Source organism: Antechinus flavipes, chromosome 3 (assembly GCF_016432865.1).
Source record: "Antechinus flavipes isolate AdamAnt ecotype Samford, QLD, Australia chromosome 3, AdamAnt_v2, whole genome shotgun sequence".
Taxonomy (NCBI): Eukaryota; Metazoa; Chordata; class Mammalia; order Dasyuromorphia; family Dasyuridae; genus Antechinus; species Antechinus flavipes.
This window is the reverse complement of record NC_067400.1, coordinates 353,706,860-353,778,948: the sequence shown is the minus strand read 5'-3', so window position 1 is coordinate 353,778,948 and position 72,089 is coordinate 353,706,860.

The window sequence follows — 72,089 nt, the reverse complement described above, 5'->3', positions numbered from 1 at the left end:
TGGAGAAGTCATCCCACTCATTTAAAGATAGAGTGGATAAAGAAATCAAATTCTTGAAAAACAGAATTAATGAACTGGAAAAAGAAAATAACTCCCTAAAAAATAAAATTGGCAAAATGAAAAAAATTCCATAGAACAAAACACTCACTTAAAAACTCAATTGGACAATTAGAAAAAGAAATAAAAAAAGTGAGTGAAGAAAATACTTCATTGAAAATCAAAATGACCAGCAGGATGAATACAGAGTGGCTTGGAGAGACTTACATGAACTGATGCTGAGTGAAATGAGCAGAACCAGGAGATCATTATATATTTTGACAACGATACTGTATGAGGATGTATTCTAATGGAGTTGGGTTTCTTTGACAAAGAGAAGATCTAACTCAGTTTCAATTGATCAATGATGGACAGAAGCAGGTACACCCAAAGAAAGAACATTGGGAAATGAATGTAAACTGTTTGCATTTTTGTTTTTCTTCCTGGGTTATTTTTACCTTCTGAATCCAATTCTTCCTGTGCAACAAGAGAACTGTTTGGTTCTGCACACATATATTGTATCTTGGATATACTGTGACATATTTAACATGTATAGGACTGCTTGCCATCTGAGGGAGGGAGTGGAGGGGGGAAAGGGAAAAGTCAGAACAGAAATGAGTGCAAGGAATAATGCTGTAAAAAAATTACCCAGGCATGGATTATGTCAATAAAAAGTTATAATTATGAAAAAAAATTCAAAATAAAAAAAATTTAAATAACTTGATAAGTTTATTTGTACAACTCAGAACTCTTAGCAAGTAATTCTGTTTTCTAATTGCAAAACCAACCTTCTCCCTTATTCCCAAAATCACTGTAAATTTTCCCACTCTTAATAGATACACACCTTTATAAGCCTCATGTTCTATTTTTAAAAAAAAAAATAAATAAATAATTTTATAAAGTGCTCAGAGACTTAGATTCAGAATAGCAGGTGTTTGTCTCAGCACCAAATCTTTCTTGAACTGTAAAATTGCCAATTTAACTCTCAAATAAACTCATTTAAGTTGTACATTTTGTCAGACTTCTCTTTCTTTGTGCATAAAACTATTACAGGGATCATGAATCACTTCGGGCTAACTGCCCAAATTGGCATATTTCTAAAAGACTACAGCAATGAAATACAACCAAATATTATGAAAGTTTCTTTAAGCATTATACTTCTGGATAGAGTAGCATTTTTAAACAGCACATTGTACCCCCAAATGTTATTGTTCTCAATCATAATTTAAAACAGAGTAGCCTCAAATTTATCCTTACTATTATTACCTCACCCCTCAATAAATGTAAAGATGTCTTTTTGGAAGTAGGACTTTTTGGATTTCAACTGCAATAAATCTGCGATGAACATACATTTTTCCCCTGGAACTGAACATGGGAGATGCCAAATTGGTCTCATTTTTAATGTCTCTGCAAACTATGGATTTTAATCTCTTTTACAGAAAATCTTCAAGAGGAAACTAGGCCTTAGGCAGCTCCCTACTAATACAATCCCTCAGCTGAGGTTTGTAGCTCTCAAAGAATCATTCTTAGCAACCTGCTAAGAAAAGCAATACAAACTATTGACATTTCAAACCAAAGCAAACAAGTTTGAATTAGGGACATTTGACAAAATTATCAAATTGTCTAAAAAATTAAATGAAAAAGTTAAATATAAACAAGGTAAATGGAGATATTTATGTTAAGGGGACAAAAGTTGGTTAAACAATTTATAAACCTAAACATTTTGAGAAGCTTAAAATAACCCAATAATTCTAGATCTATCTTATAATGGGCTGAAACTCTGAGCAGATGCACTGAGGTCCAGAGCACTTGAGGCTAATTAGCAATTGGACAATACTCTGTTAATATATGCTTGGAGAAAGAATGGCCCTGCCCACTCTCTGTGCAAGTTTGATGTGTTGTATATGAGACTGCATAGAAGATTTGGTGGGTGTAGTGTGAGAGCCAGAGGCACTGCTGGCCGGATTCATGTCGCGATTGCTCTTACTTCCTATCGCCATCCCCCTTCACCTCCGCAAAGAATAAAGATCAAGGATTTTCCCTTATCCTGACTCTGGCTGATTTTAATATACTCTGGGTGCTAAATGCAGTCATCACACTATCTGTGTCTCATTTACTTTAATTTTAAAAGGAGAAAATTGGAATGGATTATCTAAGAACCTCTCAGTTCTAAATCTATAACTCTGTAAGTCTTTAGGGGAAAAGTTTGGAAGAAAGCTAACTGCTCATTAAAATTTAATAAGGAAGCCACAGGACTAAAGTGAAATTGCAAAGTATAACTGTCTCCTTTCAATGACTTTCTTTCCTTTCCAATGCCCTGGAATCTCATCTCATGTACATACTATCCTCATGTTCTCTTCTTCTTCCTGAGTCCTGCCCTTAGCTGGTAAACTCATAGAATGACATAGCTGAGTGAAATAATAGAGATAATCCAAACCTATGATCTCATTTCTAGAAGATGAAATGGCCGGGGAGGGGGGGAGGAGGGGGGTGTTAGCGAAATAAAAAGAAATTGCTCAAGGTAATCAAGTTAATGATCCCATGGAAAAATTAGGTAACAACTAGATTCAAGAATGGAAGATTATAAAATTCCAATGGAATATGCTGAGACGAGATCTGATATGCAAATATACAATTATTTTTTTTCAATGTTATGATATTTCAGAGTTCCTTTTGTTGGTGGTACAGAATTATGTTATCATTTGTTTAGGGAACTATCAGAGAAGAAATTCCCTGTGCAGTAAAGCAGCTAGACTGTATAATAGATAGATAGCTAGACTTGAAGTCAGATATATTAGATTTTTAAGCCTACTTTAGACACATACCAGCTATATGTTCCTGATCAAGAAACAACCTTTCTCACATTATTTCCTCATCTGTAAAATGGGGATAAAATAAGCATGTATTTTAAAGGTTTTCATGAAGAATAAATGAGATAATATGCAAATAAATAAGATAATATGTAAGCCAAAAAGTTCAATAAAAATGCTATTTACCCCTTATTATTGGCAATTGTTCTGCAGAACAATGTATAAATATATGTGTGTGTGTATGTGTGTGTGTATATATATATACACACACACACATACACACACACATATATTTATACATGTAATATGTGTATATATAACATGCACATATAATACATACCTCATATTATTTACATACATTATAAATATAGATAGATATGTATATGCACATGTGCTAATATGTATATACTGATGAGGAAATAAGAATTAAGTAATTTGCCCAGAGTAACATAGCTAGTGTCAGGTGTCTGAGGCCAGATTTGAACTGAGGTCCTCCTGATTCAAGGGCTAGTTCTCTAGCCACTTCACCATTTAGCTGACCCTGTTTTCATTTTTTTTTTTTTACATTTTAAAAACTTTATTTTAAACCTAAAGACAAAGTAGGAAAGGGAAGAAAAGACATCACTTACAACAGTAGAAAATAAAAGAGGATTCAAAATACAAAGCAATACATTTTTATTTCAAAATAATCTCTACAATAAATCCTACACATTGTGTTTTATTCAGTTATCCATTTTTTCTTTGCTTCCCTATAGATAGTCCCCCCCCCGCTATGCATTTTTTACTTTATTTTCTATCCTTCTTTCTGCTCTTATGAAAAGACTATAATTACATGAAGATACATGTTTGTGTGTTCATATATATGAGTATAGATATACACACAAAGATATCTACAATCCTATAATCATACTCATGCACATTCACATGCATAAATATAAGACAATACTGTGCTTGTTTGTCCTGTTTCCCCAAACCTTCATAAGTCCGAGTTTCTACATATTTTTCTAAATATACTAGCTCATGTCCCACATCACAGCAACATTCCAATCTTATATTGTCTAATTATTTTAAGTTGTCTAAAATATTGCTGACATATAGTATAGTTTCCATATTTATGTTTTGAATAAATCAATTTTATCTTTAATATTGTCTGATATTATGATTACTACCCATTTTTTCCATTATAAATTCGATTCATGATCTTATTTTATGTTGTATTTATTCCTTATTTCCTATGATTCCTCTACTATATTTCTAATGGCTACCTTGCTTTTCTATTATTTACCCTACTCCTCATTTAATTCCTCTCTTATCCTTTCCCTCTACCCTTTCCCCTTGTCTTCTTATTTCTATATTCAGCCTCCCTCTCCCTTTATTCTCTTATTTCTTTCTGAATTTTGAGGATTTTTTAAACCTTCTTGTTATATATGTATTATTCCTTTTTTAGCCATTTCCAATGAAAGTAGGGTTCTACAACTACCATTATTCCTCCTCTATCTAATTCCTCTCTATTTCCTATATAGTTTTGTTTTTAGAAATATATTCAACTCTACCTCAATCTTTCTTTGAAACTACTAATTACTAATGACAATCTGAAACAGATCCACATATAAAACATTAATAGTTTGTCCTTATTGAATCCCTTCAATTAGCCTTTTGTGTTTACCTTATATTTCTCTTGCATCTTGTAGACTAAATTTTCTATTAAATTTTTCTTTTCATTCATTAAATTAAAATATTTCTATTAAATTCAGGATTTTTTGCAACAAAATGCTGCAAGTCTGATAATTCATTGATTTTTTTTTTCATTCATGATTATATTTAACTTTTCTGAGTATGATATTTTGGCCACAAAACCAATGCTTTTAAATATATGTTGTTCCAACACCCATGATCTTTTATAATAGCCACTACTATACTGTTAGGTCTTATGTGATTCTAATTATAACTCCCCCATAGTAGATTTTTTTTCCTTCTTACTTATAATAAATTCACAGTGACCTGTTTTTTTTAATAACTTTTTATTGATAGAACTCATGCCAGGGTAATTTTTTACAACATTATCCCTTGCATTCACTTCTGTTCCGATTTTTCCCCTCCCTCTCTCCACCCCCCTCCCCCAGATGGCAAGCAATCCTTTACATGTTGAATTGGTTACAGTATATCCTGGATACTATATACATGTGCAGAACTGAGCAGTTTTCTTGTTGCACAGGGAGAATTGAATTCAGAAGGTATAAATAATCCAGGAAGAAAAACAAAAATGCAAGCAGTTTATATTCATCTCCCAGTGTTCTTTGATCAATTGAAACTGAATTAGCTCTCTTTATCGAAGAGATCCACTTCCATCAGAATACATCCTCAAACAGTAGCGTTGTTGAGGTAAATAATGATCTCCTGGTTCTGCTCATTTCACTTAGCATCAGTTCATGTAAGTCTCACCAGTCCTCTCTGTATTCATCCTGCTGGTCGTTCCTTACAGAACAATAATATTCCATAACGTTCATATACCACAATTTACTCAACCATTCTCCAATTGATGGGCATCCACTCAATTTCCAGCTTCTAGCCACTACAAACAGGGCTGCCACAAACATTTTGGCACATACAGGTCCCTTTCTCTTCTTTAGTATCTCTTTGGCATATAAGCCCAGTAGAAACACTGCTGGATCAAAGGGTATGCACAGTTGGATAACTTTTTGAGCATAGTTCCAAATTGCTCTCCAGAATGGCTGGATGTGTTCACAATTCCACCAACAATGTATCACTGTACCTGTTTTCCCACATCCCCTCCAACATTCCACATTATCTTTCCCTGTCCCTCTAGACAATCTGACAGGTGAGTAGTGGTATCTCAGAGTTGTCTTAATTTGCATTTCTCTGATTAATAATGATTTGGAGCATATTTTCATATGTCTATAAATAGTTTCAATTTCTTCATCTGAGAATTGTCTGGTCATATCCTTTGACCATTTATCAATTGGAGAATGGTTTGATTTCTTATAAATTAGAGTCAATTTTCTATATATTTTGGAAATGAGGCCTTTGATTGTAAAAATGTTTTCCCATTTTATTGTTTCCCTTCTAATCTTGTCTGCATTTGTTTTGTTTGTACAAAAACTTTTCAATTTGATATAATCAAAATTTTCTATTTTGTGGTCAATAGTGATCTCTAGTTCTTCTTTGGTCATAAATTCCTCCCTCTTCCACAAGTCTGAGAGGTAAACTATCCTATGCTCTTCAAATTTATTTATAATCTCATTCTTTATGCCTAGATCATGAACCCATTTTGACCTTATCTTGGTGTACGGTGTTAAATGTGGGTCAATGCCTAGTTTCTGCCATACTAATTTCCAATTTTCCCAGCAATTTTTGTCAAATACTGCATTCTTACCTCAGAAACTGGGGTCTTTGAGTTTGTCAAACACTATCTTATTAAAGTTATTGGCTGTTTTGTTCTTTGAACCTAACCTATTCCATTGATCAACTAGTCTATTTCTTAGCCAATACCAGATGGTTTTAGTAATTGCTTCTTTATAATATAATTTTAGATCTGGTACAGCTAGGCCACCTTCATTTGATTTTTTTTTTCATTAATTCCCTTGAAATTCTTGACCTTTTGTTTTTCCATATGAACTTTGTTGTTATTTTTTCTAGTTCATCAAAGTAGTTTTTTGGGAGCCTTATTGGTATAGCGCTAAATAAATAGATTAATTTAAGTAGTATTGTCATCTTTATTATATTTGCTTGTCCAATCCAAGAGCATTTAATATTTTTCCAGTTGGTTAGATCAGACTTAATTTGTGTGGAAAGTGTTTTGTAGTTTTGCTCATAAAGTTTCTGATTTTCCCTTGGCAGATAGATTCCTAAATATTTTATACAATCAGTAATTACTTTAAATGGAATTTCTTTTTGTATCTCTAACTGTTGGGTTTTGTTAGTGATATATAAGAATGCTGATGACTCATGTGGGTTTATTTTATACCATGCAACTTTGCTGAAGGTGTGGATTGTTTCTAATAACTTTTTAGTAGAGTCTCTGGGGTTCTCTAAGTATACCATCATATCATCAGCAAAGAGTGATAATTTGGTTTCCTCATTGCCTATTCTTGTTCCTTTAATCTCTTTCTCAACTCTTATTATCAAAGCTAGCATTTCTAATACAAAATTAAATAATAACGGTGATAGTGGGCAACCTTATTTCATTCCTGATCTTATTGGGAATGGTTGTAGTTTGTCCCCATTACATATGATGCTTACTGTTGGTTTTAAATGGATGCTACTGATTATTTTATGGTGACCTGGGTTTTTTGGAATTTGGCTATGGTAGTTCTGTGGGATTTCCTCATAGCCTCTTTCAGTGATGATGGGTGGATTTTTTTTTTTTAATTTCTACTTTCCCTTCTTGTTCTAATATTTCAGAATAACTTAATTATTTCTTGTATCATTATATCTAGATTCCTTTTATTGTAGCTTTCATGTGATCCAATTATTTTTATGTTTTCTCTTCTTGATCTATTCTTCAGATCAATTGTTTTTCCTTAGATGTTTCACATTCTCTTCTATTTTGTCATTCTTTATATTTTGTTTCACATTTCTTTGTCGCATAACTTTGCTGGTTTCATATTGTCAAATTCTAGTTTTCAAGGTGTCATTTTCTTCCTGGAACCTTGATCTCCTTTTCTAGTTAATTGACTTTCTTTTCATATTATTCTTGTTTTTCTTGGATTATCCATATTTAAAAAAAATTTTCCCTCAATCTTTCTCTTGATTTTTTATTCTTTTTTGAGTTTTTCTATGAATTCTTTTGGGGAAGGTGACCATTTGACATTACTCTTTGGGGTAGGAGAGATTTTCTTTTTATTTCATTATCTTCTCTAAACATAAACTCTGGTCTTCTCTATTCCCATAGTAACCACCTGTGGTTGGATTTTCTTCTTTTCCTGTGCATTAAAAAAAAGAGCTTGTTATTATGATCACTTCTAGTACTAAGTTGCATAATTCTGGCTTCAGGTCCTCCTTCAATTCTTCCCTCTAGCCTGGAACCCCAAAATAATAACTCCAATCTCGTGTAAGTACACAGCTAGCAACAACCCAGGCTCAGTGATATTGCATTTACTAGGTATGTACCAGTTCTTTCTCACCCAGGAGTGCATCTTATTGACTAGGCTGGGCATGATGTCCCTTATCAGCAGAGATTTCCTCAATATTCCTGGCTCAAACACCTGACTCTCCACATTGCCTGGGAAGTGAAAATCCTGTTACAGAGGCTACAGCCCAACCCATCAAGGCCCAGGGGAGATACCTTCAAAGTGTTTATACCAGAGCCAAATCCCTGTCTTGACATCTTTCTTTGAATCTTCTCCAGTTTTCCTAGGAGGGATACTGTTCTGCCCCAACTCTTACTTATTTTTAACACTGTATCATAAGGTCCTAAAGCTTTCAATTTTAAGACCTATTTCATGATCTTTGCAGTATATTCTCTGCAATTTGTAATTTTAAAGAGTTGACAGAATATCCAAGGAATTAAAATACTGTCCCAGGAGCAAATAGTCACTATGTACCAGAAGTTGGACCCAAATCAATGTCTTCCTGGCTTGGTCTCTAGCCACTGTTGAACATTGTACTTTATGGTTTATTAATGAATTAAAACTAAAGTTTTTGCTTAGATAAATTGCAAAGCCCCTTCTGTCTTTAAAATATTATTCACTTATTTAATTTTAATAATTACTTAACCTAAATAAATGACCAGTTAATGGTAGAATTCTAGGCATCAATATGTAGACAGAGAATATATTTTAGGGCAGAAATATTCCTGACACTTCTCAAATTATAATACTTAGTAAATTCCCTATTTTTAATAATGGTGAAAATGCTTTATGTATATACACACTATATTACCAATACGTATAATGGTGAATGGTAATTAATCCTTATGACTTCTTGAAATGATAATGCCTTAATTACAACAGAATTATCTAAGTGTCCTGAGCTTGGACATAGCAAATACCCCCAAGAATAAATTAAATACAATTCTAATATTAAAAAGATTCAAGATTCATGACTTTTTTGTCATGGTTAGTATGGAATTTGATTTCCTTTTCCAGTAATTTTTCCTGCTTCCTATCCCCTCAAATATCTCAGAAATAGCAATTTTAATACTTTGGAAGAAATCTATTTACTATGAGAAAATCAGGCATGTGAGAGGCTACAAAACTGTTTTAAGTTTTTTCAGTTAAATAAACAAACAAGTAATGTACATTATAACCTTTTTTTTTTTTAAGACTAGATTCATATGTAACAGTGTGCCTGAGCAGGAAGAACCTTGGAAGCCATCTAGTCCAACTCTTTCATTTTACAAATGAGGAAACTGAGCCCAAGAGAAAAAAAAAGAGATTTAGCCATAGTCACAGAGTGAGCTTAGTTTAGTTAGCACATTGACAAAAAGAAGGAAAATCAACAGAAACCAGGCCACCCAGCTGCTGCATGTGGCCCATCCAGTCTGTTTGCTAATTAGTTATCTTCGATCCAAAAGTGTTTCATCCAAAAACATTTAGGGAAGCTGAGTTCCAATCTTTAGATTTTTAAATATCAGAATAAAAATAGCCTTTATCTACACATCATGGGAAAGCAACAAAAATTCCAAGTCTGGCACCTGTCCAGGAAATGATAATCCCTTCTCTCTAGAATTCCAAGTCTTCCCAGTACCACAGAAGAATATGATCAATCATAATGACTATCCCTAAAGCATACACTACATTTGTTCCATAATGTGAGGAAAGATTAGCATTGCTGAGTTCTTAAATGTATTTAGCTTGGACCCAGTTGTTGGGTTTGGAAGCAAAGTATTTGAAATCATATTGTGTGAATTCTCTGATGATACATAGAGGTTTTTTGACTAGGTATCTGGCAAATACTTCAGATCATTGCTATTGGCACACATATCTAACAGATGTTAGAAATGAAAGTCTGATAGTTTTTATGGTATAATTAAATCTCCCTTTAGTTGACAAGTGCTTTTTAATTTAATTTTAATCAGAAGTAATAACTACCCATAATTGCTATTATGATGATGTTCAAATTTGACCTGAAGCCTTGAGTTTAAAGATATGCTTAAGGAACTTCAGACAGTTGCTTTCTAGTAGGAAGATAATCTAGTAAAAGATAGTTATCCATTCTAAGTTATACAGAAGCACTGAATAATAAGGGCCTAAGATTCTACTAAAAATGAATAGAAAAGCCATTTTTTCAATTACCCAGCAAAGTATATTTCACCAGTTCTAATTCCTGCATATAAACAAATAAAATACTATTAAAGTACATGTGCTGTACAAAGGCATAGTTTCCTATCATCTAATCTAATAAAAGTAAAAAGTGTAACTTTTTCAAACAGAGATTAATTTAGAAGTTTTTTGGTTAAAAAAAATCCTGATCTCACATCTAACTCTTTGTTCACTATTCCATGCTACCTCTCATATTTTCCTCTTCATTGCCTATATGTTTTATATTTTCCCTAAATACATTGACTATTTCCTATCTCTGTTCCCTTCCTTATCCCTAAAAAAAGGTGTTTAGATCTTATGTCTAAAATATACAATCCATCATCTATATCTGTTGAAATCCTATCATTTTTTAAAATTTCTGAACTAAAGAAACAAAACAAGTCTTTCCATAACATAATAGAATAAGAAAAAAAAGATAATTATACACAAAACCACAACTCCATTATGTACAACTACTATTCTTTTTCAATATATAATGTAATTAACTGTGAACTGATGCAACCATTCTGGAGAACAGTTTGGAATTGTGCTGAAAAAGTTATCAAACTGTGCATACCCTTTAGATCCAGCAGTGTTTCTACTGGAATTATATCCCAAAGAGATCTTAAAAGAGGGAAAGAGACCCACATGTCCAAAAATGTTTGTGTTTATGGCAGCCCCCTTTGTAGTGGCAAGAAACTGGAAACTGAGTAGATTTTAAAGAGTTGACAGAAATTTTTTTTATTCAATTGGAGAATGGTTGAATAAATTATGATATATGAATGCTATGGAATACTACTGCTCTGTAAGAAACGACCAAAAGGATGATTTCAGAGAGGCTTGGAGAGAACTCCATAAAATGATGCAAAGTGAAATGAGCAGAATCAGGAGATCATTATACATGGCAACAACAAGACTATACAATGATCAATTCTGAAGGATGTGGCTCTCTTCAACAATGACATGATTCAAACCAGTTTCACTTGTGCAATGACAAAGACAATCATCTACCCCCAGAGAAAGAACCATGGAAACATGATGGAACACAACATAGCATTTTCATTCTCTCTGTTGTTATTTGTTTGCATTTTGTTTGTTTTTATTTTCCCTCAGTTTTTATTTTTCTTCTTTCTTGATCTGATTTTTTCTTGCACAACCACATAACTATCAATATGAACACACATATTGTATCTAACATGTATTTCAAGATATTTAACATATATTGGACTACCTGCCAAATAGGGGAGGGGGTAAGGGGAAGAAGGGGAAAGCTTGCCATGCAAGGGCCAATGTTGGAAAAATACATGTGCTCTGTAAATAAAAACGTGTGTGTGTGTGTGTATGTGTGTGTGTGTGTGTGTTGTGATTTTCATTTTTTCCTTTCTGTTTTCTTCTCTTCCCTTAATGGTAGTCATCTCGAGGGATATCATCATCATCATCATCATTGTCACACTCAACACCTACATATTAAGGCATTCATTCAAAAACATTTATTAAGCACCTATAATAGCAAAGTTTATAACTAGATAATAATACTTTTTATATAGGATTTAAGGGTTGCAAAGCCCTGTACATACACTTTCTCAATTGACCCTCAAATTGATCCTGTGAGAGAGATGCTATTTTTACCTCCATTTTATAGACAGGGAAATTGGGACTGGGAAACTTAAGTGATTTTTGCGGGATTACACAGGTACTGTGTATCTGAGGAAGGATTTAAATTTGGAATTTTTTGATGCTATATCCATTACTCTTATCCACTTAACCACCCAGCTGAGGCATAGCTGTCAGAAGTAAAGGTAATGTTCCTACTGTATTTAATATCTAATATTCCCTGGTCAGATTGTCTATGTAGTCCTATGCTTAGTTCATTTTAAGAAAGTCATTGATAAACCAATAAGTTTTTGCTAAAAAAGAATTGTTTGAAGGAAGTTAGAAAGTAGAAGACAAAGATTGATGAGAGCTGATGTCAAGGACTAGCATATGAAAGATGGAAAAGATTTTTTTTGTTTGGAACACAGAAAAGAGAACCAAGTAAAATGTCAAAAAGAAAAAAAGTTTAGGTTTGTTTTCAAGAAAAAATCCCTACTTGAAACCATCTACATCTGGAACAAGTCACTTAAGGAGATATCTTATTTCCCCATCTTTGTAGCTTGCAATTAAATAAAAGCTGGATAACTATTTGTCCCTTATATTTTAGAAGTGTCTTGGATTGTATAAGTGTAAAGAGCTTCTCCAACTCAGAAGTTCTTTAATCTGTTTGCTGTTGAATAAAACACAAATATAAATAAGTCTTGGTGTCAATTCTTTTTTATTTGTTTATTTAAAAATTTAAATGTCAAATGAGAAAAAAGCACAATAAAAAAAGAAAGAAAGAAAATAGAAATTAAAAAAAATTCATTTGTCCAGTAGAACAGCAGTGAGGATTTGAAATAAGTAACAATAAATTTACATTTCAAGAAAGGATATATAGTAATAGAACACTTTATATTTATTATTGTACATCTTTGTTTCCTAATAGATTATGTTTTTGTTCTCTTCTGTGCACTTTTTACTTTATTATTTTTCCCTTTCATCCAAGCAGGCTACAATTAATCACAGACATATATGTATGTATAGATAGATAGAGACATGGATAGATAGATATAGACATGTGTAGACACCCACACCAATACATATCTACATATACACATTCATACAATTATATACACATATACATATATATGCATAGATATACACATACATAGACATATTTCTAAAACAATATTAATATGACTGACATACAATGGCGATTTCTCTCTTGATTGAATATTTAAATTTAATTTTGTCCAAGATCAATAATTACTAGCCCTGGTTTTGTTTTCAAAGAAATTATATTCCTAATAATTGCTATTATGTTTGTATATATCTCTTATTTGCTCTGCCTGCTAATTCTTTCATTTTAAATCTACTCCTTTATTTGCCTTGCTATTACTTAATTCCCCTCACCTATGGATCACTTCCTTATCTTCTTCCTCTACTTCTCCTTCAATCTTCATCTCATTCCTATTTATCTACATACCTTATTCTATTTCTATTAATCTACACACATTTCTATACCCCACCTTATCCTATACCCTCTCCTCTTATTTCTTTATAGCATTTGGATGGTGCTATATCTTTCATGATATAGAAAGATAGATAGTAGGGAGAGAGAGAGAGAGAGAGAGAGAGAGAGAAGAGAATGCATGTTTGTATTGTTCCCTGTTTTATCTGTACCTCATGTGAATAGATTTTTAGAACTACCGGTCTTACCTTTCTTATCTAATGCCTCATGTCCATTCTTTCTCTGTACTTCATTTGAATAAGATAATTGCTATTTTCCCCTTTACTTAGACAGTTTTATTTATTATAGTTAGATCATACTCAGCTGTACCTCAATCTTTCTTTTGAACTAACCAATTACTGATGTCAGTATAAGACATATGTCTAATGTATAAAACATAAACAGTTTGTCATTACTGAATCCCTTAAAATCGGTTTTTGATGTTGGCTCTTATAAATTAAAATTTCTATTGAGTTAAAGTTTGTTTGAACTAAATGATGATAATCTGAGAATCCATTTGATGTACTTTTTAATTCAATATCATACTTCATTTTTCTGGATATAATATTTTTGGACACAGGTCTATTTCTTTTGTTTGTCAATACATGCTATTCCAGGATCTGAGCTTCTTTTATTATGGCTGCTGATAAATTTTAGGTGATGATGGGCAGATTTTTTTCTATTTCTACTTTCTTCTCTTGTTTTATCAATTCATAGACAATTTTCTATGATGATTTCTTTTATGTTTCTGTCAAGGTTCTTTTTTTTTTTTTTGGTCATAGTTTTCAGGTACTCTAAAATTGTTTTCATGTTTTTTCTTCTTGATTTGTTCTGCAGATCTATTTTTTTTCTTATGTTTCACATTCTCTTTTACTTTTTCATTCTTGGTCCCATAGCTTTACTAGCTTCCTCTTCCTCAATTCTAATTATCTAAAGTCATTTTCTTCTATAAGAATATGGAATTTGGGAGAGGAGCCAAGATGGCAGAGAGGACACACGTTTCTTTCAGACCTTCTCCCATTGACCCTCACACTAAATTACCAAATCCAGCCTTGGAATTGGATCTGGACTGACAGAATCCACAAATACTGGGAGTGAAACAAATTACCAGCAGACGATAACTCAAAGATTTCCAGGTATAGAGGGAGGCAAGCCAAGCACAAGTAGGCTGAGCCCAGACTCTGGGTGCAGGCAGAGCACAGTCCTGGGGTGATATGGGCTCCAAGCACTGGAGAATATATGGGAAGGAATCTACAACAGTGTTGGCTACTCTGCCCTGATTAAAAGATCAGCAGAAAAGTTATAAAACATCCAGCAAAAACACAAAAGGTAAATAGTGAATTACTAAATGCCAGAACGTCACGGGACCTGGCAATGCACCAGGAGTGAGTCAGCAGGGATACAGCACAGCAGATGCTGCTTGTATAGGAAGCTTGGGCAACCTTCCTTGTCCTAAAAGCAGACCTTAACTTTAAAAAAAAAAAATGAACAAAAAAGCAAAAAGGACTCTGATCTTGGATAGTTTGTTTGCTGAAAGAGAAGAACAGATTTCAAACCCTGGGGTCACTAAATGCAGATTTTTTGCAGATGAAGCCCCAAAAGGTGATATAAATTGGTCCCCATCTCACAAGGCTCTTTTGGAAGAAATTATCTTAAAAGAGAACTAGAAGAAAAATGGGGGGAAATGAGAATTTTGTAACAGGGTTTGGAAAAGGAAACACAGAAATTTTCTGAAGAAAATTCTTTACAAAATAGATTTAGTGAAATGGAAAAAGCATACAACACCTTACAAAATAAATCTGACTATTGGAAAATGAAATATGGAAAAAGAAAAAAGAATTCCATGAAAAACAGAATTTGTGAAATGGAAAAAGAAAACAACTTCCTAAAAAACAGAATTTGTGAAATGGAAAAAAAATTCATAAAGAAAAACAGCTCATCTAAAAATTCAATTAGCCAAACACAAAAGAACTAAAAAAAGTAAATAAAGAAAATAATTCACTAAAAATCAGAACTGAACAAATGGAAATATATAAATCATGAGATATCAAGAATCAGTTATGCAAAACCAAAAAGAAAAAAATAGAAGAAAATGTAAAATATCTACTTGGGAAAACAACTAACCTGGAAAATCTATCTATGAGAGACAATCTAAGGATTATTGGGCTTCCAAAAAACCATGATAAAAAAAGAACCGAGACATTATCTTTTAATAAATCATCAAAAAGAACTCCCTTGAGTTCCTAGAATCAGAAGCCATTGAAAGAATTCACCAAACACCACCTGAAAGAAACTCCAAAATGAAAACTCTAAGAAATATTGTGGCTAAATTTCAGAAGTATCAGAACAAGGGAAAATTTTACAAGTAGCCTGAAAGCAATAATTTAAATACTGAGGAGCCACAATAAGTATTGCCCAAGACCTAGCAGCTTCCACCTTAAAGGATAGGAGTGTATGAAATCTGATATTCCAAAAAGGCAAAGGAACTTGGAATGCAGCCAAGAATAAATTACCACACTAAAATGAGAATTTTCTTACACGGAAGAAGTTGGCCATTCAATGAAACAGGTGAATTTCATTTATTTTTAATGAAAAGAACAGAGCTGAAAAAAAATCCAAATATAGAACTCAAAAGAAGCATAAAAATGTAAAAAAGAAAAGAACTCTTAAGAACAATGTCTCTGTTACGGATATACACAGAGAGTGCATGTATGATTTCATTTTACTGTTGTAATATAAAAAAGAGGTGGAAATGGGATTGAAATGGAAAAAAGGGGAAAGTGGAGGTAAAATAAGGTAAATTACCTTTCAAAAAGTAAAGGAAACTTAATATAATTGATGGAAGGAAGGGAAGAGGATGAACATTGTGCGAATCTTACTCTCATCAGATCTCAATGAGAGAATATTAAACATATTTGGTTTTACAGAGAAACTTCTCTCACCTTATAGGGAAATTGGAAATGAAAAGAAAAAGGAAAGGGTGAAGCTAATAGAAAGGAAAAAAGAAATCATAGGGGGAAAGTATAAGAATAGCAAAGAGGCTATAAAGAGGGAGAGCCCCTTAAAGCAAGTGGAGTCATAAGCCAAATACTGGGGAGGAGGGAATGGGGTAAAGAAAAGGGAAAAACATAATGTGAAGTAAATAAGCTAGCAGGAAATGCAGTATTAGTTATTTTATCTGTGAATGTGAATTGGGTGAAGTTTCAAATAAAATAGAAGTGGATAGCAGACTGGATCAAAAGACAGAATCTTATACTATGTTGTTTAAGAAACACATTTAAAGCAGAGCAATATATACAGAGTAAAGGTAAAAAGCTGCAGCTGAATATACAATGCTTCAGGTGAAGTAAAAAAAAGCAGGGATAGCCATCATGATCTCAGATCAAGCCAAAGCAAAAATAGATCTAATTAAAAGAGATAAGGAAGGAAACTATATCTTGCTCAAGGGTACTATAGATAATGAAGAAATATCAATACTAAATATATATCCACCAAGTGGTATAGCATCTAAATTCCTAAAGGAGAAGTTAAAAGAGCTGAAAGATGAAATAAATAGTAAAACTATAATAATGGGGCATCTCAACCTTGCTTTCTCAGAACTAGATACATCAAAACACAAAATAAATAAGAAAAAGGTTAAGGATGTGAACAGACTACTAGAAAAATAAGGTGTGATAGACCTTTGGAGAAAATTGAATGGAGACAGAAAGGAGTACACTTTCTTCTCAGCAGTTCATGGAACCTATACAAAAATGACCACATATTAGGACATAAAAACCTCAAAATCAAATGCAGAAAGGCAGAAATAGTAATTGCATTGTTTTCAAATAATTATGCAATAAAAGATTACAGAAAGTCATCTCCAGAATAATACACCAGGACTAAATAGGATTTATACCAGGAATGAAAGGCTGGTTTGACATTAGCATAATTGACTATATTTAGCCAAATTAACAAAACCCATATCATTATCTCAATGGATGCAGAAAAAGAATTTGATAAAATCCAACATTCATTTCTATTAAAAACACTAGGGAGTATAGGAATAAATGGACTTTTCCTTATAGTCATTAGCAACTATTTAAATCTATCAACAGGCAGCATGTATAATGGGGATAAACTGGAATCATTCCCAATAAGATCAGGAACGAAACAAGGTTGCCCACTATCACCACTGCTATTTAATATTGTATTAGAAATGCTAGCTTCATCAATGAGAAGAAAAAGAGATTAAAGAACATAAAGTATGTAATGAGGAACCCAAATTATCATTCTTTGAGATGATATGATGGCATACTTAGAGAACCCTAGAGATTCAACTAAAAAACTATTAGAAATAATTCACAAAACTTTAGCAAAATTGCAGGATATGAAATAAATCCTCATAAATCATCAGCATTTTTATATATCACCAAAAAGTCCAACAGCAAGAGATACAAAGAGAAATTTCACAACTGTTGGTAACATAAAATATTTGGGAATCTATCTGCCAAGGGAAAATCACAAACTACATGTAACTACACAACTACACAACTACAAAACACTTTCCACACAAATGAAGTCAGATCTAAACAATTGGAGAAATATCAAATGTTCTTAGATAAATAAAGTGATAAAAATGACAATGCTGTCTAAATTTATTTATTGGGTGCTATACCAATCAAACTCCCATGAAATTATTTTACAGCCCTAGAAAAAATATTAACAAAATTCATCTAGAAGAACAAAAAGTCAAGAATTTCAAGGGAATTAATGAAAAAAATAAAAATGAAGGCGTCTTAACTGTACCAGATCAAAAACTCATTGGTAAAACAGGAATCTTCAAAAGGATTTGGTACTGGCTAAGAAAGAGAGTAATTGATCAGTGGAATAGGTTAGGTTCACAAGACAAAATAGTCAATGACTATAGTAATCTAATGTTTGACAAACCCAAAGACGCCAGCTTTTGAGATAAGAATTTATTATTTGACAAAAACTGCAGGTCAAATTGAAAACTAGTATGGCAGAAACTAGGCATTGACCCACACTTACACTATATATCAAGATAAGGTTGAAATGGGTCATGATTTAAACATAAAGAATGACATCAACAAATTATAAGAACATAGGATACTTTACCTCTCAGATTGGTGGAGGAGGAAGAAATTTGTACTAAATAAGTTTATTTTTGATCACAAAATAGATAATTTTGATTATATTAAGTTAAAAAGTTTTTGTGTAAACAAAAATAGCACAGACAAGATTAGAAGGGAGGCAATAAACTGGGAAGACATTTTCCCATTTAAGTGTTCTGATAATGCTCTTATTTCTAAAATATATAGAGAACTGATTAGAATTTATAAGAATTCAAGCTATTTTCCAATGGATAATTGGTCCAAGGATATGAATAGATAATTTCAGATGAAGAAATTGAAGAGTCATACAAAAAGATGCTCCAAATCACTATTGATCAGAGAAATGCAACTTAAGACAACTCTGAGATACCATTACACACCTGTCAGACTGGCTAAGACGACAGGAAACAATAATGACCAATGTTGGAGGGGATATGGGAAAACTGGGCACATATATATTGTTGGTGGAATTGTGAGCAGAACCAACCATTTTGGAGAACAATTTGGAACTGTGCTCAAAAAGTTATCAAACTGTGCATACCCTTTTATCCACCAGTGTTTCTACTGGGCTTATATTCCAAAGAGATCTTTAAGGAGAGAAAGGGACCCACATGTGCAAAATGTTTGTGACAGCCCTTTTTGTATTCACAAGAAACTGAAAACTGAGTGGATGCCCATCAGTTGGAGAGTGGCTGAATAAGTCATAACATATGAATGCAATGAAATATTATTGTTCTATAAGAAATGATAAGCAGGATGATTTCAGAAAGTCCTAGAGAGACTTGTATGAACTCATGCCAAGTGAAATGAGCAGAACCAGGACATTATTATACATGGCAACAACAATATTATAGGAAGATCTCTTTTCATGCATTTGTCTCTCTTCAACATGAGATGATTCAGACCAGCTTCAAGGATCTTGTGATCAAAAAAGTCATCTATACCCAGAAAGAGGACTGTGGGAACTGAATGTGGTTCAAAACATAGCATTCTCACTGTTTTTGTTGTTGTGTGCTTGCATTTTATTTTCTTTATCATTTTTTCTAGTTTGATTTGATTTTTCTTATACAAGATAATTGTATAAATATGTGTGCATATATTAGATTTAATGTATATTTTTATCGTGTTTAATATATATTAAACTACTTGCCATCTAAGGAAGAGGTAGAAAAAAGGGGGGAACTTGAACACAGAGTTTTGTAAGGGCTAATGTTGCAGAATTATCCATGCATTCTTTGAAAAATAAAAGGCTTTAATAAAAAAAAGAAAAGAAAAGAGGTTGGAACTCTTTTTCTAGCTAGTTGATTTTTTTCATAATTTTTTTTTGTTTGTTTTTCAAAGTTCTTTTTTAAAATTTTCTTAATTTTTCCTCAATCTCTGATTTGACTTAATTTTTTTCTGGACATATAGCCATTTAGCATTACACTTTGGGGTATAAGAGGCTTTTATTACTCCAATGAGCTCTTCTGAAGATGAACCCTAGTTTTCTCTATTCCCGTAGAGAAGTTTCTTTGATTGGAATATTTCTCCTTTGCTTGCTTTTTTAAAAAGTACTTTATTAATGTAACCACTTCTAATCCTGGTATGGAGTGAGAGAAGGTGGTGCCTTCGCTTCACTTCAGTTCTTCTCTCTAACCTAGCACCCCAGACCAAAAATTATCTCCTGTAAGTGCTGCAGCCAGCAACTACACTGTCTCACTGCTTCTGCACTCAGTGACTGTGTTGATTCCTTCTAACCAGGGCCAATTCTCTGCTATACATCTGGGCCTGGCATTTCTTTTCAGTAGAAGTTACCTCAGTCTTCCCAGATTCAGACTTCTTTCTACCCATACTATTTCTGAGGTGAAAGTTCCTGTGGTTCAGGCTGAGATCACCTCTAAACCTTATTGGTCCCAAGGGTCCTTGATTGTTGTTTCTGTAGAGCTAATTTGAAGATGTTTACACTTCACACTGGTTAAATATCTGTCTTGGAGTCTTTCTTGGGTCTTCTAGGATTCTCCCAGGAGGACCCTTGATCTGTCCCAAGTCTTATTTGTTTTTCATTGATCTATGTTTACCCTGAGATGCAATTTTGATTTATTTGTGAGGGCAAATGTGGAGACGATAAAATTTTCTGACCTACTCTTGCCATCTTCCCAAAATTCTCTCCCCTTGGACACTTCCAATGGTTGTGTTTGAGAAACTATTGGATTTCCAGGCCCCATGGGAAAATATTTATCTTTCCTAAAATGCTGCATATGTGATCTGATCAGAGAAATATATGAATTTTTTAATGATTTGACTTAGGAAAATATACAACACTTTCCAACTCATTCCCTTCTTTTTGTTAAATGAAAACTGTGGAAATAATTCTATAACACACATCTTATTCTTTAGTCTTTCAAAAAATCACTGCCAGTGAAAAAACATCATCAGTAACAGTACATCAACTGTAAAATCTGCCGTGTTTTGTTATACATGGATAATGGGCTACTTAGTTGTACTTGACAGTAAGTCTAACTGACAATATATTTTAAAGATCAATAAAATATTTCTTTAAAAAATGAATAGTAGCTAGAATTTATATAGCTCTTTAAGGTTTCCTAAGTATTTACAAAGATTATTTCAATTGGTTAGAGTAGATGACATTATTATCCCCTTTAATATATATGGATTTTAAGGTAGAAAGAGGTTAACTTGCTCAGGTCATACAGCTAGTATATTTGGATTCATTATTCTATCTATTGTACAACTTAGATAGATAGATGTATAAGTATGTGTTACATATACTTACAGAGAATTATGGCACACTGCTTCTTGTGGAGTTTGCACAGAGTACACATGTGACAACTATTTATTGATGTGAACTGCTTTTTGGTAGGTAAGAGTGGCAAGGACTTTATTCAGTAATTTACAGACAACTAGTATTTATCAACCATCTATTTGTGTCACGATGCCCTGTGCTAAGCTATGGGCATACACAGTAAAAACATTTTCCCGGCTCTCATGGAGCTCACAGTTTAATGATAGAAACGACTAAGAATAAATAAGATATAAAAAGCTAAATTGGGGATAGCTTTAGGGGTAAGAAACTAAAGTTTAAAAGGATAATAATTCTTCAAATTGTGGATTCCTGTCATTCTTCTTTCTTTTTAGTAAATCACTCCAAATGTCCATTTATTTTATTAATAAAAAACCTAAATACAAAATAGAAAAAGAAAAAAATTACCATTTGTACAACAACACATGAAAGAATTCAGAAGATAAAGCAATAAATTTCCATTTCAAGAAATCCTATATAATAAATATACATTGTGTTCAGAGTTTTTCTTTTCTTTTCTTTCTTGTAGATTTTCTTTTTGTTGTCTACTGTGCACTTTTTATTTTATTCTTTTCCCCCCTTTATTCCCCAAGGTTATAATTAAACACACATATATAGACATATCATATATATACTTATATATGTACATACATATACATGTACACATACATATATGTGTGTGTGTGTTTGTTTGTGTGTGTGTGTGTGTGTGTGTATACACATTCACTTCCATCTATGTAAGATCATACTATTCTTATTTGCCCTCTATTTCTCTGAAGGTACATAACATCTTCCTTCCTAAGTTCAAATCTTTCCATTTTTTTCCTAATTTCACTAATTCATCATTTATTATACCACAGCAATATTCCAACCTTTACTATCCAGTTATTTTAAATAGTCTAAAAAGAAATCAATATGTTTGACATATAGTATAGTTTTCTTATTTTTCTCTTTTGATTAATTTATTTTAACTTTATTTTTTCTGAAATTATGATTACTAAAATCCTGTTTTTTTTTTTTTACCTTGTAAATTCTACTCCTGATCTTTATATTATGTTCATATGTATCTCTCATTTCCTTCTTAATTCCTCTGCTTTACTTATACTCACTACCTTGCCATTCTTTTACTTAACCTCCAAAGATCCCTCCCTCATTCTCTCCACCCATGCTTTTCCCTTGCCCTCTTTGTCTCTATCTGAATATAGAAAGCGTTTATACTTTTCCAAATATGTATTTCCAAATATCCATTTAAACAACACATTTCATCTTAGATTTCAGATATCCTTTGTAGTCACATGGTCCCTGGAAACATTTTCTCTTGGACATTTTGAAACAGGTCTCATTCTCAGGGCAGTTCTGTAGAGTTTTCCCCTTCAGTAAATTTACTTCTCTGGTTCCCAGTCACTTGCAAAGATTGCTAGGTAATTCTGCTAAAACCTGATAGCTCCAAAACTCAATACAATTTAGAAAATATACCTGACACTCTTTATACCTTTTTATACTTATTTTTTGTCATCTTACTATTTTTGATCCTCTTCACAGAACTTTGGACAGGACCCAAAAAAGTAGAACACTAGTCTGTATATTGTCTATTTCATGAACAATTCAAGCTAGTTTTCTGAAATAGAAATCTCAAATGGCCACTCAGAAGTCAAATTTCTACTATTTCTGAAAGCTCTAGCTCAAAATATTTTTTTCTTCATATTGTCTTCCATGATAATCATAGGTGATCTTCCTTTTGTCTGAATGCCTGCACTTGTGTGATACATCTCTTAGCTATGCCACCCATCTGGTGCTAACATTTTTACTTCATATTTTTCCCCTCTTTATACATATATGTACATACATATTTTCTAGTAGAAATGACACTGGTTGACAACAGGGATACCTGAGTTTGATTCTACTTCTGACACTTTCTAGTTATGTGACCTTGGGGAAATATACTAACATCTCTGTGTCTTAATTTCTTCACCTGTAAACACTTCATAGTGTTTTCAAGTGAATCTGTTCATTAATAAACAATAAATTATTAAGCATTTCCTGTGAGCCAGGCACTGAGCTGGGCAATTAAGATACAAAGAAGACAAAATACAGTAAAAGAAAGTAATGCAAATAAAGTTCTTTGTGACCCATAAAACACTATGCAAATGTCAATTTTTGCATCCCCTTTGCACTGCAAGTTTTTCTATAGAAACAATGATGCCATACTTTTTGATCTCTAATAATTCCCACAATACCTGACACAATTCTCTGCACATGATAGATACTCAGTAAAGTTTTATTTCTGCTGTTTTGACAATCATAATGAAAATGAAGATGAAAAGATAATCCATCTGCCTATTGCATTCCTTCACATTATTCCTACTCTCCATCATTACCATGGAACATTGACAGCTGATCAGTCTCAAAGATATCCCAAAAGGCCAATCCCCCAATTCTCATGCCCATCTTTATAATGTATCTATTCAAAGTTTCAAATTCAAGGAAAATAGACTGCAAGAACTCCTGGGATTCTTCTAATCCTATTTGACTCATTGTGTGCTTATCAACTCCAACTGCCTGCTGAAATTGACTGACATCAACAGATCTTTCCTCAGGGAGTCAAAGGAACACTGTCAAGCATGCATATTCTAACAGTTCAAACAAAGGATGGTGAATCCTTGAATAGTGTTGAGTCTGATTATGACAGAACTCTGCTCTCAGATTCACACAATGCAGATGGAAATTGAAAAGGATGAAGTCTGCCATTTGAACAGATGCACTCAGCTTTGGTCTCATTCTGCCTGGCAGGTTCTGTCACTGGAAGTCTAATGTACTTTTCTCTGAAGAAGTACACTAGTGTGAAAGTGCTTGAAAGTAATGTTGAAATTATGCTAAAATGGCTTCTTTAGGAAGAAATTGCCCCAAATTAAATTTTTTTCTCACCTGGATTCTATATTGCTTATTAGCTGGTGACCCATAGCTAAGTCAGTTTCTTCAACTGTGAAAGGGGTTGGATTGCATGAATGATTAGGCCCCTTCCAATTCTAAAAGTCTAGGATCCTGTGTTGTTGTTGTTGTTTTTCCTAGTCATTCCTTTACCACGCTCAGGTAGATCATCATTTTCCCTTAATCTCATGATTTTATGCTTACTATCCATTTTTTTTCTTATATACATTTTATTTCTTAATTCTTCTCTATTATTTCAAAGATCTCATGCAAGAGTAAATGGGCCCCACACTTAACACCATATACCAAGATAAGATCAAAATGGGTCTATGACCTAGGCATAAAGAACGAGACTATAAATAAATTAGAGGAACATAGAATAGTTTATCTCTCAGACTTGTGGAGGAGAAAGAAATTTGTGACCAAAGATGAACTAGAGACCATTACTGATCACAGAATAGAAAATTTCGATTACATCAAATTAAAAAGCTTTTGTACAAATAAAACTAATGCAAACAAGATTAGAAGGGAAGCAACAAACTGGGAAAACATTTTCACAGTTAAAGGTTCTGATAAAGGCCTCATTTCCAAAATATATAGAGAACTGACTCAAATTTATAAGAAATCAAGCCATTCTCCAATTGATAAATGGTCAAAGGATATGAACAGACAATTTTCAGAGGATGAGATTGAAACTATTACCACTCATATGAAAGAGTGTTCCAAATCATTATTGATCAGAGAAATGCAAATTAAGACAACTCTGAGATACCACTACACACCTGTCAGATTGGCTAAGATGACAGGAAAAAATAATGATGAATGTTGGAGGGGATGCGGGAAAACTGGGACACTAATGCATTGTTGGTGGAGTTGTGAACGAATCCAACCATTCTGGAGAGCAATCTGGAATTATGCCCGACTTCCGGTTAAGATGGCGGAGAGGAGGCTCACAGTTGCATAAGCTCCACGCTTTCTCTCACTATCCACTTCATTACAAGCCTCTGAATCAATGCTTGACTGAAAAAAACCCACAAATAGTTACCAAGAGAAGCTATCCTTGAGATCCGCCAAGAAAGGTCTGTCTTTACTGGAGGGCTGGGGCGGTTTTAGATCGGGCACAGGCTGAGGGCAGCGGCAGTGAGAGCACGGGAGCAGAGCTGAGAGGGGGTGGGGAGTGACCGTAGCCGTCTCTGCGGGGAGAGCTTCGCTACAGGTTTGGAACCTGCAGCAAGTCAACAGCCCAGCAGAGAAGTTAAAAACACCGGGGCTGAAGAATACAACCGCAAACAGCTGGAGTCTCTCAGGACCTGGCCCCCCCCCCCCTTCCCCCCCTTAGTGACTCAGCACTCTTTGGGATCTCAGAGCGCAGGCGCAGCACAGTCCTGCTAGTGCCTCACTGCTGCCACCTGCAGTCTGTAGAGGAAGCTCGATAACACACCCAGCCCCCCCCCCCCCCCAAAGAAAGACTCCAGTTTTTTCTGTTTTTCTTTGGTAGTTTATCTCCGATTAATAGACAGAATGAGCAAGAAGCTGAAGAGGACTTTAACCCTTGACAGCTTCTATACAGATAGAGAGCAGACTCTAAATCCTGAGGAGACTAAAAACAGGCAGTCCCCAGGTGATTCCCCAAAGGAGGAAATCATCTGTTCCTCAGCACAGATGAACCTCATAGAAGTGATTAAAAAGGCTCTCACAAGGGAGCTAGAAGAAAAATGGGAAAGCAGAGTGAGGCTTGGCAAAAGGAGAGGGAGGCTTGGGAAAAGGAGAGGGAGGCTTGGCAAAAGAGCCTGGAGAAAGTTAAAGAGAGAGTGGATAAAGAAGTAAAATCCTTGAAAAATAGGATTAGTGAACTGGAAACAGAAAACAGCTCTCTAAAAAACAAAATTGGCGAAATGGAAAAAAATTCCACAGAACAAAAGAACTCAATTGGACAATTAGAGAAAGATTTTAAAAAAGTGAGTGAAGAGAATACTTCACTGAAAATCAGAATTGAACAAGTGGAATTGAATGACTCGAGGAGACAAGAAGAATCAGTCAAGCAAATCCAAAAAAATCAAACAATGGAGAAAAATGTGAAATACCTTCTGGGGAGACAACAGACCTGGAAAACAGATCCAGGAGAGACAATCTGAGAATCATTGGACTCCCAGAAAAACATGATGAAAAAAAGAGCCTGGACACTGTCTTCCAGGAAATTATCAAAGAGAACTGCCCAGAAGTCATAGGAACAGAGGAAAAAATAAACATTGAAAGGATTCATCGATCACCCACTGAAAGGGATCCTAAAATCAAAACACCAAGGAATATAGTGGCCAAATGCCAGAACCCTCAGATGAAAGAAAAAATATTGCAAGCGGCTAGAAAAACCCAATTCAAGTATCAAGGAGCCACAATAAGGATCACCCAGGATCTGGCAGCATCCACATTAAAAGATCGAAGGGCCTGGAATATGATATTCCGAAAGGCTAAGGAACTTGGTATGCAACCAAAAATAACTTACCCAGCGAGAATGAGCATCTTTTTCCAGGGAAGAAGATGGACATTCAACGAAGTAAGCGAATTTCATCTATTTCTGATGAAAAAACCAGAACTTAACAAAAAGTTTGATCTACAAATATAGAACTCAAGAGAAATCTAAAAAGGTAAAGATTAATCTTGGGAACTATATTTTGACTATATAGATGTATAAAGAATACATGTATACCTTGTTCTAGAAATTGATGTGGAAAGGACATTGTACCAGAAAAAGGGTAAAGTGGGGGTAGTACATCTCATGAAGAGGCATAGGAAACCTATTATATCTGAGAGAAAGAATGGAGGGGGATGAATATAGTGGGTATCTTACTGCCTTCAGAATTGGCTTTAAGTGAAAAATCTTAAGACATATTCAATCTATGGTGAAACTTCTCCCATCTCATTGAAAAGTGAGAAGGGAAAAGTGGAAAGGGAAGGAATAAGCTAAGCGGAAGGGAATACGGGAACTGGGAGGGAAAGGGGTAAGATAGGGGGAGGAACTCTAAGGCGGGGGGAGGGACACTAAAAAGGGAGGGCTGTGAGAAGCAAGGGGTGCTCACAAGCTTAATACTTGGAAGGGGGGGAAAGGGGAAAGAAGGGAGGAAAGCATAAACGGGGTTAACAAGATGGCAAGTAATACAGAATTGGTCATTCTAACCATAAACGTGAACGGGGTAAACTCCCCCATAAAGAGGAAGCGGTTAGCAGAATGGATTAAAAGCCAGAATCCTACAATATGTTGTTTACAGGAAACACACCTGAAGCGGGGAGATACATGCAGGTGAAAGGTAAAAGGTTGGAGCAAAATCTACTATGCTTCAGGTGAAGTCAAAAAAGCAGGGGTAGCCATCCTGATCTCAGATCAAGCTAAAGCAAAAATTGACCTAATTAAAAGAGATAAGGAAGGACACTATATCTTGCTAAAGGGTAGCATGGATAATGAAGCACTATCTATATTAAACATATATGCACCAAGTGGGGTAGCATCTAAATTCTTAAAAGAGAAACTAAGAGAGCTGCAAGAAGAAATAGACAGTAAAACTATAATAGTGGGAGATCTTAACCTTGCACTCTCAGAATTAGATAAATCAAACCAGAAAATAAATAAGAAAGAAGTCAAAGAGGTAAACAGAATACTAGAAAAGCTAGATAGATGATAGATCTCTGGAGAAAATGTAATGGAGACAGAAAGGAATACACTTTCTTTTCAGCAGTTCATGGAACCTATACAAAAATTGACCATATATTAGGACATAAAAACCTCAAACTCAAATGTAGTAAGGCAGAGAAATAGTAAATGCATCCTTTTCAGACCACGATGCAATGAAAATTACATTCAACAAAAAAGCAGGGGGAAGTAGACCAAAAAATAATTGGAAACTAAATAATCTCATACTAAAGAATGATTGGGTAAAACAGCAAATCATAGACATAATTAATAACTTCACCCAAGAAAACGATAATAATGAGACATCATACCAAAATGTATGGGATGCAGCCAAAGCGGTAATAAGGGGAAATTTCATATCTCTAGAGGCCTATTTGTATAAAATAGAGAAAGAGAAGGTCAATGAATTGGGTTTGCAATTAAAAATGCTAGAAAAGGAACAAATTAAAAACCCCCAGTCAAACACTAAACTTGAAATTCTAAAAGTAAAAGGTGAGATCAATAAAATTGAAAGTAAAAAAACTATTGAATTGATTAATAAAACTAAGAGTTGGTTCTATGAAAAAACCAACAAAATAGACAAACCCTTAGTAAATCTGATTAAAAAAAGGAAAGAGGAAAATCAAATTGTTAGTCTTAAAAATGAAAAGGGAGAACTCACCACTAACGAAGAGGAAATTAGAGCAATAATTAGGAGTTACTTTGCCCAACTTTATGCCAATAAATTCGACAACTTAAATGAAATAGAAAAATACCTCCAAAAATACAGCTTGCCCAAACTAACAGAGGAAGAAGTAAATATCCTAAACAGTCCCATCTCAGAAAAAGAAATAGAACAAACTATCAATCAACTCCCTAAGAAAAAATCCCCAGGACCAGATGGATTTACATGTGAATTCTACCAAACATTTAAAGAACAATTAACTCCAATGTTATATAAACTATTTGAAAAAATAGGGATTGAAGGAGTCCTACCAAACTCCTTTTATGACACAGATATGGTACTGATACCTAAACCAGGTAGGCTGAAAACAGAGAAAGAAAATTATAGACCAATCTCCCTAATGAATATTGATGCTAAAATCTTAAATAAAATATTAGCAAAAAGATTACAGAAAATTGTCACCAGGATAATACACTATGACCAAGTAGGATTTATACCAGGAATGCAGGGCTGGTTCAATATTAGGAAAACTATTAACATAATTGACTATATCAATAACCAAACAAACAAAAACCACATGATCATCTCAATAGATGCAGAAAAAGCATTTGATAAAATCCAACATCCATTCCTAATAAAAACACTTGAGAGCATAGGAATAAATGGACTTTTCCTTAAAATAGTCAGGAGCATATATTTAAAACCATCAGTAAGCATCATATGCAATGGGAAAAAACTGGAACCTTTCCCAGTAAGATCTGGAGTGAAGCAAGGTTGCCCACTATCACCATTATTATTTAATATCGTATTAGAAACACTAGCCTCGGCAATAAGAGTCGAGAAAGATATAAAAGGAATTAGAGTAGGCAATGAGGAAACCAAACTATCACTCTTTGCAGATGATATGATGGTATACCTAGAGAACCCCAGAGATTCTACCAAAAAGCTATTGGAAATAATTCATAATTTTAGCAAAGTAGCTGGCTACAAAATAAATCCCCATAAATCCTCAGCATTTTTATACATCACCAACAAAACCCAACAGCAAGAGATACAAAGAGAAATTCCATTCAGAATAACTGTTGATACCATAAAATATTTGGGAATCTATCTACCAAAGGAAAGTCAGGAATTATATGAGCAAAATTATAAAAAAGTCTCCACACAAATAAAGTCAGACTTAAATAATTGGAAAAATATTAAGTGCTCTTGGATCGGCCGAGCGAACATAATAAAGATGACAATACTCCCTAAACTAATCTATTTATTTAGTGCTATACCAATCAGACTTCCAAGAAAATATTTTATTGATCTAGAAAAAATAACAACAAAATTCATATGGAACAATAAAAAGTCGAGAATCTCAAGGGAATTAATGAAAAAAAAAATCAAATGAAGGTGGCCTAGCTGTACCTGATCTAAAATTATATTATAAAGCAGCAGTCACCAAAACCATTTGGTATTGGCTAAGAAATAGATTAGTGGATCAGTGGAAAAGGCTAGGCTCACAAGACAGAATAGTCAACTATAGCAATCTAGTGTTTGACAAACCCAAAGCCCCTAACTTCTGGGAAAAGAATTCATTATTTGATAAAAACTGCTGGGATAATTGGAAATTAGTATGGCAGAAATTAGGCATGGACCCACACTTAACACCATATACCAAGATAAGATCAAAATGGGTCTATGACCTAGGCATAAAGAACGAGACTATAAATAAATTAGAGGAACATAGAATAGTTTATCTCTCAGACTTGTGGAGGAGAAAGAAATTTGTGACCAAAGATGAACTAGAGACCATTACTGATCACAGAATAGAAAATTTCGATTACATCAAATTAAAAAGCTTTTGTACAAATAAAACTAATGCAAACAAGATTAGAAGGGAAGCAACAAACTGGGAAAACATTTTCACAGTTAAAGGTTCTGATAAAGGCCTCATTTCCAAAATATATAGAGAACTGACTCAAATTTATAAGAAATCAAGCCATTCTCCAATTGATAAATGGTCAAAGGATATGAACAGACAATTTTCAGAGGATGAGATTGAAACTATTACCACTCATATGAAAGAGTGTTCCAAATCATTATTGATCAGAGAAATGCAAATTAAGACAACTCTGAGATACCACTACACACCTGTCAGATTGGCTAAGATGACAGGAAAAAATAATGATGAATGTTGGAGGGGATGCGGGAAAACTGGGACACTAATGCATTGTTGGTGGAGTTGTGAACGAATCCAACCATTCTGGAGAGCAATCTGGAATTATGCCCAAAAAATTATCAAAATGTGCATATCCTTTGATCCAGCAGTGTTTCTATTGGGCTTATATCCCAAAGAAATACTAAAGAAGGGAAAGGGACCTGTATGTGCCAAAATGTTTGTAGCAGCCCTGTTTGTAGTGGCTAGAAACTGGAAAATGAATGGATGCCCATCAATTGGAGAATGGCTGGGTAAATTGTGGTATATGAATGTTATGGAATATTATTGTTCTGTAAGAAATGACCAGCAGGATGAATACAGAGAGGCTTGGAGAGACCTACATGAACTGATGCTAAGTGAAATGAGCAGAACCAGGAGATCATTATACACTTCGACAACGATATTGTATGAGGACATATTTTGATGGAAGTGGATTTCTTTGACAAAGAGACCTGAGTTTCAATTGATAAATGACGGACAAAAGCAGCTATACCCAAAGAAAGAACACTGGGAAATGAATGTGAACTATCTGCATTTTTGTTTCTCTTCCTGGATTATTTATACCTTCTGAATCCAATTCTCCCTACGCAACAAGAGAACTGTTCGGTTCTGCAAACATATATTGTATCTAGGATATACTGCAACATATCCAACATATAAAGGACTGCTTGCCATCTAGGGGAGGGGGTGGAGGGAGGGAGGGAAAAAAAAATCGGAACAGAAATGAGTGTAAATATAATGTAATTATTAAATAAAAAAAAAAAAAAAAAAAAAAAAAAGGAATTATGCCCAAAAAATTATCAAATTGTGCATACCTTTGATCCAGCAGTGTTTCTATTGGGCTTATATCCCAAAGAAGTACTAAAGAAGGGAAAGGGACCTGTATGTGCCAAAATGTTTGTAGCAGCCCTGTTTGTAGTGGCTAGAAACTGGAAAATGAATGGATGCCCATCAATTGGAGAATGGCTGGGTAAATTGTGGTATATGAATGGTTATGGAATATTATTGTTCTGTAAGAAATGACCAACAGGACGAATACAGAGAGGACTGGCGAGACTTACATGAACTGATGCTAAGTGAAATGAGCAGAACCAGGAGATCATTTTACACTTCGACAACGATATTGTATGAGGACATATTTTGATGGAAGTGGATTTCTTTGACAAAGAGACCTGAGTTTCAATTGATAAATTACGGACAAAAGCAGCTACACCCAAAGAAAGAACACTGGGAAATGAATGTGAACTATCTGCATTTTTGTTTTTCTTCCCGGGTTATTTATACCTTCTGAATCCAATTCTCCCTACGCAACAAGAGAACTGTTCGGTTCTGCAAACATATATTGTATCTAGGATATACTGCAACATATCCAACATATAAAGGACTGCTTGCCATCTAGGGGAGGGGGTGGAGGGAGGGAGGGAAAAAAAAATCGGAACAGAAATGAGTGTAAATATAATGTAATTATTAAATAAAAAAAAAAAAAAAAAAAAAAAAAAGGAATTATGCCCAAAAAATTATCAAATTGTGCATACCTTTGATCCAGCAGTGTTTCTATTGGGCTTATATCCCAAAGAAGTACTAAAGAAGGGAAAGGGACCTGTATGTGCCAAAATGTTTGTAGCAGCCCTGTTTGTAGTGGCTAGAAACTGGAAAATGAATGGATGCATCAATTGGAGATTGGCTGGGTAAATTGTGGTATATGAATGGTTATGGAATATTATTGTTCTGTAAGAAATGACCAACAGGACGAATACAGAGAGGACTGGCGAGACTTACATGAACTGATGCTAAGTGAAATGAGCAGAACCAGGAGATCATTTTACACTTCGACAACGATATTGTATGAGGACATATTTTGATGGAAGTGGATTTCTTTGACAAAGAGACCTGAGTTTCAATTGATAAATTACGGACAAAAGCAGCTACACCCAAAGAAAGAACACTGGGAAACGAATGTGAACTATCTGCATTTTTGTTTTTCTTCCCGGGTTATTTATACCTTCTGAATCCAATTCTCCCTACGCAACAAGAGAACTGTTCGGTTCTGCAAACATATATTGTATCTAGGATATACTGCAACATATCCAACATATAAAGGACTGCTTGCCATCTAGGGGAGGGGGTGGAGGGAGGGAGGGGAAAAAAATCGGAACAGAAACGAGTGTCAATATAATGTAATTATTAAATAAAAAATTAAAAAAAAAAAAAGAGTAAATGGGCCCAGTATTACAGGAAAACAAAACCATATGATTGTCACTAATTACTAATAATAATACTAGTGATAAATAGTAGTAGAGATGAAGAATCATGTTCAAAGTTATTCATATTAATTTTTTTAACAAAAGTTAAATAAACATTATTAGTAAAAACTTTGTGTGTCTTTAAGCTGAAAAAGTAAAACTGCCTTCTTAAGAAATCTCATTTATTTCAGGGAACAATGCAGACTAAGAACCAATCAGCATTTGGTTAGGAAATAAAGTGTTTCATGTGTAACATTTTGCTTTTCTGCTTTTGGGTGAGTGCTGAAAAGTATACATATTCCTGCAAAAATAAGATAAAAGATACTATTTTGGTGTTTTATTTATGTAATGTGATATTTTAATCTAATATTTCTCTAATATTTGTAAAATGAATGACTATATGTGTATGTATATGCTCATGTATATGTGTATGTCATTCACTTTACAAATATTAGAGAAATATATATGTGTATATATGTATATATATACACATATATATACATACACACAAATGGACTTTCTGTAATCATAGGCAAAATTATCAACAATTTATGAACAAAAGCATGAAAATGAAGTTTGTTACATAATCCATGAAATGCTGGATTTGAACCTAGAATACCTGAATTTCTATATTACTCTTCCATTTATTATATGATATTGGACCAGTCAATGCACCTGTCTGTGACTAATTTTCTTATCTACAAAATAAGGATGTAGAATTGATGACCTCTAAATTCCTTTCCACTTCTATGTCATATGAAATAATAAAATGGATCCCTAAAATAGTGGAAATTCCAAAAGTCTTTGTGTAGTTTTAAGCTTTGTTAGGTTAAAATAGCCTTAAGAATTTTGGAATACTGCTTACTTAATAAAACAATGAGAGAGAGCAGCTAGGTGGTATAGTGGATAGAGCATCAGCCCTGAAGTCAGGAGGACCTGAGTTCAAATTTGACCTCAGACACTTAACACTTCCTAGCTGTATGATCCTGGGCAAGTCACTTAACCCCAATTACCTCAGCAAAAATAAAATAAAACATAAAACAATAGAGGTTTTCACCATAATTATACATGAGATTCAGAATAAGGAAGATCTTGGTAAATGTCCCTTTTCTAATGCATACTCTGTGTGGTTCTTGACAAGTCTCTTAAATGCTCATTATCTTCAGAAAAATCTATAAGACAATAAACAAATTTAAGAGCAAATATAATTTTGCACTATAGAAGGAATTTTTTTTTTCAGAACAGCTGCCTATAATGGTGAAATCAGAGAATTACTAAAAACTTTGTATCTATTTGTTTGTTTTTAATTCATTAGTGGCATTGTGCTCTTAATGATTCTTTGTTAATCAATATAACTATCCTCTTAATATCATAATGGTTTTAAGAAATATGCTACAATCTAATGTGTCAAATATCTTCAGGAGGTAAGCAGGGGCCATTTTATTTCAGCCAATAAAGCTCTTTGTCTAAGAAACAGGAAGGATGTTTTTATTTGATCACAACTGGTCAAAGGGAGAAATCTGGGTAGCTAAAGATTAAAGAAAATCACATATCAATCACTCAATAAACATGTTTTAGGTGCTTTCTGTGCATTTAATACTATGATATGTGCTGGAGATACAAAAAAAAAAAAAAAAAAGACAAAAATACAGCCCTTGCCCTCAAGGGAGTTATAATCTATTGGGGAAGATAAATTGTGTCAACTTGCAAATGCATATATACAAAGAAAGCTATAGATATGACAATTAGGAAATAAGTGAGAGAAAGCAGTAGAACTAAGAAGGATTGGAAGGTTTCTAGTATAGGATGGATATGGCAATCTTAAAAGGAAAACTTTTTCTACCAATATAGTATTTTCTACTTTCTTCCAGTTCTTTATTTTGAGCAGTGGGAGAGAGGATTTTCCCAGATCAAAATCTCCTGATTGGCTATTTTTGGTTCGGATTTCTCTTATAGATTCCTATAGACAATGAAAAGCAATAGAAAATGTATAAGGAGAGACTTATCTGCTTTAAGTTAATACTCAGAGGATGGGAAAAATCTATCTTAATACATATACACATATATGAATATTTGTGAACTTCTCATTATTTAATTAATTCATTAACTGAAATGAAATGAGAACTATCTATTCCAAATTAGTGTTTCCCTTAACCAGATTTAAAACCATATCAAATTCTGTGCCTGAAGATGTTGCTTGCTACTTTCCGCAATGATGTACAGAATCTCAGCAAGGAAAATCAATGACAGAGGAAATAGAATGGTGCCTTGCTCAAACTTAAAGAATCATGTAGAGGCTGTTTGACTTTAAAAGAATTGAGCTGCTAAAGTTGTTAATGTTCTATATAAAATTGAAATCTTACCTTCTCATTTTTCAGTCCATAAATAGAATATCCTAGGATTCTAAGAAAGAATATATTTTTTTTCTCCTCAGCATGTCTGCTTCTGCCTAGGGTTCCTCCTTAAAAAGAAAAAAAAATACTTTTTTTTAATATTACTTTTTATTTGAGAACAGTATTACGGCAAAGTAAATCCAAGTTTGGTCATTTGGGATAAGTAAAACATGGTGGGAGAGAGAGAAAATACAAATTTATTGTCAAGATTTTCATCAAATTGTATTACTATTCTAGCAAAAACATACTACAAATTTAAATTTTTTCACATAGGCTGGGGAAATCAATTCCACACATAAAGAATGGAAAAAAAGGAGACCTGACTTAACATGAGATTATGTTGGGGGATAGAGTAACTACGGTGAGGGCAAAAGAAGAGTCATTGAAAGAATACAGTAACTATTTGCAATGAGGAAGAAGACAGTGATATGTTCTAGTTAGAATATGAATTCATTCCACTCTTATTTTATCTTTGTTCTTTCTTTCAAGAAGAATATTTTTAGGCCCTAGAAGAACAGAACCAAAAAACATAGTAAATAGTGAAAATGAAAGATAAGTACACATAAATGCTCAAATAACATTTACCTGATCTCAATGAGGTTAACTTGCTTTACTCTGATAAACTAAATGTGAACGTAACAAAATAATTAAAATGCAGTATTAATGACATCTGAAAATTACTTGGTGAATGGATACATTGTAGTTGGACTTCAAATTTGTTTTAATTTCTTCCTGAATTACACTTCAATTTGGCTTGTTTTTTAGTGGGCAGGCAGTATAAACCTAAAGTTTGATACATCTGCTTTGGATCATCTGTTTTTGATAATAACCACTGGACATGGAGACAGAAAATCTTGAATTCAAATGCTTATTAAATGTGATTCTTAACAAATCACTGGGCTTTCCCCCCCCCCTTCAGTTTCCTTATTTAAAGAACAGGTATAATGATAACAATATTTACCTCCCAATGTTTTTAGAAGGATCAATTGAGATATTATTTGTAAAGTATTTAATAACAGTGCTTAGAAAATAATAGTAATAAATGCATGTTCCATTCCCTAAATACTTCATATCTTTTTGCATTCTTCATAGATTTTGATTTTGAGCTTTAGTGGAAGTGAGGGAGTAATATCAATAAATGTTTCAATTCCATTTCCTCCAATAAGAAAAAAAGAAAGAAAAATCAGGGAATTTACTATTTAATCTAAGTTTTGAAGATTTTGTTCTAAGCATTTTAATTTCTTAATGAGAAATCTAATTTCATTCATTATCATTTATTTCAATCCTTCAGGTCTTTTTGTTATGACTTTTATCTATCTGGTGTTGGTACTGCTGCTGTTTTGGTTGTCATTTAATTTCTTTTCTCAAATTCTTATAATTCTGTCACTTCATGGATCTGCGACCTATGAAAACTAGTTTGACCTTCCCAGGCTTTCTGTTTACTGATTGGAATGGACTAATTGACCTGTAAGACCCTTTTAAAGTCTGAAATTCTATGATTCTTTTAAATACTTAAAATTTAAAATTGCAATAATACTTTTGAGACACTTTATATTAGAATGATTTTGCTTGTTTATTGTGGAAAGCAGGTAAAAATTACTTCCTGGTGATGAATAATGATCAATAAAGAGAAAATATTCCATATTTACACAAAAAAATCTCCTCTTAAAAACCTTTTTTGTTGCTTTGTTCACTTTTATTCTTTTCTAAAAAGAAGTAATGTGGCCATGGTTAAATATATACAGGAGTGGGGAGCATCCTTATCTCCTCCTAGATATAGAAGACTAAAAATATGAATTAAAGTTATTTCCATCTTCAACTTTTAACTAACTTTTGCTTTTCCTGACACTGAGCTGTCAGGTTCAGAAAGCCCTGAATCAATAATGTCACTCTGAGTACAATCAGCACTAAGCAGTATGCTCAGTTCGTCACAGCCCAGTAGTTTCAGGTGAAGGCTTTGCTCTCCAGAAACTCCATAAGCAGTGATGAGACATAGTCTGACAGTCAAGAGGTACCTATTGACATATCATTTGCTTTGGGAGCTGCAGGCTTTAGCAGGACCTTATATAACTAGCTTCAAGTGATAGTCCATTTTAGCTGATATTGTATACCTTCCAAGTCTGGGTTCCTTATTTGGGGAGATTTTCACTGCTAATACAAGAAGCCTCTTGAACTCTAGTAATGTCAAAGATGCATGACTCCAAGTGAGCTAAGAATGAGCATTAGAGTTCCAGTTTTCATGATAATTATCAAAATTATAGAACTATAGATTGTTAGATATGAAAGAAATTTTCAATATCATCTATTACATCTCTTATGCATTACCATTAACGAAAAAAGTTCCAGGAAAAAAAATTAGTTGTCCAAAATAGTGTAGATAGTAGCACACTTAAGATTATATTTCAATTTCCCCAGATCTTTATGTTACACCATAGCTGCTTTCAAAATTGTGATCAGCCAGCTAAATGATTTAGATAGAAAGCTAACCCATTTTGATATCTGTTTAGTGTGTTTGGAGGCCACAGAATGCTTACTACTCCCAAAATTCAATATTTTCATTTAGCAACAGTTTAGCAACTAAGACAAAGGATTAAATTATTATTAGATGCACTGAAAATATTAATACACTCATGTGTCATTCCAGTCTTTATTTACTTTATGCCCCTAAGAGACTCTATAATTTAAAGATCCAAAGACATTGACTTCCTTGATGTTCTTCACAAAAAAAATACTGCATTTCCCAGCACTAAATATTCACTGGCTATCTGCCATGTCTTGAATTTTTTCATTTCATATCTCTACTCCCTGACTTTATTGGTTTCCTTTAAATATCAACTGAAATCCTAAAAAGAATAATGCTGAACATGATAATGATGGTAAAACAATAATAATTTGTTTTCAGTTTTTCAATCATATTTGACTCTTCATGACCCATTTGAGGTTTTCCTAGTGAAGATACTGGAATGATTTGCCATGAGAAAATTAAGACAAATCAGCTTAATCACACAGCTAGCAACTGTTAGAAGCCAAATTTGAACTCAGGTCTTCCTGATTTCAGGCCTGATTCTCTATCCTCTGTACTACTTCACTATAGATAAGATTAACTAACATTAATAGCTAACATTTATTCAGTATTTTAGGCTTATGAAATACTTTACAAGATGTTGAAATTATCTTCCAACAGTTTTGTTCTATTCATTAATTTAGCATATCTTTCATGATTAGTAATTGATCTGTTTGGCTTTCAAAAGTCCTTCTTAGCCTAGCCCCTTCCTATCCTTCAAATATACTTATATATTGCTCTCCAACACAAACTTTTTGCACCAGTAACACTGATGTCTTGGGTTTTCCATGTACAAGATATTTTTCTGTCTCAACTCTCAGCATTCTCTCTGTGTCCTTGCAAGGGAACTTTACATTTTCTGCTTTGACTTTTTGGCTCCCTTTAATTTTCAACTAAATTATACCTTTGATAAAAAGCAATCCTTCTTAATTCCATTGCCAATTCCCATAAATATTTTCTATTTGTCCTGCATATAGCTTTATTTGTTTATGTTTGTTTCTATATTGTTTTTATTGCATTATAAACCCCTAAGGACAAGACATGTGTGGTGGTGGTGGTGGTTGTTGTTGTTATTGGTGTTGTTTATTTGTTTTGGTGTTTTCTTTCCCTTTTTGTATCCCAGGTTGAGCACAGTCCTTGGCACATATAAGACACTTAATACCTGTTTATTAATTGATAGATTGATTACATTGATTGACATGGTGTAAGTATATAAACTTATACTAGAATAACTATTCTAAATCAGTATTATCTAAGGAAATGGGGATTGACTGTAGCAATTTGATTTTGTTGATTTTGATGAATGATGAATGCATGAACATTTATTATATCTGTATTAAATTCTAGGGGTATGACTAGAAAAGGAAGTTCCTGCTTTCAAGAAGTTCATATTCTAAAAAAACAAAATGAAACAAAAACAAAACAAAAGAAAAAAATAATATATATTGGAAGTTTTAGCTGTAAGTCAGATGGAAAGTTTCTATGATATTGAGACTCCCTAGTAAAACAGATAGTAATGCTTCTCTCTAATATCATTTCCGTTGATTAAATCATCATTTTCTGATAGTGAACTAATTAATAGTACAAAATAATTTTCTGGCAAGAATTTCATTTCTGGGTCTTTAACAGTAATATCTGTAGCACATTCAAGAAAAGTTGTCAGACTTTATTTCTGAAAGGTGTGAAATAAAACAAGCATTTCCAGAATAAGATATCTTTTAAAATGATGATTACACAGGAAACTGCAAATCTTTATTCTTCTTAAATTTCAAATAAGGTTATGATGTAAATTTTTTTATTATACTTTTGTATTTAGAAGTTATATGCATGGGTAATTTTATAGCATTGACAACTGCTAAACCTTTTGTTCCAGTTTTTCTCCTCCTTCACCCCACCCCCTTCCCCAGATGGCAGGTTGACCAATACATGTTAAATATATTAAAGTATAAATTAAATACAAAATAAGTAAGTATACATGTCCAAACAGTTATTTTGCTGTACAAAAAGAATCAGACTCTGAAATAGTATATAATTAGCCTGTGAAGGAAATAAAAAATGCAGGTGGACAAAATTAGCGGGATTGGGAATTCTATGTAATGGTTCTTAGTCATCTCCCAGAGTTCTTTTGCTGGGTGTAGCTGATTCAGTTCATTACTGCTCCATTAGAACTGATTTGGTTCATCTCATTGCTGAGGATGGCCAGATCCATCAGAATTGATCATCATATAGTATTGTTATTGAAGTATATAATGATCTCCTGGTTCTGCTCATTTCACTCAGCATCAGTTCATGTAAGTCTCTCCAGGCCTTTCTGAAATCATCCTATTGGTCATTTCTTACAGAACAATAATATTCCATAATATTCATATACCACAATTTATTCAGCCATTCTCCAAGTGATGGGCATCCACTCAGTTTCCAGTTTCTGGCCACTACAGAGAGGACTGCCACAAACATTCTTGCCCATACAGGACCCTTTCCCTTCTTTAAAATCTCTTTGGGATATAAGCCCAGTAGTAGTACTGCTAGATCAAAGGGTATGCACAGTTTGATAACTTTTTGAGCATAGTTCCAAATTGTTCTCCAGAATGGCTGGATGTATTTCACAATTCTACCAACAATGTATTAGAGTCCCTGTTTTCCCACATTCCCTCCAACATTCCATATAATCTTTCCCTGTCATACTAGCCAATCTGACAGGTGTGTAATGGTATCTCAGAGTTGTCTTAATTTGCATTTCTCTGATTAATAATGACTTGGAGCATCTTTTCATATGGCTTGAAACAGTTTTGATTTCTTCAGCTGACAATTGTCTGCTCATATTTTTTGAACATTTATCAATTGGAGAATGGCTTGATTTCCTATAAATTAGTCAATTATATATTTTGGAAATGAGGCCTTTATCAGAACCTTTCACTGTAAAAATGTTTTCCCAATTTATTGCTTCTCTTCTAATCTTGTCTGCATTGGTTTTGTTTGTACAAAAACTTTTCAATTTGATATAATCAACATTTTCTATTTGTGATCAGTAATGATCTCTAGTTCTTCTTTGGTCATAAATTCTTTCATCTTCCACAGATCTAAGAGGTATATATTATTATTAATTATTATAATGAATAATTATTCTATGTTCCTCTAATTTATTTATAATCTCATTCTTTATGCCTAGGTCATGAACCCATTTTGACCTTATCTTGGCGTACAATGTTAAGTGTGAGTCAGTGCCTAGTTTCTGCCATACTAGTTTCCAATTTTTCCAGCAATTTTTGTCAAACAGTGAGTTCTAATCCCAAAAAACTGGGGTCTTTCAGTTTGTCAAACACTAGAGTATTAAAGTTATTGACTATTTTGTCATTTGAACTTAACCTATTCCACTGATCAACTAGTCTATTTCTTAGCCAATACCATTTTTTTTCATTTTAATAGCTTTTTATTTACAAGTTATATGCATGGGTAATTTTACATATTGGCAATTGTCAAACCTTTTGTCCCAATTTTTCCCCCAAAGCAGTCCTTCATCCAAGGAGACAGTGTGATGGAGTGGGTGAACCTCCTGGCACAACCAGAACAAAGCCTTACTCCTTACCCAGTGCTTGTGGCTAGAATTTTATTAAAGGCCATTAAGTGAGCAGTACAATTATCTGGGATAAGACCTGACAAGATATATACCTTTTATCCTAAGACACAAATTAATGTGTGCTATGAGACCATCCCAGAGTGGCAAATTTTATTAGCCATAGCTCCAAATTTTACACATGGGTCTCCATTAAAGATAACCAGACTATTGCATAATTGGTGATGGATTCTTGAAGAAAACGTTTCTAAAGTTCTTCTTAAAGGACCAACTATATTTACAGATGCATGCAAACATAATATTTGTGCTGTATACTCTCATGACTTAACTATAAAGAGAGTAGTCAGAACTCCTTTTCAGTCCACTCAGCAGAATGAATTGTATGCAATCATTCTAGCTCTTACTTATTATCCAGGAGATATAAATATAACATCTGATTTGGCCTATTCAGTAGGTGTGGTACAAAGAATTGCCACAGTCCAAATAAAATTTGTAGCCTCTAATATATATCAGTTCTTTAAGAATTTCAAGAGCAAGTGAGAAAGCATCCAAGTAAGATTTATGTTTTGCATGTCCACTCTCATAGTGGACTTTCAGGTCCTATTTTTGATGGTAATTCAAAAGCAGATAGCCTTCTAACTATATTGACCAACATAGTCAATACTCCTTTATTTTGAGAAGCCCAGGAATCTCATTCTAAATATCATCAGGCTGCTCAAGCTTTACATTTACAATTTGGAATAACAAGAGAGGAAGCTAGGAGCATAGTAAAAACCTGTATAGCTTGCCTTCCTTTCCACACTCTTACACTGCCTCCAGGGAAGAACCCTCGTAGTTTGAGACCCAATGAAATCTGGAAAATGGATATGACCCATTATAAATCTTTCAGTTGTCTGTCTTTTATCCATGTTGTGGTAGACACCTTTCCAGGATTCACTTTTGCAATACCAGCAGCAAAAGAGACAGCCCGAGTGGTCACTGAATTCCTCATACAAGCATTTGCAATTATGGGTGTGCCACAAGCAATAAAAACAGACAATGGTCCTGCATATACTTCCAAACATTTTGCACACTTTTGTACACAGTATAAGATTTTACACACCATTGGCATACCTTTTAATCCTCAAGGACAGGCAATAGTAGAGAGGAGAAACAGAGACATTAAGACGCTCCTCCAAAAACAAAAGAAAGGGGGAGTCACAGGTAATGCTAGAGAACTTCTAAATCTAGCCCTTTATACTATTAACTTCTTGATTTTTGACAAAGATGCACTGGCTCTGGCAGACAGGTTTTATAATCTGAAGGGCAGTGTCCAATGCAAGCGGTTCCACTATCTTTAGATAATTGCCAGGTGATGTGGAGAGACCCAGAAAGTGGTGAATGGAAGGCACCAGATAGGTTAACTGATTGGGGGAGAGGGTTTGCTTGTATATCTACAGATGGAGAAGCTATCAGATGGGTGCCAACAAGCTGTATTCGCCTTGTCCCTCACAGCGAGATGGAACGGACCCTTGAAATGAAGGAGAAGACCCAAGAAATATCGGGTGGTTGCTGATTGTTTACCACTGAAAGAGCATGGCAGTTATGGCATTTGTCTCATGGACATCAAAAATTGTTGGACTTGAAAACCCTCAGGAATCATTGGATTCTCTGAGACATAAGACTGTTGTAGGACTTGAAATCCCTCAGGAAATCATTGGATTTTCTAAGAAATGATAAGACTGTTGCAGGACTTCAAAATATGCTGTAATTATTGGATCCCTTAACACATAAAAGGAATGTTGCAGGATTTCAAAAACTTGGGGGGATCATTGTATTCCCTGACATATGAAGCAATGGATAATAGATTGGTTTTGGACTATTTCTTGGCTGCTGAAGAAGGCATATGTATGACTGTTGCTTACATACCTCCTTCTAGGACTTCTGGCATCTTTTACAACACCATGGTGATTTATATTGTTTGTTATACTGCTACTTGCATGTACAATTCATGTTTGTTACACCTCATCGAGCCTGCACTGACTGTGGGGAGAGTCATCACTAATAGTCTCTGCGTTATTGCTATGTACTCGTGTAATACCTCCCATGCTGATGGGTTTGTGCATACCTATTTCTAATAAGACCCTTCAGCCCAGAAACCCACTAACAACCTCCACTTCCCTTTGATGCTTTTCATTTCCCTTTCTGAGATGTCAGAGAGGGTGTGATCATCTCCTTTTTAGTGCTTTCACCTCCCTTCCTGAGAAGTCAAGGGGGATGTAATCACCTTCCCTTGGGGGCTCTCACCTCCTTGAGAAGTCAGAATGGTATGACCACTTGTGTTCTAAAACAAAAGAAAGTGGGAAATGTAATGGGCTGAAGCTCAAGTTGATGCACTGAGGTCCCAAGCACATAAGACTAAATAGCAATTGGATGATACTCTATTAATATATGCTTGGAGAAAGAATGGCCTTGCCCACTCTCTGTACAAGTTTTGATGTGTTGTATAGGAAAAGACATAGAGACGATTTTGGTGGGTGGAGGGACAGAGGCAGAGTCACTGCTGGCTGGGTTCATGTCACAACTGCTCTCACTTCATATTGCCATTCCCCCTTTCACCTCCGCAAAGAGTAAAGATAGAGGATTTTCCCTTAACCTGAATTCCTGACTCTGGCTGATTTTAAAATAAGCGGTCATCACACTTAATTTCTTCTAGGAGGGCCTTATGTGATGGGGACTAGGTTATATCACCTTTTGGGGCTTCATTTGGAGACAGTCTTCCTATGGCCTCTTCAGGGTTTGAAATCTGTTCTTCTCTTTCACCATAAAAGCTGTCTATCCTCAGAGTTCTATTTACTTTTTTACTCATTTTTTTTTTTAAGTTAAGGTCTGCCTTTAGGGCAGGGGAGGTTTTCTGAGTGACCACAGCTGCGCTGGGTCACTGCTAATTCACTCCTGGTGCTGGATGGGTGTGCCCAGGTGTCCTGAGATTCTGGCATTCCAGGGTTTGCTATTGATCTTTTGTGTTTGTGTTGAATGTTTTAGAACTTCTCCGCAGGACAGAGTAACCAACATTCTTGTAGATTCCTGTACATTCCTCCCCCTAGATTCTCTGCCACCTAGAGTACATATCATCCTGGGGAGTCTGCATCAACCCAGGACTCCATGTTAGCATTTGTACTCAGCTGCTTGTGCTACCTCCCTTCTGTATCTGATTGAAACAGACTTTTTCTGATATGTTTACTTCTTACAGATTTTTCACCATGTGGAGTATGCATCGTCCACAGAGATTGCACCATCCTGGGACTTCAAAATTGTCTTTTGCTAACAATTTGTTTCACTCTTGATATTTGTGAGCTAATTCAGAGGCTGGATTTTATAATTAGTCTGAGGATTGTAGAAAAGTTCAGAGAGAAACATGTGTCTCCATTATCTTGGCTCCACCCTGTTGTTTAATCCCTTTCCTCATTTTTCTTCTAGCTCTCTCTTAAAATCTTTTTTTTAAATTACTTCTAGGAGAGCCTTGTGTGATATGGACAAATTTATATTACCCTTTGGGGCTTCATCTGAAGATGATCTCCTTTTGTTGTCCTCAGGGTTTGAAATTTGTTCTTTTTCACTATAAAAACTATCTACGGTCAGAGTTCTTTTGCTTATTTACTCATTAAAAAAAAAAAAAAAAAAAAAAGTTGAGATCTACTTTGAGGGGAGGGGAGGTTGTCCAAGCTCCCTCTACAAGTGGCAGCAGCTGCACTGACTGACTTCTGGTGCTGGATGGCTATAGCCAAGTCTCATGAAATTCTGGCTTTTCAGAGTTTATTCTTAACTTTTCCCTTTTGTGTGTGTGTTGGATGTCTTATAACTTCTCTGACAATCTACCAGCTGCAATAAGCCAACACTGCTGTATATTCCTCCATAGATTCTTGGGTGCACAGAACCCTGAGTACCCCAAGGCTATGTGCCATCTTCACCAATTCTGTGCTCAGCCTGCTTTTGCTTGGCCCAACTCCTTCTGTGTCTGATTGAAACAGACTTATTTCTGAAGATCTTCAAAATTGTCTTCTGCTGGTAATTTGTTAGACTCTTAATATTGGTGATTCTGCCAGTCCAGAACTAATTTAGAGGCTGCATTTACTAATTGGTCTGAGCATCATGGAAAGAGATCAGAAGAAAATGTGCTTTCTTTCCCCCATCTTGGCTCCACCCCCACTAAACAATTGTTAAATAACACTGAAAGTAAAATCTGTAACACACAGCTGACAAAAGATTTAAGTGAAAAAATTTTCTAACCCAAGAGAATTTATAAGGTTAGAAGGAAAGATCTATAATACTGGGTAAGTAGTTGACTCAAAGCCCAGTTAGCAGGACTAGCAGTGGTGGACTTTAGAGGTGGTAACAGCAGCATTGGAAGCTTCATAAGTTTTAAACCATAGACATTAAGGGAATCTTGCAAACGATCAGAAAGAGATGACAAGAGACCCCTTTGCTAGCACTGAGTACAATAATGGAAACATTTTAGTAACATCATTTTCCATACAAGTTCTTGGTCACATTCCCATGTCAGACAACTAATCAGGGGCCATGATGAAGAGTGATTACTTTTGATGACAAGAAATCAGGGGTTATTTGGAGCAGTACCTTTTTCTGGCCCAAGGAGGCAACTGCTATGATGGAAAATATTAGTTGTAGGAGAAAGGAAACAGTGACAACCACTCAACCCCAATTGCTTTGCCAAAAAAAAAAAAAAAAAAAGAAAAGAAAAGAAAAAATTCTTTAGAAATTAAAATTGGGCAAATTGAACCCAATGAATTCATAAGAGATAAAGAAACATTAAAACAAAATCAAAAGCTTGAAAAAATAGAAGAAAATATGAATTATATGAAAATTTAGAAATAAAATAAATAGTTTCAAGGAGATCAAATTTTAGAATTATTGGACTGTTTGAAAATTATGATGAAAGTTCAGGCAATCTATATTTCAAAAATTATAAAGGAAATTTGGTTTGATAGATTAGAAAGTAAAATAAAAACTTTAAGAATCTATTGACCACCACCTGAAAAAGTTTTTAAATTGAAAATCTCTAAGAATATCATCATGAAACTACAGAACTTCCAGGTCAAAGAGAAAAAACATCAAGTCACTAGAAAGAAACCATTCAAATACTATAGGGCCACATTCAGGATTATCCAACATTTAAGCATTTACTATGTTAAAGAAACAAAAAAACTTGGAATATGATATTTGGAAAATCAAAAAAGCTACTACTATTTAAAAAGAAGAAGAAAAATAACCTATCCACTAAAACTGAGTAAGCATTAGGGATGGGAAGGAAGGATACCTTAAGTAAACAGATTTTCAAACTTTTTTATGAAAAGACACAAAATGAATGTAAAATTTAACTTTTGAAGCATAAGACCCAAGAGAATCACAAAAATATAAACATGAAAGAGAAATCATACAAGTCATATGACTTTGCTATTTTAGCAAATGCATAATAAATTTTGTTCCAGCATGACATTTTAACTCTGTGTCTCTATTTCAACTGTGTTTAGTGTAAACAAACAAAAACATTGTGTTCTGTTTGTAATCCATTCTGCAATCTGCTTCTGTTTTGTCTTAGACAAAGCAACAACATAAAAAGATCTAATTTAAAAAGAGAAGGAAGTAAACTATATTTTACTTAAAGGCACCAGAGACAATGAAATAATATCAATATTAAATATAGATGTAACAAATGACATATTATACCAGTTTTTTCTAATAAATTTTATTTATTTATTTAAAGTTCCAATTTGTTTTTTCCTTCCTACACTTACCCATTAAGAAGACAAACAATATCATATATATTATACACCTGAAGTCATAAAAATATATGCTTCATATTGGAAAGTCATGTTAGAAAGGATATAAAACAAGAAACATAAAAACAATAAAAACAAATGTGCTTCTATTTGCTTGCAGAATTCATCAGTTTTCTCCCTCTGGCAGCTCATAGCATTTTTCTTCATGAGTCCTTTGGAACTAATTGTCTTGGATCATTGTTTAAATCAAAGGAGGTAAGTTTTTCACAGTTAATCATCCTTATAATATTGTTGTTACCACATACAATGTTTACCTAGTTTGGGTCATTTATTTTCTATCACTTCATATAATTCTTCCCACATTTGCTAAAACTGTCTCATTAGCATTATATAAATCATACTAATAGTAACTAACATTCATAAAAACTTTGGGGTTTGCAACATGGTTCACAAAAGAGCATCATAGACATGCACCTAAGTGGCTCAGTGGATCTAGAATCAGGAAAACATGAGTTAAAATCTGGTCTTAGGCACTTACTAGGTGTGTGAAACCAGGCAAGTCACAATCTCTATTTTTCTTAGTCCACTGAAGAAGGAAATGGTATACCACTTCAGTATCTTTGCCAAGAAAAACTTATGAACAGTATAATCCATGAGGTCATGAAGAACCAGATATGACTAAAGAACTGAACAACAATGACATCAACCTGGAAAGAACTTCTTCAGAAGTTGTCAAATCCAAACCCTTATTTTACAAATTGTTAGAAAAACAAACCCCAGAAATGTAAGTACTTTACACAAGTCAATATAATAAGTAAATGTAAGACTCAGGATATTAAATTCAGGTTCTGACTTCAATGCCAGCATGTCACACATGGTTTCATCATGAGGTTTTAAATTCTTATTTTAGGGCATAAGACACATTGAGGAAATGTAATGCCAGAGAAACTGAGCAAGTATTAAAGATTAGATGGATCCATGGTTTGGTCCCAGGGCTGAATGAGACTATCATCTCCAAGAATCCAGCAGGGAATGTCAGATACAAGATGTTTTTACAGGTTAACAAGAACAATGACATAAGGGGGGAGGTACCTGCATGGGTATAACCTAATGGGGGGAGGCACCTAGGATGATATAATGGGAGGTACTTGAGAGGCTCCTGATATTCTAATGATCATTAAATTAGATAAAGACCTTTATCCCATCAAACATTAAGAGGGAATGATTATAGCCTAAGGTCTAAGATATAAGACCTTTATCCTATCAAACATTAAGAGGGAATGGTTATAACCTGAGGCAGAGTAACTGAATAGGACAATTAGGGAAACTGGGTCAGGACATTAAAAGAGAACCGTGGCTCAATAGAGAACCAGCTCGTTTAGTCCAGATCATATGCAGTGCAGATTAAATGGTGCTTTTATAAATCATTCTATTGATCCATAAATTCAAATCTAATTCTTTTTCACTCTAAATCAAATGTTCTATACAATATGAAACACTTAATCTTTTCAACATTTGCAATTTAGTTTTACATATATATTAATAGCTCAGAGGCCCATCCCATGGAACAAGGAGATATGGGGACTAATATAATGATCAGTCAAACAATAAACCTTTATTAAATACATATTAGATTAAGGGCTAAGGATACACAAAGAGGCAAAAATAAATAAACAAACACATCAATAAATAAAACTAATCCTCATCCTCTAAAATATTACAATTGAATGGAAGAGACAAGATTCAAACATAAATATATAAAGCATGCTATATAGAGAATAAATAGAAAATAAATAAAAAGGAAAAAGCACTGGGACTTACAGGGTTTAAGAAAGACTTCCTATAGAAAGTGAGATCTGTGTTGGGAATTAAAGAAGTAAATAAAGTTAATAGTAAGAACAGGGGAGATATAGTATTCCAGAAATTCTGGAAAGCCAGAGATAATGCCCAGAGCCAAGGGATGAAGTGTCTTATCCATAGATCAGTCAGAAGGCCAGTGTCACTGGATCAACTGTGCTTCTTGGAAAGTACTGGAAACATAGGAGAGATCTAATTAGGGCCTTGAAGGCCAAAGAATATTTTGTATTTGCTCTAGGAGTCAATAGAGTTTAGTGAGTGTGTAGAGTGACACAATCAACCTACATTTAAAGAAAATCACGTAAGTGATTTAATGAAGTATGAATTGGAATAAAGAGAGATTTGAGACAGACAGACTCAGAAGCAGGCTCTTTCAGTAATCAAGGGATAAAGTGATGAGGGCCTGCGCTAGAATGATGACAATGTTGAAGGACAGAAGGGCTCATTTTGGACACACTTTTCAAATATGAAATTGACCAGCTTTAGCAATACTTGGTATATAATGGGAGGGAAGAGGGTAAGAGGTAGCGAGGAAACAGGATGAGTCCTAGTTTGTGAGATAAATGGACTGGGAGGAAGTTGTTTTCTATAGTAATTGTTAAGGGGTAGAGAAGGATTTAGGAAGAAAGATAATGAATTCCATTTTAGACATATTAATTTTAAGATACCTACTACATATCCAGTTTGAGATTTCTGAAAGGAAGTTAGAGAAATAAGATTAAATTTAAGGAAAGAGATTGGGGCAGAAAAGATAGATTTGAGAATCATCAATATAGAGAATGTATTTAAATCTAGAAGAGTTGCTGAAATTACTAAGTGAAATAGAATACAGAGAGAAAAGGGACAAACACAAGATCCTGAAGGACATATGCAATAAGAGGAAGTGATCTGTAGGAGCACCCAGCCAAGCTGACCATGAACAAACAGGAAAACAAATAGGAAGAGAACCAGGAGAGAGCAGTATCCGGAACATCTAGAAAGAAAAGAGCCTCAGGAATGAATCATCAAAAGAGCTAAAAACTGCAGATAAAAGAGAATAAAGAATGATAAAAGTTCATTGGATTTGGCAACTAAAAGTGACAATCCAAGTGACTCGTGAGAATTTTTACAGATATCTCTGGTTATATCCTTTCTTTCTTCATTCATCTCATTTTCAAAGTGGGGTATTTTGCTCAAGTTTGGGGAAAAATGCTTCCCTGATTTAAGAGATGAGTTGGTACAGTTTGTAGGTCTATTTTTGCAGTGTTCTTCTCTTGTTATCTTTGCCTCCTCCCAATTTTAACAGTTTCTTCAGTTAAGAAATTTTGACTTCCCTAATATGTGCCAAATAATTTTCAACATCAAATAACTGTTCTGATTTTTCTCAGAGACCCAAAATAGTTGAGCGTAGGACACAGAAAATAAGTATTGATTATAGCTTGAGATCGGAGATATTCGGAGTTAAATGAACCTTCAAGATCATCCAATATATTCTCCTCATTTTATAAAAGAAGAAACAGGCTCTCAAAGAAGTTACATTGCTTAGCTAAAGTTATAGAGGTATAATTACCAAAGAAATATAGTGCCTTAATTTCAAAAAATGAGGTTGGAAATGATTGGTTCTAATGGTTGGAAATTTAGGCAGTGGCCTTGAGGAATATGTATGTATAAGAAGTGGGGCTTTGCAATGTCTTTCATGTCATACTACATGAGTGGATAATGAAGCATTCATGTAGAAATTTTGCTGTGATGAGACCTTATACACACTTATAGGACACAAAATAGTGTACTGGCTGGATTTTGTTAGAATGACGGCACTCAAAAGGAACAACATTACTTCATTGTGGTAGTGGTACTAGTACCTTTTTTTTTCATAATAGTTTCTAACTAAGGATAATAGAAATGCCTATTTGTAGAGGGTGTTTTTTTTTTTTCTGATTGACAAAATGCTGTCTATTTCATTACCTATAGTTACAAAGATTTCACAGAATTAAATCCATAAATGATAATTCAACTTCCAACTGAAAGGAACCTTAGAGATTTTCTAATCCCAACTCATTACTTGTCTTTGAAAAAATTCAGTGCTAACAGGAAGGTAAAGTTACTTATTGCACACAGGTGAAAAATAGAAGAACTGGAATCTGAAACCATGCTTTTCTGATTAATTCCACATTAGTTTTTTAAATCCAAAGTGTCAGGGAATCAATAATTCAGAATATAATACATCAGAATGTAATAAATCAGAACTATAGCACCTCTTCAATCATAGATCTGGAAGTATGACAAGTAGAGTCAGAAGTAGCTATGGTGCCTAAAATCTAAGTCTCTCCCCTCAGTCCTATGCTAAACATGCACTTTGGTCGTTAGAATGATCAACTCTGGTTCTTAGTAAGAAACAAGGTCTAGGAGTGCATGTCATAGCTCACCAACTGAATGACCATCACCAAGTCACTTCACTTTTTGGAAGGTCATTATCAAACATCATCAAATAAATACTATGGTATTCCTATTCCCTACTTCATGAGATAGATAGAAAGTTAGAAAATCATAAAATAACATATAAACTAACTATTTTTAGCTATATTATAGTGTGAAAAGCATTAGATTTCAAATCAGAAGACCTCAATTTGAGCTTCATATTTGCTCCTTACTAGCAGTATCATTTTAGGTGAATCACTGAGTTTCACTGTGCCTAAACTTAACTATATGTAAAATGAGGATATAATACTTATGGGCTCAAATGAAACAAAGTATGTAAAATTCTATGTAAACTCTAAAGGATTATATAAACATCAGCCTTTATTAACATTACTTCTAGCCCATCTTCCCAGAATTTTTGGCAAATGCGACCAATCTGACATTTCATGGTTAGTGTGGATACTGCTGAAGTAGTCTAGTAGAAAAGGGGGTACTCATCATTCTGACAAGTGGGGCTTTCTGTATGTTTAAGCCACAAGTAAAGTTGTTTAAAGCCTTCTGGTAACTACTTTCTTCCTTCTCTTTCTTTCCTTTTCCTAGATTTAAAACTAATAGCTATTTTGTATCTTGCACAGGGATCTGTCTATATACTTGATCATAATTCATTGAATTGTTTTGATTCTTTTTTTGTTTATATGAATCATATTTTTCTTTATCTTTCTCATAAGATATATTGGCAAATGTTGAACTTTTTTGGAGGTTGAACACAAAAGTACATCTTCCTTATAAGTATAAAGTTAAAAAATAAGATTAGTAACATGTTTAACTGGTTTGCTGCCTGCCATGCATATTTTATACATGTATTTATGCATATATTAATGCATATACAAATTTTTATATATGCACAAATATATGCATATATTTATGGAAAGAAAATGGTCAAATAAGTTTCAGAAGGAGTAAAAGAAGAGAAATAGAGGGAACCACTTGGAGATTAGTGACAAATTGTAACATTAGAATCATAATGTTAAGAGGACTCTCAGATGTCATCTAGACCATAATTCAAAAATGCAAATTTGTTCTCATAGGTAACACTGAGATTTAGAAGGATAGAACTTAACTAAATTTGGCACTGGAAGGACCTAGTTAAAGAGTAGATAAAAGGGATAGATTGAGGTGGAGTAACATATTAATAATACATAATTGAGTAAAGAACTCAGAGGCATAAAGAGTGAAAAATGGTTTGAACAGAGATCTCTAGAGGGGGAAAAACAGAATCAGTATTATTATATTGCTAAACTATAGAAGAATTAGGACGTGGAAGAATCATGGAAGAATAAAAAGAATTATATTTTTAGAGCTCTAGGATTTCAACTAGCAAAATATCTGTATTCTCTCTGTCTCTCTGTCTATTTCTCTCTCTCTCTCTCTCTCTCTCTCTCTCTCTCTCTCTCTTTCTCTCTCTCTCTCTCTCTCTTTCGGTCTCTTTATTACCCTCTCTCTTAACACACACACACACACACACACACACACACACACACACACACATCAGAATATGAATGATAATTTCATTCTACAGAAGTTAGAAAAAGCAACAAAAGGAAAAGTTGTCCTAGACCTGATTATGATCAATAAGGAAGAACTGGTTGCTGTAGCATAAATAATAATATTGGGAATGAGTGATAAGTGATAATTTTTCATATGTTTCCTTTTAGAGAAATAAAGAAAACCAGGATAATCTGATTTTAGGTTAAATTTTGTAAAAGAGATGAAAAATTGTTCAGAGAAAGGATAGTATCAAATCAATGGCTTTATATTTTATAGATGTAGATGTTGGATTAGAATATACACTTGGCTCTCAAGTAAATTCTGAATAATAAGAAAATAAGGCAGAAATGATTTCCAATGAAAAAGAAAAGTGATCCCACCTAAAGAAGCCAATTTAAATGAATACCAAAATAATCACCGAACACATTCCTTTTTTTAATGTATAGAAGACAAATAAGGAATTTTTTAAAGTGCACATAGTTCTGAGAGGCTATAGAATATAATGAATATAACCGAACATGGACTAAGGAAGACTAGCATTCAGATATTGCTACTGATATCTTAGTATCTCTGCCACTATGGTAAACCATTCCTGACTTTCTGCATCTGCAAAATGGGGCATGAAAATAATTATAATACCTACCTAATAGACCTCATGGGGTTGATGTCAACTTAAATGGGATAATGTCTATAAAGTGCTTTGCAAATTTTACAACATAATAAACATGTTATCTATTTTTGTTAAAGTTCTGAAAGATATTAGACTAGTTGCTTAAACTGTGGGTCACGATCCCATTTGAAGTTAGTATAATTGAATGTGGAGGTCATGAATTGCGATTTATTTTCAGTAAATGTTTGATTTGTATACCTATTTTATATACCCACATGCCTGGAGTGGCATAAAAATTTCTTGGACAAAAAGGGGTCACAAGTGGAAAAAGTTTAGGTCCCGGACTAGACAATAAAGAAAGATTTATGTGTTCCTTATTTGTTTTTCTTAATTATTATTTGTGAGGAACAAGAAGACAATCAAAGCATCAATAGTTCTGCTACTGGTGATAGATCTATCTTTTTCAGAGTATGTGAGAAAACAGAATTACAGAGTTGTAGATTTAGAACAGAAAGGGTTATATCAAAGACAATTTAGGTTGAGACCCTCATATTATAGATGTGAAAGCAGAGGCACAAAGAGCATTGACTTGTCCAAAATCAAACAGATAGTAAGTCACAGAAGTAAAACTGGAACACATATTCTCTGATTACAAAGTCAGTAATGATTAAAAAAAAAAAAAAGGCAACTTTTCTTTTTTTTTTTTCCTTTAAGGGAAACAATCTTTGGTTTATCAGGGACTAGAAATCTCAAAAAATTGAGGATATGGTTCAACATGTTTTTTAAATTTTATTTATAATTGATACTATAAAATAAGGATTACCATAGCATATTAAAATAAAAAGATGGTTGTTCATGCAAATCTACTATGACAACTTGCTATTATTCCTTTCAAATATACAACACAATTATCATATAAATTCCCTTTTTCTTCCCTCTCATACCTGCCCTAGAGATGGTTACCATTAGACATAAATAAGTATATGTGTATATATATGTGGATGGATATGTGTATATGTATGTGCATATATGTTTATATACATGTATGCATATGCACATATCTAACATTAATCTATACATACTATCAGGTTTTTTTTCTTCATTCAATAATCTTTCTTCATATGTCCTTTAGAGTTCATTTGGTATTTAAAATGGGGAAAATAATTTATTCATTCAAAGTTCTTCCTAAAACAATATTGCTGTTACTTGTATACAATATTCTTATGGTTCTGCTAATTTTATTTTTTATTATTTTGTGCAAGTCTTTCCATTTTTTTTCTCCTAAAAAAGTGGGCTCATTGTTTCTTATAGCATAATAGTATTCTAATGCAAAGATATATCTCCACTTCTTTAGTCAATCCTGAATCAATGAGCATCCTTGCAATTTCCAGTTCTTTGCCATCACAAAGAGAGCTGCTAGAAACATTTTAAAACACATAGGTTCTCTTCTTACTTCACTAACCAATAAGTTGTTATTCTTAAAAGAACATATCTTAGTCAATTTCAGATGCCTAAATGGGCCCCAATAACTTTAAAAGCTGAAATCTATCATTTTTGTCTTCAACATTCTAAAAGAGGAAAATGTAAAGGACATTATTTCTTCATTAATGCAAGAAAATCTATAAAATAAACAGAGAAAATCATATGTGAATAATCTTCACTGACCTTTGGTTTCATTATGCAACTTTTATTTTTGATAATGTTTATTATTTGTTCCAAGAAATTTTATCAGTGTAGATTGGGTATTGCTAATTCACATATTCTTCTTAACTTCGTACAGGCATTTGGCTGTCTACAGATGCCAAGCCCTTTAGCTATCAAATACACTAAGCAGATTGCTTTGAAATGTTCTTACTTTAAGGATCTTTTTTTTTTTTAAACTGCTATAAATCTGTTATGAGCTGCTTTCTTAATGTGGATAACTTGGCTTGTATATCTTTACATGCCAATTTTCTTCAGAGTTCATTTCAGGTTTTTCAGCAAATCAGTCTCACTTCTTAATATATACTTATATATACTTCTTTCAGTTCCTAAGTCCAACCCCCACACCTACTCTTACACATATTTTATTCTCTGTTGATTTGCAAGCATGAATAACCAACAGTGTGGGCAATTTGTGTATTCCCAGTTGAGCATCAACTTATTTGCTGTGTAACATCAAAAATGTGTTGAGGGTTTTTTTTTTTTAAGTTAAGAATGGTAAGTATTGATTTACTCTAGATATTTTATGATCATAAAAATCATTTGCATGACATGAATAATTATTATACAAATATGTATATTTGAAAATAGATATATAAGAAAGCTATCTACATACTAATGGAAAACAACCATGAGGAAGATGTGTAAAAGGATTAGGAAAGCTTTTAAAATAATATTTTATATCAAATATCCCCACAATCAACCTATTCACTGAAAGGTATACAGAATACAAGATTTTATTGGGATTCCTTTTATTGCATATAAAACAATTGTTATTATGTTGAACTAAATGATGCCTTTGAAACTCTCCTCCACATTATATCCTTTGTATGTGTTAGAACTATGTAAGAATCCTTAAAATATTTGGCAACAAATATAACTTTATTCTGTCAATGTTGGAAAATTTACATTAAAAAAAGTGTAAAATGGGAAGACATTTTTTCTTTTTCTTTTTTTAATTTTTCTTTTTCTTTTTTTAATTTTTATTTAATAATTACTTTATATTGACACTCGTTTCTGTTCCGATTTTTTTTTCCCTCCCTCCCTCCCTCCACCCCCTCCCCTAGATGGCAAGCAGTCCTTTATATGTTGGATATGTTGCAGTATATCCTAGATACAATATATGTTTGCAGAACGGGAAGACATTTTTTCATTAAAATTGTTTTCTTTATTCATGGAGGCTTTGTTTAACAAAGTCCAAATCAAAGAGAGTTTTCCAGTAAATGATGACGTCTTCTAGATATTTCTGTTTATTGAGGAGTTTGTTTGATTGCCTCAAGAACCAGAATATTTTAGTCTATTGCCAATTAACTCTATGATTATACACATACATACACTCACTCACTTACTCAAAACTATTCCCATGTTTTGGCCTTCTTTGGCCACAAATTCCTACCTTCTCTAGAGATCTGAGAGATAGAGTATTTTTTTATTCTTCTTATTTGCCTATAGTATCACTCTTTATGTCTAAATCATAATGGGGTTGGAGCCAAAATGACAGTAAAGCCACGAAGTGGCTAAACCAAACCACTGAATGGTCTCATGGAATGAAATCACTCTCCAGTTTAAGATAGATTGGAAAAACTTCAAGAAAGGTCATTCTCACTGGGCATTCAGCCCAGTTCAGATAGATTCTAGGAAAATCAGATCTAAGAAAAGCAATAATCCCTAGATAACACTTCCTATCCTGCCTTCTTTTAATAAGAATAACTTGTAAACAGCTTCATTGTTAGGTTTTTTCATTATTTTTAGCTTTTTAACCAACCTAACATTTGGGGCAGGGAGAAAGAAAAATGCATCAGGAGACAGCTGGCTTTCCCTCAGAGACCCCCATGGAAGTGAAGGGGCTATGCTTGGAAGAGTCTTGGTAGAATTCTGGGTCTGTATAAATAACAATTCTATCTTTCCCTGAGGGGTCTTCTTCCTCTTTGATGACCTTTGGCATCAATCCAAAAATGGCTTCAAGTTTTCAGATATCCCATTCACTATCCATCTGTGAAGTAGCTGAATAGTTTTCAGTGGAAATCCAAAGAAAGAGGAAAGAATTGATGGGAGGTGTTCTCTTTGTATCTGTGTGTGTGTGTGTGTGTGTATATATATACGTGTGTGACCTGATCAAATTCAAGTAAATTTTTCAGGAAAGTGTGCAATTATTTTCTCTGTTGGAAGGGTTACTTTGTCATTAGCACACAAAATGCTGAACAGCCCATAAATCTTCCAATGTGACAAGGAGCTGGACTCTGGTGGATTTCCCAGACATCTACACCCACAAGGAATCAGGGTCAAAGACCTTCAGATCCATGTTATCCCCCATCCAATCCAAGCTTCAGAAGGCATACCCTTGCTATACTCTATGGCACTCACCACACTATCCAGAGCCAGCCCATCTAAAGAGACTGCCTTAACCTTGCCTCTAGAGACCCTGTGGGACTCACAGGGCTTATCCTCCTCCAGAGGTCATCTAAGGGTCTCAGGCTTTCCTCTGCTCACATACCCCATAGACTGCTTGAAAGGGAAAAACAAGTCCCTCTACTCAAGTTACTGTTGAGGAAGTTCATTTCTGTAAAGTTGTGGGATTTTCTTTCTATTGGACGAATACAAAACCATCATGGATATCTTTCTGGTGGGTGACAAGGCTGGTGCTAGATGTCTTGAAAAGCTCAGTGACTTCTTTGTTGAAATTTGCTGCTGCAGAGCCCAGAGTGGCTTCTGCCCCATTGCAAGGGCAGATGCTGCTGCAGATTCTGCAGCCTACAGAACACCCAGTTGGGAGGAGTGGGATAACCCAGCACAAGGCCAGGAGGGCCTGGATGGACACCATGGAAACATCCTATTCTATGCCTAGAGAGGTGGAAAACCCATAGTGATTTCTATCAATCAATCAATCAAATCAGGCTGATCTTTAAAAAAGAGGAGAGTTCATGCCAGACTTTCATTTTGATGCTCCTCCACTTAATTGAACCATAAAGATATGACTATCATCAGATTGCCTTTGAGAAACCTACATGGCTTCTGGTCAGCTATCTAGTTATGGCTTTGAAGAAGTTCAACATGAACTCTTCAGTTACCTGTATTTCTATTCCATTCTTCCATTTTCTGGCCATAGTCTTTCAGAGAGCATGTAAGCTATGGATATTATTGATAACAATTCTGTGTGAAAATTGGGGGTTCTACCATCCTGGCAGTCACCAGCAATGTCTTGTATCTTATATTCCCAAAGATCTGAGGAATCAAAGTGTTTCAATACAACTCATTTTCAAGGGGAAAATAATTTAACTACTAAGTGAACTATACTCAGGTTAGCTAGAGAAATTTAAAGAAGCAAGAGAATTAATATCAATAATCAATTAATCAATATCAACATCAATTAATGTAGAGGACCACAGATAGTGGGGAACTCTGGGAAAGTTATACTTGAAGCAAAGATACTTGCAGTAGGGTGTTTACTCAGTGTGATTGATGAATTAATGGTTTTTTTAATTCTTATATACTTAATGTGATGTAATGATGCAATCACTCTAGTTAGCATATACTTAGTGTCATATGGTGATGTAATGGTTCTACAGTTGGCACATGCTCAGTGTGCTGTAGTGAGGTAATTGTACTAAGGTATTTAAGGTTTAAGAGGACTTGAAAGAGATGGACTCCATCTTTGACCATTGTCATGGGTCTCCTGCCTCTTTTACTTCTCCACTAAAACCAAGGACTTGGGCTAGTCCCAGGGTCCTCCAAAGAGCTAGTCCAGACAATATATTTTAACATCCCAGCATGGGGTCTCTAGAAAGCAGTGATACATTTTGTCACCTCAACTTGGGGGCTCTAGAAAGGATACTACATTTTGGCGCCTAAATGTGGGGCCTTAAAAATGCAGGGCCTTGCAAAGCGGGGCACAAATCAGCTCAACTGATGTGATCAACTGAGTTCAGTGGAGAAGTCCCTGTGGCCTGGAAATAGGGTAAGTATAAAAATAGGCAAGCAGGAAGAATCAGTAAAGGCTAAACTAGTTGCTTTTGTTTTTCAGCCAAAATGAGACAGATAATAAGAAATGAGCCTCCCTTCCCAGGGAAGTATGAAGCATGCTTAGTTAGGTTAACAGAGAAGCAAGGTTTGTTAGTAACTCAGAAGCAGATCAATGAGTTCTTAGGTACTCAGAAGAGCATGTTTCCTTGGCTCTTTAAAGGAGTGAGATTAGAGCCAGAGATGTGGAAGTTAGTGGGAGAACTAACTGAATACAATGGGTTAAAATTGTTTTTAAGGAATGCCACAAGTTTTAAAAATAGGAAAGATTGCAACTTGGGCAGCCAGACAAGAAAGTATGAAGAGAAAATCAAGCAGAGAGGTGGTGCCCAAAACCTTGGAGAGTACAGCACCTGAGGCAGAACTCAGGAAGTTTTTGTTTTGTTTTGTTTTGTTTTGTTTAGCATTTTACTGATTTATTTTGCTTGCTACTGCTTTAGGAAATCTGCAGGGCATAGCCATTGGTCAAGAAAAGAATTATGTATCTTAAGTACCATGGTGAGTTGGGCAGAAAAGGAATTAAGTACATTAAGTACCTTGCTGATGAGAAGGGGTGTGGTGCTTTTCACATCCAAAGCTCAGTTTCAATTCTGCCTACAGCCCAGCATGGGTCCTTAAAGTATTCCCCATCTCCTGACCCTCCTCCCTCAACTCCTTCTTCCAGAGCTGGTGTGGAGGGAGGGGGAGGAGGAAGGGGAGGGGCAATGATACCATCATCACCTCCCATGGGGCAGTTTTGCCCACCCGCTATGTGCTCATTACAAGAGGCCAAGCTTGACTCCAGGGCCCCGGGCAAAAATCACTTGGGACTTGATGGCAACCACTGCACCCAGAGAATTTTTAAGCAAGCCTGTGGGAGAAGGAGATTGCAATTAGTCATAATAGAATTGTATGCCACTGGGACTACTGAGATATTCCCTGGAGAAGTGAAATCTGTCAGTGTCCCACCTATAGATCCCTTGCCTCCACACACAGTAGGCTTAACATCTCCTGAGAATGCTTACAAAATAGTTTCTATCCATATACTGATGTGGGAAACTGGGGAATGTGTAGCTAAAATCTCAGTCACAAATACAGGTAAACAATGTGTGACTTATCAACCAGGAGAAGTAGTAGCATCCAGTTTACTGATACAGATTCTTGATAGGCAATTTGGTGATATTTATCCAGATTTTGATTCCCAGCAACAGAAGCCAGGAATATTCTGGACTGCAGCTATTACAACTGATCATCCTCTGCTCATTCTCTATGTAAATGGCATACCATTGAAAGGGTTGGTAGTCACGGGTGCAGATCGTACAGTCATTAGCAGTGCCAATTTGCAGTGCTCACCCATACAGTGTCTGACATAGGGAGATAAATAGTAGCTGAAATCAGTGCTACACCTTTGAGATGGAAATTTGAAGATAAGACAGACGTTTTTACTCCTTTTCTAGTAAAAAAAAAAATCCCCATCAATCTATGAGGAAGAGACATTTTACAACCATTAGGATCACAATCGAGTACTTTGGCATTATAGGCAGGAGTTCTATTGAAGGTCTACCAGCACTCTCACTTGTTCCCATTCATTGAAAAACTAATACATCAGTATGAGTGGAAAAGTGGACCTTGGCAAATGAAAAAAAAAATTCAGGCCTTAATAGATATAGTACAGGAGCAACTTGAGCAAATACATTTACAACCTTCTCTAAGTCCTTGGAATTCCCTTGTATTTGTTGTAAAAAAAGAAATCTGGAAAATGAAGGATTTGATTGATTTGAGAAAAGTAAAAGAACAGAAGGAAACTGTGGGAACTCTTCAGGCTAGACTTCCATCTCCTACTCAATTGCCTAGGTGTTATCTAGCCTCTTGGGGTTATAGACATCAAGGACTGTTTCTATTCTAACTGTCTAGATAAGGATATGAAAAAAAGTAGATTTGTCTTTTCAATACCCAGATTTAATTTAGCTGAGCCTTATAAAATATATGAATGGACAGTTTTGTCACAGGGAATGAAAAATATGTCAAATGTATGTATTTGCTACTCTTACTCCAGTAAGAAAAGCATTTCCAAAAGTTATGTTATTACATTACATGGATGATATCTTGAGGTGTGCATCTGAGGAGCAAATGTTAGAAGCATGTCTACAAAAGACTATAGAAACATTAAGGAACTACAAATTGCATACAGCTCCAGAAAATATTCGAAGTCATGCTCCTTTTCAATATTTAGAATATGAAGTATATCCTAAGGAGCTTACAATACAAAAACTTTCTTTAAGAAAAAAGAAGTTGAACATCTTAAATGATTTTCAGAAATTGATAGGAGATATCCAATGGATGCAACCAGTGTTAGGCATGACTACCTATCAATTACAATCATTATATGACATTTTAAGGGGAGACAATGCTTTATACTTACCAAGTCAGCTTACAAAAGAAGCTCAAGAGGCTTTGAGAGAAGTTGAACTGGCTTTATCCAATGTGGTTGAAAGAGTTACTCAAAAACCTTTGGAAATATCAGTTTTTGCTACAAAAGAGGCACCCACAGCAGTTCTTCATCAAGGAGACAGTATGATAGAGTGGATGAACCTCCCAGCACAACCAGCACAAAGCTTTACTCTTTTCCCAGTGCTTGTGGCTAGAATTTATTAAAAGCCACTAAATGAGTAGCACAATTATTTGGGATAAGATTTGACAAGATATACACCTTTTACATCAATGCACAAATTAATGTATGCTGTGAAATCATCCCAGAATGGCAAATTTTATTGGTCATAGCTCCAAATTTTATACATGAGTCTTCATTAAAGATAACCCAGCTATTGCATAATTGGCAATGGCTTTTTGAAGAAAACATTCCTAAGATTCCTCTTCAAGGACCAACTATCTTTACAGATGCATCCAAACATAACAGTTGTGCTGTATACTCTCATGACTTAACTATAAAGAGTATAGTCAGAAAGCCTTTTCATTCCACTCAGCAGAATGAAAATTGTATGCAATCTTGCTAGCCATTACTTATTATCCAGGAGATGTAAATATAATATCTGATTCAGCTTATTCAATAGGTGTGGTACAAAGAATTGTCACAGCTCAAATAAAATTTGTAACTTCTAATACATATCAGCTCTTTAAGGAACTTCAAGAGCAAGTAAGAAAGTGTCATGGTAAGATTTATATCATGCATTTCCACTGTCATAATGGACTTCCAGGTCCTAATGTTTATGGACATTCAAAGGCAGATACCTTTCTAACCATGTTAGTCAATTCACCTTTATTTCAAGCAGCCCAAGAATCTCATTCTAACTATCATCAGACTGCTTGAGCTTTACATTTGGATTTTGAAATAACAAAAAAGGAAGCTAGAAGCATGGGTAAAGCTTGTACAGTTTGCCTTACTTTCCACACTCCTGTGGAGCTCCAGAGAAGAACCTTCATGGTTTGAGACCCAATGAAATTTGGTAAATAGATGTGACCCATTATAAATCTTTTGGTCGTCTTTCCTTTATCCATGTTGTAGTAGACACCTTTTCAGGAACTATTTTTGCAATACCAGAAGCCAAAAAGACAGCCTGAGTGGTCACTGAATTACTTATCCAAGTTTTTGCAATTATGGATGTGCCACAAGCAATAAAAAATAATGGACCTGCATATACTTCTAAAGATTTTGCACACTTTTGTGCACAGTATCACATTTTACATACCACTGGCATACCCTTTATTCCTCAAGGACAGGCAATAGTAGAGAGGAGAAACAGAGACATCAAAACACTCCTCCAAAAACAGAAGGAAGGAGGAACTACATGTCACCCTAGAGAACTTTTAAATCTAGCTATTTATACAATTAATCTCTTGAATTTTGATGAAGATGTACTGGCTCTGGCAGATAGGTTTTATAATACACTGGAAGGACAGTGTCTTTAGATAATTGCCAGGTGATGTGGAGAGATCCAGAAAGTGGTGAATGGAAGGGACCAGATAAGATGGCGGAGAGGAGGCACATAGCTGTGTAGCTCCACATTTTCTCTCAGAATCCATTTCATTACAAGTCTGTGAATTAATGATTGACTGAAAAAAAAAAAAAAAAACACAAATAGTTACCAAGAGAAGCCATCCTTGAGATTCACCAGGAAAGGTCTGTTTTTGTTCGAGGGTGGGGACGGTTTTAGATCGGGCGCAGGCTGAGGACAGCGGCAGTGAGAGCACGGGAGCAGATTGGAGAGGGGGTAGGGCATGATCTCAGCCATCTCTGCGGGGAGAGCTTTGCTACAGGATTGGATACTTTGCCCTGGCAGCAAGTCAGCAGCCCAGCAGAGAAGCTAAAAACACTGGAGGGTGAAGAATACAACCCCAAACAGCTGGAGTCTCTCAGGACCTGGCCACCCCTCCCCCACAGTGTCTCAGCACACTTTCGGAGTCTCAGAGCGCAGGCGCAGCACAGTAGGGCTAGTGTCTCGCTGCTGCCCCCGCAATCTGTAGAGGAAGCTCGGTAACACCACCCAGCCCCTCCCCCACAAAAAACAGACTTCATTTGGGGGTTCTTTCTTTTTTTCTTTGCTAGTTTGTCTTTGATTCTTTGACAAAATGAGCAAAAAATTGAAGAGGACTTCAACCCTTGACAGCTTCTATACAGATAGAGAGCAAACTCTAAATCCTGAGAAGACTAAAAACAGATGAATCTCCAGGTGAATCCCCAAAGGAGGAGATCATCTGTTCCTCAGCACAGATGAATCTCATGGAGGAAATTAAAAAGGCTCTCACAAGAGAGCTAGAAGAAAAATGGGAAAAGGAGAGGGAGGCTTAGCAAGAGAGGCTGGAGAAGTCATCCCACTCATTTAAAGACAGAGTGGATAAAGAAATAAAATCCTTGAAAAATAGGATTAGTGAACTGGAAACAGAAAATAGCTCTCTAAAAAACAAAATTGGTGAATTGGAAGGGACTAGATAAGTTAACTGCTTGGGGAAGAAGGTTTGCTTGTGTCTCTACAGATGGAGAAGGAAACAGATAAGTGTCAATGAACCATATTTGCCTTGTCCATCAGAAAGAGACAGAGAAGACCCTTGAAATGAAAAACAAGGCCCAAGAAACATCAGATGGTTCAATCTCTGACTACATGTGCCACTGAAAAAGCATAGCTGTTAACCCAATGTGTATGACAACTGACTCATGAACATCACAAATTGTTAATGAGACTGTGGCAGGATTTCAAAACCTGCAGAAATTATTGGATTCCCTGACACATGATGAGACTGTTGCAGGACTTGAAAGCCTGCAGAAATCAATGGATTCTCTGACATATAAAGTGATGGACAATAGATTGGTTTCGAACTATCTCTTGGCTGCTGAAGCAGACATATGTGTGAATGTTATTTATATATTCCCTTTTAAGACTTATGGACATGTATAATTCCTCATGTTGATGCATATTGTTTGTTACATCACTACTAGCCTGTGTTATATTACTATGTGCTTGTGTAATACCTCCTATGCTGATGGATTTATGCTTACCTTTTTCAATTAAGACCCTTTAGCCCAGGGGAAACCTGCTAACAATATCTGGTTTGACTCTCCATTTCCCATTAGTGCCCACCTCCCTTCCTGAGAAGTCAGGTAAAGCATGATCATCTCCCTCTGGTGTTTTCACCTCCCTTCCTGAGAAATCAGAGAGGGTGTGACCACCTGCTTTCTAAAACAAAAGAAAGTAGGAGATGTAGAGGACAGCAGATAGTGGGGAACTCTGAAAAAGGTATACTTGAAGCAAAGATAGGTACAGCAGGGTGTTTACTCAGTGTGATTGATGAATTAATGGTTCTTTAATTCATATATACTTAATGTGATATAATGATGCAATCACTCTAGTTAGCATATACTTAGTGTCATATGGTGATGTAATGGTTCTACAGTTGGCACATGCTCAGTGTGCTATAGTGATACAATTGTACTAAGATATTTAAGGCCTGAGAGGACTTGAAAGAGATGGAATCCATCTTTGACCATCCTCATGGGTCTTCTGTCTCCTTCACTCCTCTATTAAAACCAAGGACTTAAACTAGTCTTGAGGTCCTCCAGAGAGCTAGTCTCTGGCATCCCAGCATGGGGCTGTAGCAAGCAATGATTCATTTTGTCACTCCAACTTGGGGGCTCTAGAAAGCATACTACAAATTAATATCACCTTGGCTTCCTTGCTGAAATATGTTTGCTGGGGCAGAGCCCAGAACAGGCTATGCCACCATTATAAGGGCAGATAAATTTCAGGTTCCACAGCCTTCATAACATCTAGCCAGGAGAAGTGGTGTGTGGGGGCTGGAGCTAATGCAGTGGAAGGCTGTGAGGGCCAGGGCAGGCACAATGGAAAAAAAAACAACAACCAAAAAAAAAAAACTATTCCCTGGCTGGAGAGATGGGAAAAGCCAAAGTGACTTCCATGCCTTTTTTTAAATAATAGCTTTTTATTTATTTTTTTAATATTTTATTTTATTTAATAATAAATGTATATTGACAGAACCCATGCCAGGGTAATTTTTTTATAACATTATCTCTTGCACTCGTTTCTGTTCCAATTTTTCCCCTGCCTCCCTCCACCCCTCCCCAAATGGCAAGGAGTCCTATATATATTAGATATGTTGCAGTATATCCTAGATACAATATATGTTTGCAGAACCGAACAGTTCTCTTGTTGCACAGGGAGAATTGGATTCAGAAGGTAAAAATAACCCGGGAAGAAAAACAAAAATGCAAATAGTTCACATTCGTTTCCCAGTGTTCTTTCTTTGGGTGTAGCTGCTTTTGTCCACCATTTATCAATTGAAACTCAGTTAGGTCTCTTTGTCAAAGAAATCCACTTCCATCAGAATACATCCTCATACAATATCATTGTCGAAGTGTATAATGATCTCCTGGTTCTGCTCATTTCACTTAGCATCAGTTCATGTAAGTCTCTCCAAGCCTCTCTGTATTCATCCTGCTGGTCATTTCTTACAGAACAATAATATTCCATAATATTCATATACCACAATTTACCCAGCCATTCTCCAATTGATGGGCATCCATTCATTTTCCAGCTTCTAGCCACTACAAACAGGGCTGCCACAAACATTTTGGCACATACAGGTCCCTTTCCCTTCTTTAGTATTTCTTTGGGATATAAGCCCAATAGAAACACTGTTGGATCAAAGGGTATGCACAATTTGGTAACTTTTGGGGCATAATTCCAGATTGCTCTCCAGAATGGTTGGATTCGTTCACAGTTCCACCAACAATGCATTAGTGTCCCAGTTTTCCCGCATCCCCTCCAACATTCATCATTATTTTTTCCTGTCATCTTAGCCAATCTGACAGGTGTGTAGTGGTATCTCAGAGTTGTCTTAATTTGCATTTCTCTGATCAATAATAATTTGGAACACTCTTTCATATGAGTGGTAATAGTTTCAATTTCATCCTCTGAAAATGGTCTGTTCATATCCTTTGACCATTTATCAATTGGAGAATGGCTTGATTACTTATAAATTTGAGTCAGTTCTCTATATATTTTGGAAATGAGGCCTTTATCAGAACCTTTAACTGTGAAGATGTTTTCCCAGTTTGTTGCTTCCCTTCTAATCTTGTTTGCATTAGTTTTATTTGTACAAAGGCTTTTTATTTTTTTTATTTTTTTTAATTTTTTATTTAATAATTACTTTATATTGACACTCATTTCTGTTCCGATTTTTTTTCCCCCTCCCTCCCTCCACCCCCCCCTAGATGGCAAGCAGTCCTTTATATGTTGGATATGTTGCAGTATATCCTAGATACAATATATGTTTGCAGAACCGAACAGTTCTCTTGTTGCATAGGGAGAATTGGATTCAGAAGGTATAAATAACCCGGGAAGAAAAACAAAAATGCAGATAGTTCACATTCGTTTCCCAGTGTTCTTTCTTTGGGTGTAGCTGCTTTTGTCCGTCATTTATCAATTGAAACTCAGGTCTCTTTGTCAAAGAAATCCACTTCCATCAAAATATGTCCTCATACAATATCGTTGTCAAAGTGTATAATGATCTCCTGGTTCTGCTCATTTCACTTAGCATCAGTTCATGTAAGTCTCGCCAGTCCTCTCTGTATTCATCCTGCTGGTCATTTCTTACAGAACAATAATATTCCATAACATTCATATACCACAATTTACCCAGCCATTCTCCAATTGATGGGCATCCATTCATTTTCCAGTTTCTGGCCACTACAAACAGGGCTGCTACAAACATTTTGGCACATACAGGTCCCTTTCCCTTCTTTAGTATTTCTTTGGGATATAAGCCCAATAGAAACACTGCTGGATCAAAGGGTATGCACAATTTGATAATTTTTTGGGGCATAATTCCAGATTGCTCTCCAGAATGGTTGGATTCGTTCACAACTCCACCAACAATGCATTAGTGTCCCAGTTTTCCCGCATCCCCTCCAACATTCATCATTATTTTTTCCTGTCATCTTAGCCAATCTGACAGGTGTGTAGTGGTATCTCAGAGTTGTCTTAATTTGCATTTCTCTGATCAATAATGATTTGGAACACTCTTTCATATGAGTGGTAATAGTTTCAATCTCATCCTCTGAAAATTGTCTGTTCATATCCTTTGACCATTTATCAATTGGAGAATGGCTTGATTTCTTATAAATTTGAGTCAGTTCTCTATATATTTTGGAAATGAGGCCTTTATCAGAACCTTTAACTGTGAAAATGTTTTCCAGTTTGTTGCTTCCCTTCTAATCTTGTTTGCATTAGTTTTATTTGTACAAAGGCTTTTTAATTTGATGTAATCGAAATTTTCTATTTTGTGATCAGTAATGGTCTCTAGTTCATCTTTGGTCACAAATTTCTTTCTCCTCCACAAGTCTGAGAGATAAACTATTCTATGTTCCTCTAATTTATTTATAATCTCGTTCTTTATGCCTAGGTCATAGACCCATTTTGATCTTATCTTGGTATATGGTGTTAAGTGTGGGTCCATGCCTAATTTCTGCCATACTAATTTCCAATTATCCCAGCAGTTTTTATCAAATAATGAATTCTTTTCCCAGAAGTTAGGGGCTTTGGGTTTGTCAAACACTAGATTGCTGTAGTTGACTATTCTGTCTTGTGAACCTAACCTTTTCCACTGATCCACTAATCTATTTCTTAGCCAATACCAAATGGTTTTGGTGACTGCTGCTTTATAATATAATTTTAGATCAGGTACAGCTAGGCCACCTTCATTTGATTTTTTTTTCATTAATTCCCTTGAGATTCTCGACTTTTTATTGTTCCATATGAATTTTGTTGTTATTTTTTCTAGATCAATAAAATATTTTCTTGGAAGTCTGATTGGTATAGCACTAAATAAATAGATTAGTTTAGGGAGTATTGTCATCTTTATTATGTTCGCTCGGCCGATCCAAGAGCACTTAATATTTTTCCAATTATTTAAGTCTGACTTTATTTGTGTGGAGACTTTTTTATAATTTTGCTCATATAATTCCTGACTTTCCTTTGGTAGATAGATTCCCAAATATTTTATGGTATCAACAGTTATTCTGAATGGAATTTCTCTTTGTATCTCTTGCTGTTGGGTTTTGTTGGTGATGTATAAAAATGCTGAGGATTTATGGGGATTTATTTTGTAGCCAGCTATTTTGCTAAAATTATGAATTATTTCTAATAGCTTTTTAGTAGAATCTCTGGGGTTCTCTAGGTATACCATCATATCATCTGCAAAGAGTGATAGTTTGGTTTCCTCATTGCCTATTCTAATTCCTTTAATATCTTTCTCGACTCATTGCCGAGGCTAGTGTTTCTAATATGATATTAAATAATAATGGTGATAGTGGGCAACCTTTATTCACTCCAGATCTTACTGGGAAAGATTCCAGTTTTTCCCCATTGCATATGATGCTTACTGATGGTTTTAAATATATGCTCCTGACTATTTTAAGGAAAAGTCCATTTATTCCTATGCTCTCAAGTGTTTTTATTAGGAATGGATGTTGGATTTTATCAAATGCTTTTTCTGCATCTATTGAGATGATCATATGGTTTTTGTTTGTTTGGTTATTGATATAGTCAATTATGCTAATAGTTTTCCTAATATTGAACCAGCCCTGCATTCCTGGTATAAATCCTACTTGGTCATAGTGTATTATCCTGGGGATGATTTTCTGTAATCTTTTTGCTAATATTTTATTTAAGATTTTAGCATCAATATTCATTAGGGAGATTGGTCTATAATTTTCTTTCTCTGTTTTCAGCCTACCTGGTTTAGGTATCAGTACCATGTCTGTGTCATAAAAGGAGTTTGGTAGGACTCCTTCAATCCCTATTTTTTCAAATAGTTTATTTAGCATTGGAGTTAATTGTTCTTTAAATGTTTGGTAGAATTCACATGTAAATCCATCTGGTCCTGGGGATTTTTTCTGAGGGAGTTGATTGATAGTTTGTTCTATTTCTTTTTCTGAGATGGGACTGTTTAGGATATTTACTTCTTCCTCTGTTAGTTTGGGCAAGCTATATTTTTGGAGGTATTTTTCTATTTCATTTAAGTTGTCGAATTTATTGGCATAAAGTTGGGCAAAGTAACTCCTAATTATTGCTCTAATTTCCTCTTCGTTAGTGGCGAGTTCTCCCTTTTCATTTTTAAGACTAACAATTTGATTTTCCTCTTTCCTTTTTTTAATCAGATTTACTAAGGGTTTGTCTATTTTGTTGGTTTTTTCATAGAACCAACTCTTAGTTTTATTAATTAATTCAATAGTTTTTTTTACTTTCAATTTTATTGATCTTTCCTTTTATTTTTAGAATTTCAAGTTTAGTGTTTGACTGGGGGGTTTTAATTTGTTCCTTTTCTAGCATTTTTAGTTGCAAGCCCAATTCATTGACCTTCTCTTTCTCTATTTTATACAAATAGGCCTCTAGAGATATGAAATTTCCCCTTATTACTGCTTTGGCTGCATCCCATACATCGTGGTATGATGTCTCATTATTATCGTTTTCTTGGGTGAAGTTATTAATTATGTCTATGATTTGCTGTTTCACCCAATCATTCTTTAGTATGAGATTATTTAGTTTCCAATTATTTTTTGGTCTACTTCCCCCTGGCTTTTTGTTGAATGTAATTTTCATTGCATCGTGGTCTGAAAAGGATGCATTTACGATTTCTGCCTTACTGCATTTGAGTTTGAGGTTTTTATGTCCTAATATATGGTCAATTTTTGTATGGGTTCCATGAACTGCTGAAAAGAAAGTGTATTCCTTTCTGTCTCCATTACATTTTCTCCAGAGATCTATCATATCTAACTTTTCTAGTATTCTATTTACCTCTTTGACTTCTTTCTTATTTATTTTGTGGTTTGATTTATCTAATTCTGAGAGTGCAAGGTTAAGCTCTCCCACTATTATAGTTTTACTGTCTATTTCTTCTTGAAGCTCTCTTAATTTCTCTTTTAAGAATTTAGATGCTACCCCACTTGGTGCATATATGTTTAATATAGATAGTGCTTCATTATCCATGCTACCCTTTAGCAAGATATAGTGCCCTTCCTTATCTCTTTTAATTAGATCAATTTTTGCTTTAGCTTGATCTGAGATCAGGATGGCTACCCCCGCTTTTTTGACTTCACTTGAAGCATAGTAGATTTTGCTCCAACCTTTTACCTTTAACCTGCATGTATCTCCCCGCTTCAGGTGTGTTTCCTGTAAACAACATATTGTAGGATTCTGGCTTTTAATCCATTCTGCTAACCGCTTCCTCTTTATAGAGGAGTTTACCCCATTCACATTTATGGTTAGAATGACCAATTCTGTATTACTTGCCATCTTGTTAACCCCGGTTTATGCTTTTCTCCCTTCTTTCCCCTTTCCCCCCTTCCCAGTATTAAGCTTGTGAGCACCACTTGCTTCTCACAGCCCTCCCTTTTTAGTATCCCTCCCCCCGCCTTAGAATTCCTCACCCTATCTTACCCTTTTCCCTCCCAGTTTCCGTATTCCCTTCCACTTAGCTTATTCCTTTCCTTTTCACTTTTCCCTTCTCACTTTTCAATGAGATGGGAGAAGTTTCACCATAGATTGAATATGTCTAAAATTTTTCTCTTAAAGCCAATTCTGAAGGCAGTAAGATACCCACTATATTCATCCCCCTCCATTCTTTCTCTCAGATATAATAGGTTTCCTATGCCTCTTCATGAGATGTACTACCCCCACTTTACCCTTTTTCGGGTACAATGTCCTTTCCACATCAATTTCTAGAACAAGGTATACATGTATTCTTTATACATCTTTATATCCGAAATATAGTTCCCAAGATTATTCTTTGCCTTTTTAGATTTCTCTTGAGTTCTATATTTGTAGATCAAACTTTTTGTTAAGTTCTGGCTTTTTCATCAAAAATAGGTGAAATTCGCTTACTTCGTTGAATGTCCATCTTCTTCCCTGGAAAAAGATGCTCATTCTTCCTGGGTAAGTTATTTTTGGTTGCATACCAAGTTCCTTAGCCTTTCGGAATATCATATTCCAGGCCCTTCGATCTTTTAATGTGGATGCTGCCAGATCCTGGGTGATCCTTATTGTGGCTCCTCGATACTTGAATTGGGTTTTTCTAGCCACTTGCAATATTTTTTCCTTCATCTGAGGGTTCTGGCATTTGGCCACTATATTCCTTGGTGTTTTGATTTTAGGATCCCTTTCAGTGGGTGATCGATGAATTCTTACAATGTCTATTTTATCCTCTGTTCCTATGACTTCTGGGCAGTTCTCTTTGATAATTTCCTGGAAAATAGTGTCCAGGCTCTTTTTTTTCCATCATGCTTTTCTGGGAGTCCGATGATTCTCA